General features: G+C 38.5%; 1 pseudogene; it reads right to left on the reverse strand.

Moving 5' to 3' along the window:
• Positions 1-24,532: 24,532 nt before the first annotated feature.
• On the reverse strand, positions 24,533-45,963 carry LOC149818619 (glucan endo-1,3-beta-D-glucosidase-like; annotated as a pseudogene).
• Positions 45,964-72,089: the final 26,126 nt, after the last annotated feature.

The raw sequence follows: 72,089 nt of genomic DNA on the forward strand, positions 1-72,089 counted from the left end.
GTTGAATTCATTGGAATAAGGGCAAAAAATCAGGAGAACAATTGAAAGATGAGAAAAAGAAAGCAAACATGATAAAAAGATGGGGTTTCCGGGATGCATTTGTAAGAAAAGATGGTACGATAACGAGGGATTAGAAAAAATAGAAAAATGAGAAAGAATGGGTTGAGCAGGGGATTACAAAAAAGTCTACAGAGAGAGAGAGAGAGAGAGAGAGAGAGAGAGAGAGAGAGAGAGAGAGAGAGAGAACAATAGAAAGAAGAGAAAAAGAAAACAAACATGATAAAAAAATGGGGTCTCCGTGATGCATTTGTAAGAAAAGATGGTACGATAACAAGGGACTAGGAAAAATAGAAAAAATGAGAGAATGGGTTGAGCAGGGGATTACAGGAAAGTCTAGAGAGAGAGAGAGAGAGAGAGAGGGGTACGCATGAGGTACTCACATAGAGAGGGAAAGGATCCCATTGTCTCCAAATAAGGAACGTGGAGGAGACAGGAAGTATGGATGCAAACGGTTCAAATTTTGAATCAGAAAATACACTGGGGAGTCGAATCGAATCAAGGACAGCAAAAATTTGCAAAAACCCCATCGTGAATCCAACCCGCATCAAATCGGTTCTACTCATCTCCAAAGTCATCCCTATCTTGATTCCTTTCTTAGGTTTTCATTGATGCAATTTGGTTTGATAAAATCAGACTACACAGACGTGATCTACATCATTCATTTAATGAGGATCAAAATTTAAATTGCAGGAATCCAACTTGTGTGCATGATTTTTTGGCGATTAAAAAAAATCAATGGTTGACAAAACAAAAAAATTTATGCTTTAAAAATCATACTTTTTTCCATCCAAAAGGTATGATCCAAGGGTTGATCTTTATTAGATCGACCTGCAGAATCCACCAAAGGGTTCAGATTTAACCAAAACGATTGCATCAATAAGAAGGGGCATGAAGATGGGGAATGACTCAGGAGATGAGTGAATCCGAACCATGTAGCCCACCTGACTAAAAAAAAGGGTTCTGAACACCTGGAGTCAAAAGAAAGTTTAGTGGCTCATTTTGACAGTCACAAAAGAATCTAGAAAAAGAAAAGAGAAGAATGAAAATTTTAATATCCAGCTTAGTTGCCCACAAAGGCTCCACGACTTGTAAATATCACTAAGTTGACGAGATGTCACAAGTTCAAAACCCATTGGATTGTATCCTTTGCTGCAAGGTTGAAGCTGGTGAGCAGGGGAGACCTCAAGGATTTTATCAATGAAAGGCCAGCCATTGTGCAGTGGGAATGGGATGTGTTCCCTTGTATTATCCAAAAAGAAAAAATATTCAGCATAGTTCATCATCACTTAAAATAACAAGATAGATTCTCAGCTTTCATGAATTAATTGTTTCAAGTACACTGCTCATGGTTAGGAGTGTCAACCGGTCAGGTTGGGTTTGGTTCAGATCCAGGTAGAATTAGACCTGACCCGGATTATCCGGTATGGTATCAGGTCCGGACTCGGGTCTAATCAGACCCACCATAAGAAAAACCATATACCCGGACCTGATAAAACTTACCCCAATCTAGCTTAGCATGCTCAAGCCAACATGCTTCAGAGCCAAGTGGTTGTGCATTTAGTATGCCAAAGTTTGTAGACCATCATATTTACACTCATTCATGCCTTCATATTTCACGGGAAATTTTGCGATCCACACTTTTATTTATGACAAAACATGTTGGAGCACAAGAAAAGTGAGTTGGAACAAGGCAAAACAGTATAGAACAAGAAAAATAAAAGGATAGCAAACATGATAAAAAGAGTGGATCTTAGGGACCCATTTGGGAACAAAAGATGGCACGATTATGAGATTAGAAAAAGAAACAAAAGAAAACAAAGAAGAGAAGAAGGGTGCGCAGGAGATGCCAAGAAAAAGTGAACATGAGAGAGAGAAAGTTGTTAGCAGCAAACTAAAAGTGGGCGTTTGAAGCCAGTTAACTTTGGGAAATAGGCACCAACATGGACACCACTTGTCTAGTAGGAGCAGTAAGTCCACGTCACCTTGTATTGGGATGTTGCACGTTCAAACCCCAAATGGTATGGTTGTATAACAGGTAGGGGTCTGCCTAACGTCAATTTTTGTTGAAAAATATGCTTCACTTAGTGGGTGTAACACCCCAAAATTTAACACAAATTTTTGAGAAATATTTTTTTCAAGACAGCAGAAATATTAAAATTTAAACAAGCTAAGCATTCCAGGCGCATCACAGGAATCCTAAAGGAGCGATTGAATAACCAAGAGACCTCCCAAAAGCCCAGAATAATAAGAAGGTCAAAGTTTCAAAGCAATTACCATTCGTTTCAATTCTAATAAAAAGTTTAAACATAAGGTTAGAGTCTAAATAACTGATTGACTTAATTGATAATAGCCAAATTAGCTTTTGACATCTCGAGAACACAATAGATCATATATCTAGTTCCGTACACCATCCCACAATCGCTCTTGATCTTTTACTCTTCTCCTAAAAAACAATAAAATAATTTATGTAAGACAACAACCAGTCAGCGTAGGAGAATACTATGATTTTATAGTTGTACTATGTAACAAGTATGCAATGTGTATGATTAAATATAAGCAATAAAACATGATATTAAACATGACATACAAAATAAGTAACATGAATTTAACTTATTTCATATCATAATTCTAACTCACAAAAATATAACAGGAATTAATATCTAATCAGATAAGTAAACACTGGTTTAAATACTTAATCACATGTTCAATTTTCTAATCACAAGTTAACAACTTCAAGTATAAAGCTCATAATATTTTGTTCGATAAATAAGAAGTAAAATTTAATGTTTCTCTTGAATTATCTCGCAGGTACTCGCAGGCTAAGGCAACCGTAATAGAAAAGAACATTCAAGAGTTTATTATACATTAATGTTTTATTAACCCGAATGTCTAACTGAAACTGAAATAATAAGGGAGAGATTGAATAACCAAGAGACCTCCCAAAGGCCCAGAATAATAGGATGCATCTCTAACTTCTGCAAAAGAACGTGGAGCTATCACCTAGGACAAAAATTGGTAATCTGGGTCCCCTAACTCCGAGAACTGGGGACCAACGAGCCATTGCCACTTAAAGCTTGAAAACACTTGTCCTCAGAGTTGTGTACCACCTACCCTCTCCAAGGTAATCCTGAGTCTGGGTGGGTTGCTATCTTATTAATTTGTATTACCCGATTTGTTAGGGTTTTCCCTGATTTGAACCCAGTACCTAAAAGATACTGAAGTTCCCCATAATCTGAATCATACCATCGGAGTTGTAGATCCCCAACCATTCATACCTTAAATAGTTATGTTAACCAGATCTTTATCCATTTAATTATGCTAACCCACCCAGAGTGCTCTGGTACTTTTAAACCGTCAAACATAAATGCTCTGTTACCTTTAAACCAGTCAGACAGAAATATAACTTTAAATTTCATATTTGTATAAGGTTTACAAACTTGAGAGATCCACTCGAGATTCTCAAGTACCAGACTTGGTATTTTTCATGCCAATGTTAACCCATGACCTGTATTTACATGTAGAGGTATAAACTTTGTTCACCAAGTTCTCGCTAAGACCCACTCACATTTTAAACTCAATTATTAACTTTCTTGGAACTTAATTCCAGAAGGTTAAACCCATATACCATGACAATATTTAATAGCAACAATAGTATCAACATAATAACGTCATCATTGCCAAGTCATCAACATTATTAACCAGATGGTATGACATAAGGTATACGACCGTAAACACCATGTAGTGTCTATGATTATACAACAAAGGTATAATCATAGAGTTATAACATTTTGAGGTATAACCTTATACAGAACACAGTCACCTAATGATATATCACAATGCTAGAGAAAAGAGTATCATTCTAAGTACAACCCTATGAAAAATTCATGACACTTGTTGCTTGTTTTCGTTTGGAAGTGATAAGATTTACAAATGTAATTCACAGTACATGTGTCTTACGTTCAATTGCAAGCAGAAAGGTGTAAAGATGAAGATCATGTATAATAACATAGCGATGTTCTAAAGAAAATACCAAACTCATTTTCAGTATAACACACAGAGTTCATGCAACAACCGAACACAACTCACATTTTGCATAGATAATGTGCATATGAACAACCATTCCCCACAATTCAAGTTATATAAGCCCACCATAATAACAACCACCAATCTATGTAGAATCATGACATTTGTTGTTCATATTCATTTATAATAGTCGATCATGGCATATGCAACTTACTTGCTTTTACAAAAGCTGAAATTGAGAATTACAATTACAAATAATTCATATAGCACTAAACTGATTTTTCTCTTTCTTTTACATTCATATAGATGCTTGAGACTCATGATTGAACTTTAATATTAAAATTGCTGATTTTCAAACTGAGCACATAGTTGGGTTGAAACTATAGATACGCAAACACATATTGCGGTGTTTTCACCTTGCAAAAAATGCATGGATTTAGAGTTTTGACATGGACCTTAAGACACAAAAATGTAAATTTGTATCATGGATCCTCACAAAAATTTAATTTCTATTAAAAAACTTACTACCTATGATCATCCAACCATTGTATTTAACCCAAAAATGTCAAATGGAATTACATAGGGCACTACATCGAGTTCGATCTAATAGATTATAGGAGCTACCAACAAACAACTCTGTAGCAAAAAAAAATGTTATTTTTTTTCCTTTGCATATATTAAAATGTGTGAAAAAGAAATCGAACTCACAAATGACAATTAAATATCTTCCTATCCAAACATATGCATATAAAAAAATATAGACCATAGAAATATATTCCATGGTCTGGCCAGATTACTTTCGATTACGTTTCACCAAGTCCACTAGCCCATAATCCATGTGCTTGCATGTAGACTCCATAGTTTAGGGTGAAGCTATCACGCAAAATTGAGACTCTGCATTGCCCCAACATAACCCCCTTGCCCCCACCGATGGGCTATGTTGTAATAACTCACACACTTGGAACCAGTACATCAAAAATCACAACAAACCCTACTTGAGTGAAGCTTCATCCTCTCACGCTGAATGTGGAGAAAAGGAGTTTTAAAAAGGTGAGGGAGAGAGAGTTAGAGGAGAAATGGGGAAGATGATCGGGGAGGAGGGCAAGAGATCATGGGGGAGGTCGGTTTCTCCCCTCTTCTCCACGTTCAGTGTGAGAGGAGTTTAACACCCCTTCCCCCCTTAATGTTTTGATTAGGGTTTCTCCTCTCTCTTTACATTTTTTTTATACTTATAATTCACGTTTTAACGCATGTCCTTTTTTTAATGTGCTTTCATTTTAATGCACCTATGGGTGTAGGTTTGGTTCGCTCGAGCCCGTGACCAACTTATTGTTTGGGTCCACTCTTGAGCCTATCCAGATGGATCCAGATCTTCTTTTAGTATTTTTTTAAGGTATAAATCTTTAAATGTTTAAATATAAACCCTAACTATATTTCTTTGAATCCAAATACATTATCATGGATCTCAACAACTTATTATGGGTCTAAGATCCATCGTGCTCATAAAACCCTCTTAAGAAATACAGATCTAAGGATCCAAAATTTTCTTCACACTATGGATCCAAATTACCATACATGGATCTAGACCACTATTATGGATCCAAATATAAAAATTCTAATTGGATCATTGCCATATTTAAATCTTCGATGTCTAGGATCCAAATGCAATATTGTGGATCCAAATGTCGCATAGACTATTATGAATCCCTATAAAATGTTACAAGTCTGATATAGATGTTTTTTTTTAAGAATATGATTTAAACTTCATGGATCCACTCCCATCATCCTGGATCCAATATCAAATTTGATCATGATATTAAGAATCCAATATCAGAGATCAGATTCCTTTGACCACAGTCTATTATTAAATATCAATTTAGTGACCCGATATCTAAGATCCAAATGGAATATCAAAGATCTGAACATGATATTATAGATCCAATATTGAAGATCCCAACAAAATATCCGAGATCCCAATATGAATAAACAAATAAAACATCAAAAATATCCCAATTCCAGCTTGAGTACATAAATTTCAAGTTTCTTTATCTGATAAAATTCGCGGTTATTATAGTGGGCCAGACAATTGAGCTTGAACCAGATACACTTGAAGGCACACGTGTACACATGCTATCTTTTAAGTGATAATTGTCTCACTTAGGATCTAGTTCTCGGTGCAATGGGTATTCATATAACAATGCTCCCAGGATACAACTGAGCTTTTGCCTTCTTGCAAAAAATTGGTCCATGCCCTGCACTGGGTGAGACTGATAACCTCAACACGAATCACTTTGAACAACGTCTTAACTAAGATAAAAAGTTCCAAGCTCTAATTGAGTATGAATCTTGAGTTCAGATATGGATATCGATCATATATTCAAATACGTATAGTTTCAGACAATAAGCAAGTATGGATCCAAACTGCAATTGTATTTGGATCTTAAGTATAGATCTGAACAACAACCAGATATAGATCTAAAAAAGAACACTAAAAGAGGGAAGAGAGACAGAGCTGAGCTCATAAGAGAGAGAGAGAGAGAGAGAGAGAGAGAGAGAGAGAGAGAGAGAGAGAGAGAGAGAGAGAGAGAGAGAGTTGAGAGATAAGAAAAAATGAGAAAGGGTTAGGGTTTATATAAGCCCTAACCCAACAAATATCAATAAAAGTTCTAAAGGGCCTTGAATAGGTCCAAACGACCAGCAATAATGGGGAATAGTTGACCACAATGTTAAGCCATAAAGGCCCAAATGATTGGCCAAAGAAGGACACTAAAAAGAGATGAAAAATGGCAAAATGGGTATAAAATAATCCTGGCATAGACAAAACCATCCAAAAAAAGTCAAACAATAAATGCTCAAAGCAAAGGGTGGTTCTTGGATCATTTAGACCTTTAATGCTCATGTAAGAATGTTGGGCTGGGTCTAAACAGGTTTGGATAAAAACCAAAAAGATCTGAAGACAATTCAGTGCAAAGCCAATGACACTTTTAAGGCTTGGTCAAAGGTCAGTTTTAGACTTAAAGATTAAATTTGTTTCGAGTACTAAAAGATCGATCTAAGAGCAAACCCAAGATCCAAATCTAAAATCCAAAGTCCAAGGTCCAACGGTCAAGAATCAAGAGTCAAGAGTTTCGAGGTCCAAAAATAAAAAGATACAAGCCCAAGTTGAGTTGTTTTTTAATGGACGGTTAAGATTTGTCTAAGGCATGTTGCCTTTGATAAATGTTTTATTTTTGTAAAGGGAATTTGAGAGGTGAATTTTTTATTCTAAGTCTAGAAGGTGAATGTGTGCAGATGAGGGTGGGATGCGTTTTCTAAAATCAGTGAAACTTGTTGACGACAAATGGTGTTAACAATAAATTTATTTGTCATTAACAAAAGATGTTAATGACAATTTATGCGGGTGGCTAGCTCTTGACAACAACTAAATGTATCATCAAGTAATGTTGACATCACAACCTAAAATAAACTATCACTAACAATAATTCAATGGACTTGACAACAAATCAAGGGAGTGCTAACAACAATTAAATGCATCATTATTACTCAAAAACTTATTTTGGTCATAACTTTTGATCTTGATGTCATATCTACTCAATTTTTAATTCATTTGAAAGCTGAAAAAAATCTTCTTTGATTCTCCTTTTGGCCAAAATTTTAAAGAGGTTGTTTTAAAAATAAAAAATCATATTAAAATTAGCCTTTGTGATGAAAAGTAGGGATTTTGGTATGAAAAATATCTCAATCCAAAATAGGGTGTTTACACCATCACCATTGTCATCACTTTATCCACCATCATTATCACCATTACCACCATCACCATTACCACCACCACCACCACTAGGTTTCACTAGTCCTCTCAACTAGGTTGCACAACCGTGTTTCACTATTTTATCATAACTAAGTTTTCTTATTCTATTGCAATCGAGTTTTGCTATTCTATTTCAACTAAACTTTGCTAAAACTTTAAAGGTTGGTGAGTTTTGTTGGATCGGTAATGGTGGTGATGTAAATGGTGATAGATAGTGGTGGTGGTAATATATAGTGATGGTGATAGTAGTGGTAGTATAATAATGGTGATGGATGGTTATAGTAATGGAGCTGCTGGTGGTGGTGGTAATGCTGAAGAAGTGTGATGAAAACAATGATGGTGGTGATGGGAATGACAGACGCACAATGAAAGAAAAAAGGTAATTGTAAAAAAAAGGGTAAGTCTCACAACCAAGATTCGTTAGTTCTATGGCGACTAGGTTTTACAACTGGGTTTTGCTATTTTGATGTATACTTGAATCTTAGTTTCACAAGTGAAATTGAGTTTCTTTAAAACTATGAGTTTCGATGGTGAAAGTTGAGTTTTGTTGAAACTATAAGTTTCATTGGTTTGGTGATAGTGAAAGTCATTTTCACATTTTAGCATAAAGGTAAATCATAAAAAATGCCCCCAAATTCATTAAAAATTGGGTGGGTGGGTATGCAAAGAATATTTTTATATCTTTTGGCTATTATGTGAAATACCATTATTCTCAGGGGTAGTATAGCTATTTTTTGGAAAACAATGAGTGATCACTTTCTAAGTGATAGCAAGACATTTGACAAATTGTTGGTTTGGGTAACAAAGCACATAGTGGGATTCATGTGGATGAAGAGAGTTGGGGAAATTGTGAGTTTTTCACTTATTGAGAAATAAATAAGTAATTTTGTTTTGTAATTAGGCAAAAAAGATTTGAATGAGAATTAAAAAGTTTTTGGAGGAACTCCCCCTTTAAGGTGAAGAAGATCTAGTGATTAGACCGAAGTATTTTATGAAGCACTTGGGCCACACAAAACATAGAAAATCAATCTATGCATAGCAAATTTTTATGTTCTATGTTAGTGATTTTCTATGTGTTTTACACAGAAAATTGCTGCACATGTTAGCGATTTTCTATGTTTTGTGTGGCATGTACTCCGTCGATCACTTAAGCATGCCTCCCTTGAGGTGGTTTTAGTGGGTTTGTTGAACTTGATACCACCATGTTGCGGCCTTTCTTTTGAGGCGTATGGCAATAAGCCCTACCCTCTTATGATCTAGGACTTCTTTAAAGTCCAGGATCTTATTGACATTATTCAACCAGTCAATGACTTCTTCTGGGGTATAGGTTTTGGAGAATTCAAAATTTTCAAACTTGATTCTTTCATCCCAGTTGTTTGGGTGGTTTAAACTACATGTTCAGCAAGAGGATGATGCAGAACTAGAGGAAAAATGCTCTTCTTCTTTTTCGTGATCATGATTTCAACCCATTTGCAACTCCGTGACTTGTTGCACCATTGTCTCCATTTGACAACGAAGCTACATGTTCTGCTGACTAAGTTCCCGAGTTACAGCGTCCTCGCTTTACTCCATGTGGAGCCTCTGACCATGCCTTTTTCAAGGCATACTTATGTTGGATCATGTCTAATTGAGAAACTCGCTAAACATGGCTCTGATACCAACCTGATGGCGACGCCTATGGGGTTTGACCTATGAGCACGTTTTCTAATGATGGTTGAAAGTGTAAGCAAATATATATAAATGTGTGTAGGTATTTGTATACATATACAAATGTATATATATCTATATATATGTAGGTTGAGAATACTTTCGTAAGTACACTGATATTTCAGAACTTTAACTTGTTAAACAATATTGAATTTTATGCATAGATTCAGTCAAATACATTTGTACACTAAGTGTAGATGCAATGATCAAGAAATGCATCTTATGGTTCAGCTACACATATATGTGTGTTTCAAACAACAAACCAAATAGACAGACTAATGTGTAATAAATTTCAGAAAATGAATTCTCTTAATTTTATTGCTTCAATTTTGCTAATCAGATTAATTTTATCCAACAGAATTGGAATCCGATGCTTAATTCAAATTCATTGATTAAAAAATCTTTGCAAAATTTATCTCAGGATTAAGCAAGTGTGGTCTAGGTGGCCTCTGGGTCTATCATGCTTGGTGCAAACTTGGCTTTCTCACTCAACTTTGATGGCACACTTTCCCAGAGTGTGTCTTTAGTACGCTCTCCTCAAGATCATCAAGATGTGTTGCATCAGTGGAAGTCCTTACCAATGAGACATCTAGGATTGTTTCTACATCATGGGGTATCAATGCTTGAAATTGATAGGTTTAAAAGAAAATGAAACTTAAATAGCATAATACAGAGAAGCTTACTATATCTTTCATTAAAAATAAAATAAATAGAATACAACTTGATTGGACGGTTACAAGTAAAAAGGTAAACATGGTTGTGCAATTTACATGGCAAGGCCAGTAACAATTATCAAGTGGTTACATAGGCGATTTACATGGCAAGGTCAATAACATTTATCAAGTGGTTACATGGGTTTAACGAGATAATGAAGACTTTCCTTTATCATATCACGTACATAACTGCATGGTAAATGCACAATTGCGTGGTAAATGCAATAAGGATAAACATGCCTTCATTGTACAAGGTAACAAACATTTTAACACTCTCCCTCAAGTTGGGCTTCCCTGATCATTCATACCCAACTTGTTTCGTAGTGTTTGAAATGGATCTCGACCCAAAGACTTGGTGAACAAGTTTGAAATTTGATTTGTCGAGGATATAAATCGGGTTTAAACCTCCCCACTTTAGACCTTGTTACGTATAACATGGCAATCAATTTCTATATGTTTGATCCTCTCATGAAAAACGGGGTTGGCAGCTATATGCAAGGCTGCTTGATTATCACAGTATAACCACATTGGATAATCATATGGCATTCCCAAATCCAGAAGTAGACTTTTGATCCAAGTTAATTTACAACATGCAAGTGCCATGGATCTGTATTATGCTTCGACAGATGATCTAAAAATGGTTGTTTGTTTCTTTGTCTTCCACGTGATAAGTTTAATCCAATCATTATGAAATACCCACTTGTCGATCGTCGAGTCATGAGGCCCGATGCCCAATCTGAAGCAAAGTACCCGATGATTTGGAGTTGAATATTCGAACAAAGTAGAATACCATAACCTGGCATCCTTTTCAAATATTGCAATAGCTTAAACATGACTTCTTGATACGGTATCCAAGGTTGATTCATAAACTGACTTAACACATGAACTGAATAAAGAATATCAAGCCTAGTTATGGTTAAGTAGATAAGTTTTCCGACGGTCTTCCAATACTGGGTCAGATCCTTAAGAAGCTTGTCGTGCTCATTGTCCAACTTTAGATACTGCTTCATAGAGAAATCACAAGGTCGTGCACCCATATATCCCATATCATGAAGAATACTCAGTGTATACTTTCATTATGACAAGAATATACCTGATTTTGACCGTACCACCTCTATTCCTAGAAAATATTTTAATTTTCTTAGGTCTTTTAATTTAAACCGATCATTGATAAGAGACTTGAGATGGTTCATTTCACCAAGGTTGTCACCTGCAATAATAATGTCATCAACATAAACAACTACAAATACCTTGCCTCCTTTATTGATTTTTGAAAAAAGTGAATAATTAACCTTTGATTGCAAAAACCTTATTTCCTTGAGAAGTTCGAATAATTTGGAGAACCAATTTCGAGATGACTGTTTAAGTCCATAAATGGATTTGTTTAATTGATAGACAATATTTTTCCCCTGTCACGAGAATCCTAGTGGTAACTTCATATAAACTTCTTATAAATCCCCATGAAGAAATGCATTATTGACATCTACTTGAAATAGGTGCAAATTATGTATTGCTGCCACAACAAGAACACTTCTTATGGTAACTACCTTTTCAACGGGGGCAAATGTCTCATTATATTCCATTTCTTATGTTTGGGTATATCTCTTAGCAAGTAGGCGTGCTTTATACCGTTCAACTGATCCATCATATTTGAATTTAACCTTGTAGAACCATTTACACTCAATTGAGTCTTTTTCTGGTGGTAGGTGGGTGAGCGTTCAAGTGTCATTCTCCTCTAATGCTCGAATATCGGCTTTCATGGCTTTTAGCCACTTTGGATCCTGCATGGCTTAGAAAAAACTAGTAGGCTCTTGGGTTTGAGTTAGACTAGAAATAAAAACTTTATAAGGATGAGACTTTTTTTTGTCTACAAGATAAGAAAAATTTGGATAACGGGTACCTATTGTCCTTACAATCCCATCACTCAACGAACTTAATTTGGAATTAGGTGTAGTAAGAAAACATCGTTAACCCTTGAAATTTCTAGGTGAAATTCATGGTCGTGAAGACCTATGAGGTTGAAAATCAGAAGGAGAACAAGTCTATTGTGCTTGAGTATTTGGATTGCCAGACTTGATTGGATTCTCACTTGGATCTGGATTGGATGGTTCTAGATATTGTGTATGGGCATCAGGGGTGTCTTGGGAACAATCCAGATTGGGAGAGATTTTTTTGAAAATCTTTCATAGACACATCGTGAACATGCAGAGGGATAACATATTTACCATCATTTTGGAAATCTTTTTTATTTTTGAAAGAAAATTCAAACTCATTGAATTTGACAACTCAGCTTGTAAAAACCTTTTCATTTTCTAAATCATATACCTTGTATGCCACTTGCCCATAAGGATAACCTAAAAAAATACATCTTGTGGCACGCACATCAAACTTGTGGGTTTTGTGAAGGTTAGTGACATAACATAGGCATCTGAAAGTTATTAAATGATCACATTTAGGAACACATCTATGTAAGATCTCATAAGGGGTTTTGTCTAAAATGGGATGAGAAGGCAACAAATTCAAGAGGTGAGCAACAATCAAAATACTTTTTCCCCAAGATTTTAGAGGAAGAAGTGCTTGTGCCATGTTAAGAAGATCACGATGTTTGCACTAAACTACTCCATTTTGTTAAAGCATTAAGACACAGTTATGCTGCCTCTCTATCCCTTTTTCTCGTAAAAGATTTTCCATATAGTTGAAAAAAAATTATATCCCATTATCAAATCTATTTTTTTTATTTTGTTTCCAAATTGAGTTTGAACGATAGTAAAAAAACTCTTAATAATGTCATATGTTTCAGACTTATATTTCATAAGATAAACCCATATTGATCTTGAAAAGTCATCCACAATGGTTAGAAAACAATGAGCTCTAGATAATGATGAAACTTGATATCCACCCAATATGTCATAATGAATTAACTCAAAAATAGATTGAGACGATATTGAACTATTGGAAAAAGGCAAGCGATATTGTTTGGCTATATGACAGATAGAATAATCGTCCACTTGTTTGCAAGGATTAACATAATTTAAATCAACTAAGGTTTTCAAACAAGAATTAGAAACATGCCCCAAATGACAATGCCAAAGTTCAGATTTATTGGAAGTCATGAAAATAGCTGCAAGCCTGCTTTCATCAAGGATATAAAGACCATTTGACATACTACCTGTTTCAATCATGTTCATTGGGTGACGGTCCTGCAAAAAACAAGATTCACCGTTAAAGATTACATTACAATTTGAATCCAAGCAAAGTTTGGCAACAAATATTAAGTTGAAATTGAAGTTGGGAACATGAAGGATATTTTTCAGAATGATATTAAGAGATAGCGTTACAATGCCAATGTGAGAAACAAAAACTTTTGACTCATTTGGTAAACTAATCGATGGGCAAGAGGCGAGAGTAGGATTATCAATGCTAGATATCATATGTGTCATATGATCTGTTGCACCATTGTCAATGACCCAAATGCTTTTAAATGAAAATCAAGTTATTGGGTTTGGGGAGTTACATGCTAGATTTACTTTGGGCTAAATAGTACTTTGGTTGGACTGATTTATGAAGTCGTTGGACTGATTCATGAACTCGACAAACCTTTGGAAAAGTTTGGGCTTGGATAAGCTATTCACGACATTGGCCTTAGGCCTTGACTGTCATTGATTGCCTAAGAAGAGGCACAAGACTTAATCTTGTTTCAGTCTCAACAGTTCATCTTAACTCTAAAAACGATATACAAGACATTGTCCTGGTTCAAACCTCGATTTCTTATGGGAATTGCAAAAGAATATGTACAGAATCAATCATGAAATTCAAGAGAATATATCCCAAGGCAAATCATGCAGTTCCAAAGGTTATACACAAGACTAAATCATTATATATATATATATATATATATATATATATATATATATATATATATATATATATATATATATATATATATATATATATGTATGTATATATATGAAATTTCAGAGGAATATGTATGCAGACTTAAATCATAAAATTTCAAATAAAGTAGAACAAAACTGAATCGTGAAATCCAAAGAGACATACACAAGTACAACCCGTGAACTTCAAGAAACTTGAGGATAGGATTAGATCATGACTTCTCTAAGTGCATAAAAGTCTCTTTTCCACATACTGACCCTGCTTATACCCATAAAATAGGTTCGACCGTATGTGAAATCCATCGAGACCATGTCAACTTAAAGAACTACCCCCCCCCCCCCAAACTTTGTTCATACCTTTACAATAGACATCCGAAACCCCCAAATCATAGATTTGGAGTTTTTGAATTAGGGTTGACAGAAATCCTCAAGCTCGAATTTCGTAGCTGCCAAAACCCCCAACTCACAACTTTGAGTTTTTCGGCAGCCAAGAACCCGAAAAGAAACTTTGTGCCGTTCGAGTTAGGGCTTCCCCTGTAACCCACCTCAACATGACCAAACTCATTCAATACCCAACAATTTTTTTTTCAGAGATCCTACCTTTGTTCGATGCTCTGTAGGTTGCCAAAATCCCCAACTCACAAGTTTGAGTTTTTCGGTAGCCAAGAACCCAAAAAGAATCTTTGTGCCCTTCGACTTAGGGCTTCCCCCGTAACCCACCTCAACATGACTGAACACATTCAATACCCAACAAAAAAATTTACAGAGATCCTACCTATGTCCGGCGCTCTGCAGGTGGCTGTCATGAGGCAATGGTCGCCGGTTTCGGTTGCCCTACCGCTTCTGATGATGGAAGGAAAAGTGATTGCTGCGGGTGGGTCACGCGAGAAGTTGGGAGGAAGAAGGGGAGACAGAGAGTAGAGGCAAGAATGAGAGAGAGATAAGAGATGAGAGGCATAGGAGAGTGAGGGAGACAGACTCGAGGTCCCCCTTTGTAGGGGAAAGCTCGAGAAGAGAGGAGCTCTCCTCCGGTAGCTACGTTAAGCCCCTCCCTCTTTCCATTACTTGGACGTGTGTTAGGGTTCTGAACCCTAACACGCCCTCTTATCGGGCAACCCGTATCGGATCATACATTTTTTTTCTCTACGAGATGCGGCCCGGGTTCAGACCCAAAACCCGAAAGTCCCTTTGATTTGGATCTGTGCCACCCCTTATGATGTGGATCCACAAATTAGATCTAAATGGATCCAATTGTGGATCCTCGAGTTTGTTATATATATATATATCTTTATTAGATGCATGTTTATATATGGATCTTGGATCCAAAATATGGATCTTAGGCCCAATTTAGAATATATATATGCTTTTACGATAAAATTTAAAGTAAATAATAATAAAAAATGAGGTTATTACAGTCTGGGTAGTCTATGGCTTGAATGAATTCAACTTTGAGTAGGTTCTCAAGTCCTTCATTGACTTGCTACTCAATTCGAGAATCCATTTTTCTCAACTTTTACTTGACCGACTTAACATTTGGCTTCAAAATAAGGCGATGTTCAACTAATTTGGGATCCAAACCCGACATATCCTCATAAGTCCATGCAAACACTTCTTGGTGCTATTTGAGAAAATCGATGAGCCTTTCCTTCTCATCTGTGCTTAGACTTGTGTTGATCTTGAGAATCTTTAGACTGTCCTCTGAACCAATATTAATATTTTTAGTGGGATCTTGAACTAGGGACAATAACTCATCTTGCTTCTGAATCGATGCGAACTCTCGCAATTCTTGGAGAGATGAGCCAAACTCTGTAGACTCTTCTGACTGGTTTGCGACCTTACTGTCTTCTGCTCTTGCTTTGACCCGATGAATACTCATAGACTTTGGAACAATTGAATGAATATTCGGATTGATGACGAGCTTCTTTATCAATTTGAAAGACATTCTAAAAATCTTGGAAAAGAATAGTATTCAGGAAAGTCATCCATCATAAGACGGATTGCAAAATAAAAGAGAATAACGGTGAATTACGAAAACAAAGTGCAAAGAGAGAAAAGAATGATGGCATCTAGACAAAGGAGAAGAATTGCTAACTTTATTGAAGACTTAAATAAAATGATGACAATGAAAAAAAGGAAATGAATTGGGACATCATCCCTACAGAATGAAGAAAACAAAGGAATAAAATGAAAGCGGGTAACGACAGATGTTCTTAATGCCTCCCCTTTACAAAGATGGTATTTCTATAAGATCTTTTGCCTGCGAATTCCAATCCTGCTCTGCGCGGATGATGGATAGGAATTACAAGCTCGAATTGGCCATCTTTATTTTTGCCTAAGCTCTTAAAAGGATGGTAGTCGTGCTTCAGTAAAAGATTAAATCCCTTCTTGGCTTTTGCAAACTAAGGAAACATGGGATGATCTCTGAAAGAACTGTAGTCGAGATGACCTCTAATCTTGAAGAAATATGGTCCTTGCCATCAGACCATTGTTGTGTTATGCTCAGTTGATTCTTCCATCTTCAGTATTTTTATACTTTCTCTAAGGTTAATCTCACCACCTTCCCTAATGCTAGGGATGTCCGCTGTAAAAGTTGGTCGAGGAATCATTGGTTGTGGCAACCTTTCTTCTGGATCTTCACCTAAGATCGTGGTGATCATGCCACCTTTGGACCACTTAATACACTGATGAAGGGTGGACGGTACTGCATTCACATTGTGAATCCATGTGCGTCCCAAAAGAAGATTGTATGTCGGTGGCACATTGATGACATGGAAGATGACCGTATGGATAGAGTAGTGGATGAAAATTTCTAGGAAGATCTTTCCTTTCGCTGTTTGCCCATGATTGCCGAAACCGTAAATGGTGATAGGGTCTGGCAGGCTTCTTTTTTTATGCCCAAAGCCTTTGCAGTCATTTCAGAGCAAATATTGAGGCTATTGCCTCCATCGACTTCTATATGGGGGACCGTCATTCCTCTGGTCCATATGTGATCGTTGCAAAAAATTTCCTTTTATTCCCTTTTAGGGGAAGAAAGAGAAAAACTCTCGCAAGGTCTCACTTGACCTTTTGTAAAGACATTTTGAAATAACTCGCCTCCGTTTTAAAATTTGTGAGAAAATGAGGAGACAAGATTCACTCGTCGATGATCGAATTTATGCCTTTGACTTGCCTAAATTTGTCTAAGAAATTATTAAGTCCTAAATGCACATTGAATCAGGCTTGTGCTATGAATTTGAACTTGGATATGTGTATGCCTTTTGAAAATATTTCAGAAATTTGGATTTTTCCAAGTGATTCTGAAATGGAGTTGAAAACATCCCTTTAAGAAGTAACTTTGAAGTTCAGAAATCAATTTTGAATTGAAAGGTTGGGACTTGAAATGAACTCGAATTGAAAGTTTGAAATTAAAGATTTTTTTAAATTGAATTCAAAGTTAAGAACTTTGAAATCTGAATTGATTGAAAATCAAATATGAATTGATTTTGAATTGAGAATTGAACTTAGATATTGAATTTGAGCTTTGAAATCAGAATTGAACTTGAAATTTGAATTTGAACTTTAAACTTGAAATCTGAATTGAAGTTTGGTGTAAAGACCCCAATCCAAACCCTTTAAAAATGCGGAATATTTTTTTTTTCTAAGAGTTGCGGAAAACTTCCCAGAGACCTGGGGTCCCTACAGTTCCAATTTCAGTTGGATAACCACACACCACAAACGAAGTTGCAATTATCATCCATATCAACCAACTAAAACTCTTTCATTAATGAGTAAGAAAATTTCCAAGACATGGTTTTTCTTCAACTGAAAGTAAAGTGACAATTGCAGAAATTAAAAGAACTAAAAGACAAAAGAAAGAGCCATTATGTCCTCTACTGAAGCTGGCAAGCCCAAGTATAACTCATCCATCCCCAAATGCATGTCCAACTTCACTGTCTACCAATTCCTGTGAAAAACCAACAAAGTAGGGTGTCAGAACCGAAATTCTGAGCACAGCTACTTCTAAAGAAACCAGGTAAGAGAAAAAACATGGATAAGATTTCATGCAGTGATTTGAGTGAGTGCAGATATAAAATTTGCAACATTTAAATATCCATAACTACCAATAATTGTATATACTCACCAGTCAAGAACAGTACAGCAATGTCACATATCAATAACTAAATAACCAAACCTTCCAGCATGATCTCACAAAGTAAAGCGTATGCTACCACCAAATGATGTCATGATATCAAGAATGATTCAAACATGCATGATCTAATGCATAACAGAAAAATGCATGATGTGCAATGCATGATTTCTTATGTTATCTTTCATTTATGTTCCATCTTTCCATATGCATGCCTATTAAATGCACACATCTTTAAGTTCCTCTTTTTAATTACCGTGGCCCGCAGATACACCAAACGGGTATAAACCCCGAGGTCAAGTAGGTTCCCAGGGTAGCTTAACACACAATTTGTATTTTATTACTGGGTTCCAACTTAGCCCTCGACCGATATCAGGAAACAACACCATCCATCGGAACATTAGACCTCCACATCTAATGTCGGGGACACAAGGGACACCCCACGCCCACAAGTGCCACTTCCTTGGTACCATAAACTCACAGCTGTGACTAACACACCACTCCCGGGTAAAGTGTCGGGTTCTCCCTAAAACCGTGGTCAGGAGAAGAACCTCAATATCGGGTTCAGGGGCAACAATGCACACGAAGTTTTTGTATCCTCACAGTCTCCCCAAGACCGGATATCCAGGATTCTCATACTCCAGATGAGATATCCCAGAATGTAAATTACACTATTCTTATTCATTATATTTTTAATTAAGTCCATTTCTTTAAGTTTGCAACACATATGCAAAAGTAAAGTGAAAAATCCGCATCCTCCCTTGCGGGGACCCATTCGGGGACCCATTCGGGACTCCAGCCCGTATCCACCACTAGAACAGTGTAGTAATGTGCCAAGTGATGCATTTAGAAACATATGTGAAAGAAACCAAACCCACGGCTCTCCAGGCCGATGATGGGCCAATAGGCCATTGACGCATCACATCACAAACCAAAACAGTGTTTCCTTCATAACACTAAGCAAAAATGCCAAAAGCATATATATTCGTGCAAATATAAACCCAAACATATGCATGTTATAATTCATTCATATGCATTTTCAATATGTGTGTGTTACCTACATCACGTATTTAACCAAATTCATGGTTTCTTTAAGTGTGTGAGTGTACATGTACTAATTCACACAATAATCAAGCGTACAGGTTCAAGAAGAATTATTAATAACTGAATCATGCTCACACTCATGAGTACCATAATCATAACAGTCAAATGAAAACATAAACCTCCACGACAAGTGTTTCCATGCAAATCCAATACCCAAGCTTTGAAATAACACATGGACTCTAGACAGAAATGTAATGTCCAGCTAGAGACCTACAAGCAAGATACATTCCATATGTATAATTTCAGTTTCATGTATCCATCCTCCCTAAACAGTGTAACCTGAGCACTATTATACACAACTGAAAAATTTCAGGTTATGTTGCAATGATACCACGCTACATCTTACCAACTATGAGCTTAACCACCCTCAAGCACCATCTTATGTCAATAGACAGCCTACAACATCACATTAGGTAATGCATGCAAGATTCTATCGGACTTTAACCGTTCATGAACCTAGCAGCAGTGTATTACACTATTCATGTTTTAATGGTTTAGGATTTTTTTTATATTCATTTATGAGAATAGGAAGGCTGAATAACATCATTTAGCTAACTTATGGAAACATATGAAAATCAGCCCTTCTAATAGAAATCAGGACATTCTTCAAAAATATACATGCTTTCAATGATATAAGACTGTGTAAGACCATACATGTCCACATGAACTTGGATTAACTTGATTCCAATAGTTAAGAAAATGAATAGAACTCAAGTCTGATAACAGGTAACCAAGACATATGTATTCAGGTTGAATATCAATTAATAATCACACAGGAATATATTTGATATAACTGATACATTAGCATAGTCTTTCTATTATAATATAAATTCTGGTTTAATGACAGAACCCAGAGTTTCTTAGGATGATTTATACCCAAATTCTGAATTTAAAACAGAATGGAACCTGTGATACATTTAACTCAACATCGATCTAGCATCTTATTATCTTAAACAGGTTGTTTAATTTAGGGGGTACACAATGCAGTTCCCAACAACCTGATTTGTAGCTCAAGTTCATCTTAAGAATCTGACTCTTATCATCATGAATATACCATCTCAAGACACAAATGAAATTATTATATAAGACCAGAAAACTGTATGTAAACATAAGGCCAAAGCATGATAGCAGTAACAATATGTGCTACTGATCCTCACAATCCTGCAGGAGATAACATCACAAAGTATATTTAACTATGGATCCATCCTTAAGAACATCAATTTGTTCAATTATACCTATCAATTTATTTTACATGAGGCAACCGTCATGCATCAAACACGAAACTGATCATTAGGGAATAGGCCACTCAATGGACATTTTATCATAGCTAATGTGCAACTTAATCCAGCATTCGAACATTCCATAAGGTACGCACTTTGAATATAAGAAACAATGCATTTTAATATGCACTTGAACCCAAACAATTATGAAAATATGCAGTTTAAGAAAGATGCAGACCCTTCACATGGAAATAAACCCATTTTCTTTATGAACAAATCAACTAACATAAGGTTCAAGCATAAGGTTGAAAATCGGTAAGGGTTACCACAATTTAGACAGAGCCCTATTTTCATCACCGTATTGATATATATAGATAAAAAAAAAACAAGAGAGTAATATGTATGAACACGAGTTTGAAATTAGAACTCCAAGACCTCCTGCACAGATTAGATATAAATAAACAACTAATCGAATTATGGCTGTGATTTCTTTCCCTTTTTTTTTTCTTTCACATCTCAACCAATACCCTGTATACCAATTGTATAAATGGATTTGACAACTATATGTTCTTTCACAACAATAGGATAGACTCATACCCTGGCACCATCGATTTCACAAGGAGGATATAGGTAAACAGAATGTAGTAATATAACCCAAAAAAAAATATTAATCTCATTCATCTAATCATGAATTCTAGGTGAAACGTAACACAAAACCCTTTTCAAAAACCATGGTTTCTGCAGAGATCAAAGCCTCAAGCACGAGAATAGAACGCAGCAGAAAAATCATATTCTAACAATCTGCAGTGAAACTCCTACCTTGAACCGAAAATCCCAAAAATTTATTTGATTTCTTTACATGAAAGCACCATCGTTGTATCCTTAGGAAAACTCCTCAAGATTTTTGAAACTCCTTTATTTGAGACCGATACCAACTTTGGAACAAGATACACACACAAAATCATAGTAAAACCCTACTATCCGAAACCCGAACCCATTTAGATTTAATAAACCCCAAATCCCCCTTTCATTATTCGAAAAAAAAAACCCTTTCATTTCAATCGATTTGGAGCTTCACCGTAACCCCATCAATGCTTGGACACCCGACACACCAAAACAAGAAAAGAAATAGTAACCCCTACAAATCGACTGATTTGGGGTTTTAGGTTTAGGGTTGATGTAAACCCCAAATCCTACCCTCAAACCCCCACATGGAATCGAACCTATGTTCGATCCCTCACCCGAAATCCCAGAAGCACCGTACCTGATTGGAGCTTTTCCGACAATTCTTCCGACGATCGGAGGCTGCCGTGGCCAAGGTTCCACTCACGGCTGTTGTCGTGGTTGTTGGTGGCCGAATCTCGCCGGCGACCTCCTCTCCTCCGATGCGCGCACGCAGACAAAGACGGGAGAGACGAGGGAGAGGGAGATTGAGGGACTGAGTGGAGAGAGAGGCGAGGGATAGAGAGTCCCCTCTCCACTCCCTCTTATCGGCAAGACCCCTCCCCCCCTTCACGCCGAGATGGGGCGGAGGTCGGTTACGCTCTGCGTAACCCCCCCCCCCCCCTTTTTGCCCCTTTCCTTTTTTTTTCCTGTTAGGGTTTATCGGGCTTCTGTTTCACGCCCCCCCTTAAAAAGTGACATCGGGTCCGGGTCCGAGCCCTTGACCCGTGATACCAGATCCATTTCAAAAATGGTTCTGGTTCGCCCTTGCACAGTGGATCCTCAGTTGGATCCGGGTGGATCCAATTATGGATCCGACCCCCTATATACAAAAATTAATTTATTTTTCTTCATATAAATGCTATTAATTATTTGCTTAATTAAAAATTACTATTATAAGTATAATTTGACACCCTTTTGTGGGTTATTTATGGATTCTTTTATGGATCCGGTAACGGATCCGAGGCCCAAAGTTAGAAAAACACCTGTTATTTTCAAATAAATGTGAATAATTAATTATCAAAAATTGAGGTCATTACATTTGGAGTTCTAAAAGATTGAGTTTGAAAAATGAACTTGTAAATTGAAATTGAATTCAGAAGTTGAAATAAAAATTTAATTGAGATTTGAATTTGAACTTCTGAAATCGAAAATGGAATTTAAAATTTAGAATAAAGAATGTAAATTTGAAATTGAAATTTAACTTTTAAACTGAATTTATTTTGAATTTTGAAAATTTGAAAATCGAAATTGAGTTTTTGAATTGAATTCACTTTGAGTTTTGAAAATGAAAAATCGAAATCGAATTTAAGAGTTATTTTGAACTTTGAATTTATCTTGAAAATTGAAGTTGAAATTTAGAATGAAGAATTCAAGTTTAAATTGAATTTGGAATTGGGATCAGAATAAAAGTTAAAATTTGAAATTTGAGAAATGAAATGGAATTTTGGAAAATGAATCTTATCTGAAATCATTTTGGAGTTTGAAAATTCAAAATTGATTTTAGAATTAAATTGAATTGAAGGTAGGCTCAAGCACTATATTCAAGAACTACTTGGACTTCATAGGTTCTTGAATATGAAGGATTATACTTGAGATCTGCAGGTTTAAGGACAAAAGATTTTTTAGTTGAAACTCCTCAAGTCAGGCCAAAGAACTGCATATTTTCCCTCCAAATGAAACTGCATATTTTCCTCCCAAATGTGTATCTCAGATCCTAAAAATGTGACAATGTGAAGTTGCTTGAGAGCCTCAGATCTGAGCATGGGCTCACACCCCATTAGCAGCCATCCATGCCATATCAGATCCTTGGATCCATGACTCTAGACTCTCTATTATGCAAAACACAACAAAAAACAAAGGGAGAGATAAGGTGATATTGAAAATCACCACCAATGGTGAATTTTCCAATATCCACCCTCTATATGGTGGTACGGAGTACCACTACGGAGAGTCCTTTTAGGCTCCTCTAAAAGGGATTTTAGTACCACCTTCAAGGGCATTTTCATACCACCAGGTTATTTTGATCGTACGAACATGCCCCCTACATGATATGTGGTGGATATTGCAAATCACCACTAGTGGTATTTTCAATATCACCTTATCCCAACAGACAAGATAAAGAGAAGAAAGAAAATAAGAGAAGACACATATTTACACGATTCGACACTCAGGCCTATGATCATGGGTGAAAGGAAGATGCGAGAAAATACAAAGACGAGATATAGAGCTCTCAAAATCCTCATCGCCAATACATCGGAAACTCTCATACCCAACTCTCAAAGAGGTAGCTATATATATATATATATATATATATATATATATATATAGAGAGAGAGAGAGAGAGAGAGAGAGAGAGAGAGAGAGAGAGAGAGACGTGTGTGTGCAATTGAAGTGCATAAAACCCTACCTGGTACAAAAAAATTTATAAAACTAGACACATCCATACTGGTCTTGGGCCTAACAACTCGGTACCTCACTACCATCACAAACCTCATTGCAACTCAGTCACCTGAATATTTTATGATTAGGTCATGAATCATAGCAGATCCAAATTTCAAGACACGCACAACACTCTCAAAGCACCATTTGTGGACCAAGCATTTAAAACTAAATCATTGAATGAGGGCAAGCCAGGATCTTGAAAACATTATTCACAGAGCACCACAAAAAGACATCTTTCTTTTTTATAAACCTTGATTGTAAAAGATTGGGCACATCAGAATTGATGACAATAAGGGTGGAAACTAGTTGACAAATGATGTGAGCTAGCCATATAACTTTAGACCATAATACATGGAAATAACCAAGTCCAGAATGGAATCAGTTTGAGTGCATCCACAATAACAACAAATTTCAGATAGCAAAACAATGTCTTACAGAACAAACCCATTAATTTATTGATTACCCTCTATGGCCTTTCAAACTATGTTCATTTACTGACCTCCTTTTCTGCTGTAAACCCACCACAACAAATTGCTGAGAGAATTTCCATCATCATGCTCCATTAGGCTTCTTATGTGCTGTAATGCTTGGCCTTTGTCATAGACACCCTCCAAGGCATAAGCAAACCCCTTCCAACCATCTGCAACTCCTGGCTTTTCCAAGGCAGGCATGACCCAATCTGCCAACTGCTTGACATACCCAACATTCTTAAACAGAATCTCCGTAATAGGCAAAATTGGTATCACTTGGATGCCTGCTCTGCACTCCTTTTTATATGCTGGAGCAAACCACAGGGCATTATCTCTTTTATTAGACCATAGAACACCTACAACTTTGTTCTCGCTACTGAATGTTGCATCGTAGATTAGACCTTCATCGCCAACATGCCACCATGTTCGTGCTGCCTGCGCAGTGAAATCCGTTAAGATAAAGTACCATGTGTGTACACAAAAAGACCAAATATATGTGGATGTCTCAATAAGGTATCAATAAGTTGAAACGTAAAGCACAACTTGAGAATTCCTGTGCACCCCTAGTGCATCTTGGCTCATAATAATTAAGGCAACTATCGTACGTGTCTGTTGAGATAACCAAGGATCAGGCCGCACATCAGTGCACCTGGTAGCAACAAGTGATGGCATGTCGATGAGTATTTCGGATGAAGTTGTTGCAGTACCAAAGGGTAGGGAATACAACAAGATTCGGCCGTAATCCTAATTAGCAAGAGGAAGCTCTCATGGCCGTAGCAAGGTATCAACCCAACTGCTGTGCAAGATACTGAAAACAACCACCACCCATAGTGACAAACGTTTTTATCAGCAATTTCTAGTTTTTCCGGCGTCGCACATAAAACCATCTTCTCTTCTCTTTCTTTCTCACTTCCTCTTAACCCTCATTTTTGCTGTTTAAGGGTTTTAATCACAAAACCAAACAGAGTTTGCCCAAACAGAAATTTCTTTTATTGTTTGCAAAACAGAAAAACTACTTTTTTCTTTTTACTGACCTGGGTGTTGGAGCAGATAAAATGTATTTTTTATAAGAAAATATTAATAAAAATTATTAAAAAATAAAAATACACATTTTTTTTCGACAAATAGCAGTTTAAAACGTAAATATCACGTTTAAATCCATGTATTTATGTTTTTTTCATAAATCTTGCGATATTTTGAAAATCTCGCAAGAAATTGCCATTTTAAACTTTCAGGCAATTTCTCGCGATATTGTGAGATTTTCATAAATCTAGCGATATTTGTCACACTGCCACCACCCACTCTCAATCATTGGTCCACCGAAGAGGAAAGAGTTTCCTATTGTTTCTCTATCCAACCGGTAATCTGACCTGATTGCTTATAAAAGATATATGATTAGCTAATCAGATCTGGACTCGTTAATTACTTTTCTTATACAACTTCGAATCTGATCAGGCGAGGTTCGATTAGTTCAGGTTCCCTAGATTCAAACTGAGTCTGACTTGTTTATATATCTGACAGATTTATTTGTCGTGCTTGACACACCATACTCCAAGCCTCACAACAATATGCCATTGTAGGCTCATCATTAAGTGAAAATCCTCCAATATTTTCAAAATTTTATTTTTTCTAAGAAAATCTTGAGAAAATATTGGCATAGATCAAATATACATTTTTTTTTATGACGAAGGAAAACCCTCACAGAAAACCGGGTCACTTAATGGGCCTACCTTCCTGCAAAGTAAAACTCCGGATTGAGGACATGACCAACCAGACTTACGGGTCTCAACCATGATCCTTGGCCATTAGCTTGACACAGGACACTGCTGGCCGCATGGGTAACCACTGTGGTGGCAAGAATATAAAAACCAATGAGTAATATATATATATATAAAAGACACTGCAAAAAGTGTTTTTTTACACTAAAATCATAATAAAAACAGGACGACAAGGAAAGAACTTGTGATATTTTAATGAATCCAGTTATTACTCAAGACAATTCTGAGGAAATGTCAGTATATACAAAATATACAAAAAATGCTAAAATATAATAAAACAATATAAAAAGATACCAGAAGAAGTGCTTTTTCATCACGCTAATGTTGCAATACAAGTGTGATATTGTGAGTGCCATGTTTTTGGTAGAACACCCAATGTTTGATAGTATAACACGATAAAATCATGAAATTCTCAAAATATCGGCTTTATGACCTAGCCCAATACAATCTGTCTAGTGGAGCAAATGGGTCGGATGGATACAGTCAGGATCATGCAATGTTCAAGTGTGCAGGTTATATGTCCCCCCCCCCCGAACAGGGCAGTTAGCTAAATCTCATGTTCGGGGGTCCCAAAGAGCACCACGTATGTAAGCATGTGCGTCTCGTATCCCCATGTTTGTCAGCATTAATTAGCGTTGGAGTTTGATGCGATTGCAAAGACTTAAGTACCCTCTCCTCCATTGGTGCAAAAAAAATGGTGATTCTTGAAAAGGAGTGGTTGTAAAGACTTAAGTGCCCCGAAGATGATTATTTAAGACCCAGTCTCTGCACTGCAGGATTATTCGAGAAAGAAATCTCCCCTGTAGGAGGCCATGAACATCAACCCTCTCACTCTCTCTCTCCCTTCTATTTCTGCTTCTGTGCACATCCATTAGAAGATCATACATTGCTCCATCAAGCACCGACTGACCTGCACATTGACTGTTGTGGAGCCTGATTCAGAGTTTTTACCCTTACAGAAGGAGGGTTTGGGGGCTCATCCCAGCGTGGGTAGAATCATTCAACTAAATGAGTTGTAGATCTTGATTCAGAGTTTTTACCCTTACAGGAGAGGGGTCTGGGGGCTCCTCCCAGCGTGGGTAGCATCATTCAACTTGAAGAGTTGTGGAGTCTGATTTAAAGTTTTTACCCTTACAGAAAGGGGGGTCTGAGAGCTCCTCCCAGTATGGGTAGCATCATTCAACTTGAAGAGTTATAGAGTCTGATTCAGAGTTTTTACCCTTACAGAAGGAGGGTCTGAGGGCTCCTGCCAGCGTGTTCATGGCCTTTTGCCCTTACAGGAGGGGTGTCCGGGGGCTCATCAACCCTCTCACTCTCTCTCTCCCTTCTATTTCTGCTTCTGTGCACATCCATCAGAAGATGCTACATTGCTCCATCAAGCACCGACTGACCTGCACATTGACTGTTGTGCGTCCTTACTGATGAGCTGCCTCTAAATTTATTCGACTCTGGGTCCTTACTGTACTTGAAGTTGAGTCGTTGTATTTTTTGTTGTTCAGTGGGTGGTGAGACCCTCCTCTACTCTCTCAAGACTCTTAGCTTGGGCAATCTTTCTTTTGATGATTGTGGTTGTAATGTATCATTGAAGTTAAAATGGGGAATGAAATGACAATAAAAATCACTGAAAATTTACAGAAATAAACTAAACTCAATAACGAAGACACCACTTTTTACGGATTTGGAATATGATCTCCGGTTAGGGAGATATGACCCTGACAAGTTTGTCCTAATTCGGGTAGCGATTTACAACGATTTGCTTACTGAATAACACTACAAATCGCTATAGCGATTTGCGGAAGACACTACAAATCACTATAGCCCTGTTCGGGGGGGAACGTATAAGATGCAGACCGGCATGTATCCCCATGTGTGTCCGCATCATATTGCATCGTAATTTGGTGCCGCAGCAAAGACTTAAGTATCCTTTACCGCCATTCGCTTTCTCTTCCTCGAACGGACATAAATGCCCTCCTTCTAGAAAACTGAATCGTCGATTCGTAAAAAGGACAAAACTGCCCTCCAACGTTATCGCGCCAAAACGTTCCGCAAAGTTTGCGTATATAGCAAGCCTTATGTTGTAGGATTTAAATAGTTCAAAACAATCCATTCTCGCTCTAAGCAGAAAACTCTACCGGAGCATACTCTGCTTTCATCAGTTGTCGCCGGAGCATCCTTTCCTTTGTTCCAGAGCATCCGTTTCCGTCTTACGCGCAGTCGCAGCATCGTTGCCACCTTCTGTTGCGTATTAGTTGTTACTGTTGCTTACTCTACAGTTGGAATATCCAAAATCCCATCGTTTCAGTGAGTTTCGTGTAAGGTTTCGTTATTCAATCTGTAGGTTTCTTCTTATACAAGGACTTATAAGTTTGAGAAATCTTACAAAGATGTGTACTTCTGAACCCAAATGTTGCGATGATTTCTAATCATGATGATCATTTAATTTGTTGTGCAGGTTAACAATGTCTGCTCCTCATCAGAGAAGAGATGCCCTGTCGTTCTATGGTTTGTGTATTAGAGAAGTGATCCGCCAGTCTCATCTATCCAAGGTTCTTGAGAGGTACCAAAATATACTTAACATTGAGAACGACGAAGACAGGGAGAAAGCCTTGGAATTGTATTATGCAGAGGATTATCCCTCAGATATCGAGGCTGCGGACCAAAGGAATAATGCTGAAGAACGAAAGATGCAGAAAAAGGATGATGAAGAGAAGGCAAAGCAAAGAAATACAGAGGAGAATGAAAAGAGAAGGTGGAGGAAGATGGCAGAGCTTAGGGAAAGGCAAAGAAAGAATGAGGAGGAGAGGGAAAGGTATTTTAACCAGGTAATGATGGAGGCTAGGGCAGAATTGGATAAGGGGATCTTGGAGAATAAAGCAAGGCGAAACAAGGCAAAGCTACTGAAGGAGGCAGAAGAGAGGCAAAGACAAATGAATAAGGAGGAATTGCAACGAAAGGAGAAGGAGGATGAGGAGAAGAAGGAAACGCAACGGAAGGAGAAGGAGGAGGAAGTTCAAAAGCAAAGAGAAAAGAAGAAGCAGGAGGAGGAAGTGCTGGAAAGAAGAAAACACTATTTGGAAGCGGAAGAAAGCCGGCTGAAGGAGGAGGAGGAACAGAAGGAAAGGGAAAGGAAAAAGCAGGAGGAAGAAAGGCGGCATGCGGAAGAAAGACGACGTAAGGAGAAGGAAGAAAGGCAGTGGAAGGAGAAGGAGGAGCAGGAAGAAAAGGAAAGTGAAAGGAAGAAGCAGTTTGAAGAAAGGCGGCAGGCGGAAGAAAGGCGCTGGAAGGAGAAGGAGGAGGAGGAAGAAAGGCGGCGGAAGGAGAAGGAGGAGGAGGAAGAAAAGGAAAGAGAAAGGAAGAAGCAGGAGGAAGTGCGACGTAAGGAGGCGAACGAGAAAAAGGAGAGAGAAAGGAAGGAGAAGGCGCAGAAGGCAAGAGAAAGGAAGGAGAAGGAGGCGAGAAAGGCGAGAGAAAAGAAGGAGAAGGAGGAGGAGAGAAAGGAAGGATAGGGAGCACGAGAAAAGGAAGGAGAGAATAAGGAAGGAGAAGGAGGACGAGGAAAGGAAGGAGAGAGAAAGGAAGGAGAAGGAGCTGGAGAAAAGAAATGAGAGAATAATGAAGGAGAAGAAGGACGGGGAAAGGAAGGAGAGAGAAAGGAAGGCGACGGTGGAGCCGGTAGTGAAGGAAAGGGAAAGGCAGTTGGAGGCAGTGGACCCACCAGAAAGGTCTAGGTTGGAGAGAGAACAGGAGAACAGAGTGACCAAGGTAAATAAATTCGGCCTGTCTTTGAAGATTTAATAATATGTTTAGCGATTTTGGTACAGCGATTACTATGTTAGGTATTAATATCTATAACGATTACTGCGATAGTCTGTGTGCAAACAATATTATTTATAGCAGTTAGTAGAATAGTATTTATAAGTACAAATGGAACTAATTGACAATTGGTATGAATAATATGTTATTTTTTGTTACAGGGAGGTCACAGGAGAAGGAGAGCACCAGGTGAAAAGCTCAGATGCCGGTGTCAATGGCCTGTAGTTCTGTCATGGTATGGTCAGCTAAGTGCATATCAGAAGGATCGATTACGAAATATGCACTTCGGTGCCCTTTTGGACCAGCAATATTTTGAAACTTGCTGGAATACCATGACCCACCTGGTAAATAAGTGGAATGATAAGACTAACACATTCCAGTTTGATTCTTTTGAGATGACCATGACTCTAGAAGATGTGGCGAGGATCACTGGCCTTAAGTGTGATGGCAGTGCTGTTCTATTACGGCATTCAAACTATAACACAAGGGAAGAATGCACGGCCCTTTTAGGAATGTCGACGGACGAATGTAGTCAATGTATTTCTGGTGGAATGAAGTCCACATCAATGAAAGTGTCATTTATCTGTAATAAATGGGAAGGTCGCTCCGCTACTTGTGCATCTGAAACAGCTGACCAAGAGTTGCGCGGCTTCCTTCTTTATTTTTTTGCTCTTACATTATTTTCTGATTGTTCTGGTTCGAGAATAAGTTCCATGTGGCTGCAGTAGCTGGCAGACTTAGACGAAGTCGACAACTATGCCTGGGGTGTCGCTATGCTCGCACACTTATACAGTCAACTCTACCGTGCGAGTAATGGTACGAAAACAGTTTGGGGATTTTGGCCATTTGTTCAGGTATTTGTTGATTGCATAGTTAATAATTGTAGGCTAATTTCATTGAAGGTTGTAGTGTTACTAATAATATTGTTTTTGTTAGGCTTGGGCGTGGGAACATATTATCCCATTGCGTCCACGTGCTGCCACTGCGAGTTGTGGTTTTCCAAAGATCAGTCAATGGGCTAAAATAAACGTCATAGTGCATAATGCTAAGTCCATTTTAGATGGGTTGCAATTGAATGAGATAGACGTTCTAAAATTGTGTACTTATCATTGAGTATTATAAATCGTTGTAATGTTTAGCTTTCTTAAGTAATCATCGTTGCAGGAATGTTTTTCGTAGTACATATTGTTGTCGCCATATCATGCTTAAGTAAATTGTAATACATTTGTCACTCGTTATTGAAAAGAATTAGCAATATACAGGTTTTGTGGAGACCTTATGGAGATGGGGAGGCCGATGACCAAGACGTTGTTGCAGAGGCTGCTAGATTGACTGACCGCGATTTGTGGCTGTTTTGTAATTATGAAGCCGAGTTGCAGCATGGTAGTCGAGTTCTCCTACAATCTGGCTTAGGGCAGTCCATACCAAATATGCCTTTGGAAGTGAGAAGGAAGTTGAATAGTGGTGGGTGCAGGAACGTGGATTGACGCAAACTCTACAAGGATGAATTATTCATTTGGAACTCGGGTGGTGTCCCTGCCGTATCGTATGATTCTAACGAACGACAATTTGATCCCTTCTATTTCGAACGCTATTGGGAACCAATGCGCCGAAATCTGTCCATTGATAAAATTGGGAACCCATGCATCCCAACTGCCCCCTCTCATGTTCCAGCCCAGCCTCTACAACAAAAACGTCGTCTCTCTTCTGTTACAACAACGATGCCCTCACCAACAAAGGGCGATGAGGAGCGAACAATTGCTACAAAAGAGCACATTGTCTCTGCCTCAAGGTTCGATCTTATGGAGAGGGAGAATAAGAAATTAAGGACAAAAGTTAGCAATATGGGGATACAATTGAACTCAGTTGTGGAGATGATGACCAGCTTTTTTAGTATTATGCACACAACCCAGAGGCCACCCAGGATAGAGGGTCCACCAATAAAAACAGAGAGACAAGTGTATGATATTTCATCTGATTCGTCAAGTGCGTAGTAATAAACCGTGGGCATTCTTTTTTATCATGATAGCTATTTGTTGTAATTGTATAATTAATTGTCGTAACTTGACATTCTTTTATTGTTTAATTCTTTATTATTACATGTAATAGACACGTTTCGTCTGTGGCTGTCGTAAATAAATAAATTTTAATCGAAGATAGATGTCTGTCCGACGAAATCGTGTGGCATTGAATTAAATATGGTCGCCATCGTTATGATAGAGCATTTCTGCTCAGCAATCGCTGTATTTGTCTGAAAAAAAATTTAATGAGTTCTTACGTTGTAATTGACATCAGTGAATAGCGATCAGAGAAGATCCATGCGATGAAATCTCTACTAATGATCATAAGTAAAATGTAAGTAGATTGCAATCACGTAATAGTATGCCAGCCAAACAAAATCGCTACGATATTGTTCTCTGCCAGAAGTCGCTCATTTGCAAGGATTTCAATTCATGAGGTCAACGACGCAAACGGAAATGGCTTGTCCCTTTGTAAATGTTGTAAGTCAACAAGGATTTGCGGTGTTAAATGATACTATTATAAAGCCACAATGAACGTTTTTAAAAAACCGACAACGGCTACGATATTTGGCATGAATATATCGTTGTATCCATGTTTGATAATCAATTGAGTAATCGTCAAAGATTATTCATACCTGGAAAACGGGTTTGTTCGGGTCGGGTCAATCTCCCATTGAACCATTGCTATAATATGAAGTCGAAACGACGGTTTTTTAATTATTTAAAACCCAATCATTTAAGTTGGGGGTTGTCTTCGATAAATTTTGGATTTGTCGTACATTATTCATTGATCATGTTGGTTGAGCAGTAGAACGTTTTGGTCATAAATAGTCGCACAAGTACTCGACGGTGTGATTATCTTCAACTTCGTGAATCAACAACAATCAAACCGACGGTTCCTTCATAAACCTGGAATCCAACACCCCCCCCCCCGAACATAGAAAATTGTGGTTGGTGAGGCAGTCGAAGACAACTACACGAATAACAATGGCGAATCATGCGTATATTGTCTTCACATCGTCTCCATTTTCAACAAAATCCGTGTCTTTGAAGTCGTTAATTGCGATTTGTGTTGTGTACTATGTAATGTAATTTCCATATCGTTCATTGCAATGTCCTTATTCATTTCAGTAGTACATCCACCGACGAAGTTGGGCGAAAACTTAGTCAATCACTCACGGAGGACATCAAACGAATGCGCAAAGAATTCTCAGAATACAACATGATCAGTAATTTTGTACGTATGAAACTTGTAGGAGTTGTCTATATACTTAGGCCATGTGTACGTGCGTTAACAACACCATATTTGCTTCAAAAAGACTATATCTGATTTCGTCAGTTATATTAAAAGCAATGCACCAAGCCAGACTATAAGCATCGTCAGCCCGTATTTCATGGTATATCGGTTGTATTTTACGTTGCTTTTGGTTATTGATTAAGTCCGATTGATTCGTATGTTAACCTTGTTGTTAGCAATGTTTCGGTATGCAGACGATCTTACGCCGTTTGCCATATTTCAGTGGATTTAAAGACGACCTACCTTATTGGGTTAATGGTAATCATTGCATAGACCTTTTGTCAAGTGAAAAGGTAAGCAAACAAACCTAGAATGCAAGGTTACAACATGACAGTGCTAACATCATTTTTTCAATCCATTTGCAGATATTGATTCCTACACTCTGGCAATCAGAAAAGCATTGAATCTTATACGTGATGAATTTACACGAAAAACAACTCTGGTGTTACAATTCTTTGGAAGTTGACAGTGGTTTACAGCTAGACATTTCCCATCTCGTAAGATTCCATCTTTATGAGTACCATGTCCTGTACTGGGGTCATGAATTTACTTTGTGTCGCATTATTCTTAGATCGGTTTCGTCAAAGCCATTTTGGGAGTCGATGTTAGCGAGTGGATCTATCGCACGACATACCATGCTCCATTACAAGAAAATGGCGTTGATTGCGGCGTATTTGTAATGAAGTACATTGAAGCAATATACAATGGTGCAGAACCCCGTTTCGACGCTGTATGTTATTTCTTGTCCTATGTTATTAGTAATTAAATGCATGTCTATTGGTTCCACATTACAATTTTTGTTTTGCAGGTTAATATACCTGGATTCCGTGAAGAACTCTGCCAAATATTGATGACCTTTCTAATTGCAGAGGCGAAATTAGCAGAGACACCAAGAGGATGTAAAAGGCAGCGACCAGCGGTGCCCAACACGCATGATTGACAGTCGCAGAAATAGATAGCGATGTATGCAATGAACGAAGCCTTGTAATGTTCGAAATGATAATAGTCAACATCGTTATGAAATGTTTGATGTGTAAACATGGCGTTATTGCTGACACGCACAGAATGAAAATCGCAGAAGAGACTCGAGATGAATACGGTGAAGCCAAAAATGTCGATTTGTTGTTCACAAATAGTGGTCTAACGTCACCTACACTACTACTACCATGAAATGTTGTGTAAGAATTTGTAAATATTTTTAATTTCAAATGACTATTTACTTTAATTATGATATTGCATACATATGAAAAAAAGTCTACATCGGTACAACAACCACGTCGAAGCGCCTATACACTCGATTTAAGAACAAGTCACTTTTGCAGGAATTGTCGGTTTGTCGGTTCCTCATTCGCGAAGCAAAATGGAACACATCCTTAACCTGTGCGATGTGTCATTCATATATTAATGAAACGTCCTATCACCCTACGTCAGTTTTTAAATTAATACACCTGTTTTAATAAACAATTAGCAAATCTCATATAAAATACCCTCTGCGTTAATGAATTTGAACAATGGCATGTCAGAGAGCTATTCTCAAAACTAATCAATGCGATGGGACCTGGTAGTTCAAATCACGGTAGCACGTAGCGGTTACTAGAAATCGCGGTTACTAGAAATCGCGGTAATCCATTTCCACACATTTCGTTCACGGGTTGTGAGCTATACAACGATTTCGGAACAGCAACAAAATATCTTTCGCTGTACATTATTTTTAATTACCGAAGAAAAGCATTACATTTAGGAATCGCGGTAATACATTTCCACACAATTAAGTGCCCGCGACTGCACCACTGGCAGTTCCACGTCAACCAACTCTACCTACGCCGACCGCTCCTCACCATGTTGCGACTGCACAGCCGTAGTTGGGCGACAACGGTGATGGCGGTGCTCGTTAGGTTGTACAGAGAGAGCAATTGATAGGTTTCACATTACATATTTTGTCTCCCGTTCTTTTTGAACTCAATCAAATTTCTGCATATTTCCAGGCATAAATCCAGTATATCTTCCTGCAACAAAAATATGTAATGTGAAACCAATATATAACAGGAATCCCCAATATCAGTGGATGCAAAGTTCATACAACGATGAAAACAACTTCTTCTCCTTTGTATATTGCTTCAATGTGCTTCATTACGAATATGCCACAATCAATCCCATTAGTTTGTACAGGAGCATCGTCAGCACAGAGCAACATCCACTCAGAAATGTCGGCACCCAAATAGTCCTTCAGGAATCCCGCCTGTGATAAATGGAAAATATAGTACAGTCTGGTCCATCAGAAATAGCTACGCTTCACCTATGGGCAGAAGCTTACTAAATGCATAGCGTCACGTTCTACACCACTGTGGCAGTCCAATGAGTTGTAGCACCATAATTGTTTTTCCACAAAATTCATCTCGTATAAGACCCAATGTTCTGGAGTTTGCCACAGCGTAGGAAGTAAAATCTGCGAATCGATACAATAATTTATAATTCTATAGACAGATCCTGATGGAGATGTAACAACTAAGCATTGGAGAAGAGGTTTGTTAACTTACCTTATCAAAATTCGCAAAGTCTACGAACTCTTCACCGTTGTTCCAACAAGGTAGTGCATCTGCGAATCCACTGGTGTATGGTTTTCGCCAGACGTATATCTGTTGCACGAAATAGTAAGGTTTAACCAGCAAGAAATTTGAGTAAGTCATAAAAGCAAATAAAACAATGGCAGACCACACATACCATGAAATAAGGGGTGATGATGCATACTGTATTGCTCGTTGCATTGCTTTGAATATAATTGACAAAATCACACATAGTCTGGTTGCAAAAATTTACAAACTTCAAAACATACAAACCGAAGACCTAGTAAATGATAGTGGTTGTGTACGTACAAAATTACTGATAGTGTTCCCGTCTGCAAATTCATCTTACATCTGCTCGATATCATCTAGGACCTCGTTAGGGAGTTGTCGCCCACCTTTATCTATGAATGTTGCACTGAGCGCACCATTAGCGTAGTATTCAGAATTCGCCGTTCAAATTATTTTCTACAGTAAACAACAAAAGACGAAATACGACATAAAAAGGCAAAATTATACGTCTTAAGCGGTAAAGCTGGTACTGTGGGAGTGGTTGTCTTCTTCGTCGGCGTCGTGGTTGGTCGTATTGCTCCCATCGTGCTCTCCTTTGGCACCATGACTGGTCGTATTGCTCTAATTGTCCTCTCCTTTGGCGCCATGACTGGTCGTACTGCTCCCATCGTCCTCTTCTTCGGCGCCATGCCTGGTCGTATTGCTGCCATAGTCCTCTTCTTCGGCACCATGCCTGGTCGTATTGCTGCCATAGTCCTCTTCTTCGACGCCATGCCTAGACGACGATATCGATGCCACCTTTGCAACGCAGATACGGAATCGACATCGTCAGTCAAATATAAAGGAAACATCCTTTAACATGCCGCCCTTTTGCAAACTAGATGATTGCGTTTTAAATAATTAATAATACGTCATTTCACAAGTTGTCGTTGCTCGATAAACGTTTGCAAATTAGATGATTGTGTTTTAAATAATAAAAAATTTGTCTTTCGCCATGCCGCCCTTTTTCGAAAAAAACCCGTTAATTATATGATTACGTTTTAAATAATTAAAAACCGTCGTTTCGAATACTGCCCTTTATCGAAGACAACCCGCAACTTAAATGATTGGGTTTTAAATAATTAAAAAACCATCGTTTCGACTACATATTATAACAATGGTTCAATGGGAGATTGACCCAACCCGAACAAACCCGTTTTCTAGGTATGAATAATCTTTGACGATTACTCAATTGATTATCAAACATGAATAGAGCGATATATTCATGCCAAATATCGTAGCCGTTGTCGGTTTTTTAAAAACGTTCATTGTCACTTTATACTAGTATCATTTAACACCGCAAATCCTTGTTGACTAACAACGTTTACAAAGGGACAATCCATTGCCGTTTGCGTTGTTGACCTCATGAGTTGAAATCCTCGCAAATGAGCGACTTATGGCAGAGAACAATATCGTAGCGATTTTGGTTGGCCGACATACTATTGCGCGATTGCAATCTACTTACAGTTTACTTTTGATCATCAGTAGCGATTTCGTCGCATCGATCTTCTCTGATGGCGGTAGCTTTTCTACTTACGCTATTCACTGATGTCAATTACGACGTCAGAACTCGTTAAATTATTGTTCACGGCCTACATCGTGGTAGCACGTAGCGGTGTTAGTCAACACCGAGTTGCGATGTTAAACGATACTAGTATAAAGCGATGATCAACGTATGTTGATAAAAACCAGAGGGATCTGAACGAACCCACGTTAAGAACTCCAAAGCGATTATGACAAATTATGGAGTACCCCTCACACTTGCACATCCACTGTTAAAGCGAACAAAGCTCACTCTGTAATAGACGAAGAGGTTTACTTACCAATTAAGAAATGAAGTGAGGAAGAGAAACGACACATTGATTAGCCTTTTATTTACAACATATGGCTAAAAGTTTTCACAAGATAACAATTGGAGGTGTTGGTAAAATGAAAGAATTGTTGCAGAAGAAGTTGAATCGACGCCTTTTATTTACAATCATAGCTTTACCAACTAACGTTGGTAAATTGACCAGATTTCAACATTGTCGGATTTGTTACGAGTTTATAGTGATCTGTCATCGACCACCTGCGGCCCGTGCTTGTATTTTTGCTTTAATTGCTAAATAGCGATTTTTTTGCTTTAATCGCTAAATAGCGATTTCTGGCTTCTGCTGGTTCATGACATAACTTAATGGCAATTTTTTGGTTATCGTCGAATAGCGATATTTGGCACCGCAGCATAATGATTTGGGGGTATTGTTCGACTGTCACTCTAAGCATTATCTGAGGGGTTGTTCAAGTAAGCTTTTTTGGGGCATTGATCATGGTTGCGTTTCATTTCATGATCTAAGTAAGATTTCATTTGCGTGGTGGTGGCAAACTCAGATCATAAAATGAATCGCAACCTTGATCAATGCCACATAAAAACTTACTTGAACAACCTTTCTCAGCCCGCTTAGATTGACATTCGAACAATACCCACACATCACTATGCTGCGATGACACAGATCGCTATTCAACGATAACCACAAATCGAAAAAACACAAGCACGGACCGCAAGTCGTCGATGACAAATCACTATAAATTTGTAACAAATTCGACAATGTTGCAATCGGGTTATGCAAAGAGGCATGACAACTAAACTAATAGCCCACACGAGATTCCTGCGTCCCATACCCATCTGTCGAATGCATCAGAGCCTGTCACGATAGAGAAAATATAAGACAATGCATTAAGTTTCACAAGAAATGCATACCTCCTCACCACATTGATTACATACCAATAGACTTGTAAAACTGAAGCGATCCTTTCCGGAAATATGGTCGGGAGGAATGGAGGTTTCAACGTTTGCTGGTACTTCTGTAGGGTATTGCTGCATGTTGGACATTACACGAGTTAGATATTGACAAGCTTCACGTAATGGAAAGCAATATAATGTCAAAAATACCTGTTCATTTGAAGGGCTTTATTGTTTTTTATTACAGGTTGGTTGTTTCTTAGTCCTTTTCTTGCCAACCAATTCCAGTGCACCCTTTGACCTCCGACGACTGCGATCAGAGGCAGGTTTTCTTTTGATACCCTTCGCTTCATGAATATGTCCATCATAATCAACAACGTTCACTACTGACTTGTTGAAGATAATGTTTACGCTTCGACGCAACTTCTTTGGAGTGTCAAGCGAAACATGATTTTCACATGCGGTGTTCGATCCTATTATCTTCTGCTGGTATTCATTCGTTGCAATGGACTTAAGGTGATTTGACTCCATGTTTTCAAGTAACTCCATTGCAGCTTTTCTCACAAATACATAGCATTCTTCACTTCTCGATGCCAAATCAGCAACATGCATGAATGACCTATATAGTTGTTGGTAACGAGAGGTTATGTGGCGCTTTTGGTCAACACCAGATTTACTCGCATTGTCCATAACGAGCATTTCAATCTTTGCGCGTCTCTTCCATCTTTGCATTAGGTAAGACTCAGGTATTTCTTGTATCTTCTCTTGATTGAGTGCCTTTAATGCATGACAGCATAGAATACCTTTGAATTCATACATTCTGCACGAACATTCTACCCTTCCGTTGTCAACATTGTACATGACATGTATTTCTTGCCTTTCCTGATGCTTTTCGTCCTGACAAAAAATATGGTATTTGTGCATATTCTCGGTTTGCACGAGTCCTTCTATTTTGCAATTCATGACATGCAACACCTCTTTCTTGATTCATTCAAATACAGTTAGTGTATACAGAGTTGCAGGTCGCATCAATATTTCCATGCCAAAAGTTAGAGGTCGTGTATTAAAGCATTTCACGTCTTGTTCAAGCTCATTCTGTCTTAGACCGTCTACAAATAATTCATATTGTTCCATGAAATGAAACATTGTTACACATGAATACAGGGTTTTCTTCAGGGTGGCATGCATAGATTCGGCTCTTTGTGTGCTTATCATACATGCACAAAAGTATTGTCTTCTATATGCCAATGCCCACTTCTCTTTTTCTGCATATAAATTTTGTAACCACAGACAGTCAGTAAGGTCGTATGTCTTAATCATTTTGTCCCAATCTGACTTAAAAGTGACCTCGTCTACGCTATGAAGTACACACCTTGTAAACGTTTTGTCAAACCCTGTATTCTGATTAAATATGTGTCCTATGTTCTTTGCTGCATTTTGAAAGATATGCCACAAACATAGGCGATGATGTGCATCTGGCCACACATGAAGCACTGCAACCGCAATTGCGTAATCACCATCTATAAGTACAGTTTCAGGATGTTTCCCGTTCATTGTCTGTGTAAATACTCTGAACAACCACTCAAAGCTTTCCTTGGTCTGGTCATACACAAAAGCACCGCCTAATATACAACTCTGTGCGTGATGGTTCACTCCCACAAACTGCGCAAATGGCCAATGTTCAGTATTAATCTTTACTGTAGTATCAAACACAAGCACATCATTGAAGCATTCATAATCTACTCTAGACTTTGAATATGCCCAAAACATATTCACAATATATCCATCTTCGTCCACTTGCATTGCACTAAAGAAACCATGTTCATTGCTTGATTTATTCTGTAAGTAACAAACCAAAGAACATATTTCTCCGTTCTTCATGTTATCTGTTCTCTTCCTTCTCAAGTGGTTTATTAGATCCAAAGGTGTGAATGGCACATTTTCGCGACCACCATCTATGCGGGTAAACAAATTGTATGTCTTCCTTGGTGCAATGCCGGCGCTATCGGCTATTTCAGTCATTGCAGCATGCGCTACAGTTACTTTACGATGTGACCTTAGCATAGGAGTCATAAATGATGCAGATAAATCATGATTATGATTACTTATTAAAGTACACACGACAAATTTCTTATTCGGATGTCTTTTCAAAACCAATCTCGTCTGACATCCACATCTTGATTCTGGCATGCTCCTTGTTGGATTTCCCATTGATTTCTTCCAACCTTGCTTGGAACAGACATACGTCTTTCTAAACAAGACACCCTGTGTATTTTTTGACCAAGAAAACCTTCTCACACTGAAGCCAATTTTTAAGGCATACTCATTGTAAAATTTATATGCATCTTCCTCATTATTAAACTGCATTCCTTCTACAGGAACATAGTCAAGTGTAATTCCTTGTACATTCCCAGTTCCTCCGGTTTTATTAAGTGTACGGACATCAAAATCTACCTCATTACTGAATTGCATTTCTTCTCCTGGAACATTCAAGTCAAGTGTACTTTCGTGTACATTCCCGGTGCCTACACCTTTATTATGTGCACTGTCATGATAGTCTACCTCATTATTGAATTGCATTTCTTTCACTGGAACATTCAAGTCAAGAGTGGGTCTAATGCCTGCACCCTTCTTTTCATATGCATCGTTAGTGCAGATGTTCAATTCTTCAGTTGCGTCATAAGTATAGATATTCAATTCTCCAGATCTTTCGATTGATTGAGCTACATTGTCTTTATTACAATCTGATGATAAGCTCAACAATGTTTTAAGCAATATATCAATTTCTGTTTGCAGCAAAATAGCAAACAAATCGATATTAACTAACAAAAATGTATCTCACAAAAACGGGAGTCTGTTACTAATACAGCGGTTTGAGATACAATGCATATGATGAGTTAATGTAGGATACCTGATGGGGTAGAGGCCCTTCCTAGCATTTGTAAACAAGCATTCTTGTCAACAGGTCCCAGCGTCTTACAAATATCGATAAGTTTCCAACCATCGTAAGGACATGATCTACCTGCAATAACCAAACAATGCCTTAATGGCACACAAGACGACATGCCTTCTTCATCGATAGCATAATGAGATGAAAAGCTACTCACACTGCCTTAATGGCACTGGTTTGAATGTTTGTGCATCATTGCTTTCTTCCATAATGCCTAACAACAACGACAAATAAAAGAAGACAGTGGAATGTTTTGTAAGCAATATATCAATTCGCGTTAGCAAGCGACATAGGTTTACTACGATTTAATCAGGATGCATATAACAATGGATACCACTAGGGTTAAGCAAGTCAAAGCAGCAATTTAATGAATGAAAGTATCAAAGCAAGTGTGGTTTGATGTTTGCTTATACTGAGCATCGACTTGTCGCTTACCATGCCAATAAAATACACATGTCCTACATGTGTGTTGACGATAACGCGAGGCTCTAAAGCGAGTTCAATAGAAGTCGTTGAGATAGCAACGATATGCATGCGAAAATCGCTTTGCCAGGCGTGTAACGATGTGTTTCTGCATCCACACGTTTTCAAAGTCTGTGTACAAATATCTTACAAATACATATTACAAAACATATAATATCTTACAAAATGATATGTATAGCAATTTGTAAGATATTGAAAATCGATACGGAAGTTCAGCATAATAACTTAAAACTCGACGATACAAAACCATACTATCTAAAAGGTCCATAAATATATCGCACAATAAATTACAAATCGATAAGGAAGAACTTGAGCATAATAGCAAACAAATCGATATTAACTAACAAAAATGTATCTCGCAAAAATGGGAGTCAGTTACTAATACAGCGATTTGAGATACAATGCATATGATGAGTTAATGTAGGATATCTGATGGGGGTAGAGGCCCTTCCTAGCATTTGTAAACAAGCATTCTTGTCAACAGGTCCCAGCATCTTACAAATATCGATAAGTTTCCAACCATCGTAAGGACATGATCTACCTGCAATAACCAACCAATGCCTTAATGACACACAAGACGACATGTCTTCTTCATCGATAGCATGATGAGATGAAAAGCTACTCACGCTGCCTTAATGGCACTGGTTTGAATGTTTGTGCATCATTGCTTTCTTCCATAATGCCTAACAACAACGACAAATAAAAGAAGACAGTGGAATGTTTTGTAACACAGGGCAGGCATGAGAAGGCGACAATGTCTTGTACAACAGGATAAAAAACAAGGTGGAAAGCTCGACTGGAGACGAAGGCAAAGTTTGGGTTGATAATGGGAGCAACTGTTACAGCAGATGGCGCAGGAGTTTAATGAATAGGGAACGTCTCCACTTTAAATGGTTAACATCAAACTTTCTGGATGGAGGACTTTTTTGTCCTTTTATCGACCCGTCGTTTCACAACTTTTGAATGGAGGATATTTTTGTCATTTCCTTGAACCGCCATTTCAGGGCAAGAAAAACAAGTAAGGGTGATTAAGTCTTTGCAACAGCACCAGAGTCTGATGCAAAGTATGTCAACATACATGGGAATACAAGCCACATGTGCATGAATACGTGGCGCTCATTCGATCCCCCGAACACAGACGTTGGATTCAGTGAATCATCGGGGGCGAACATACACCACCCTCTCAATGTTCAAATATGAACACCGACATGATACAGCAGATATGAACCAAATTAAGTTCGATATAGCAGAATTGAATCTGGATGCAAGATTGATAGGAGTATACTGAATCCATCATGAGAAGGGTCAAAAGCAAAGTTCATTAGATGTAAAATATATGAAAGGATCCTACCTCATCTGGTCTAGATCCAAATGTAGAATTGATAGAAAAGTTTGATATAAACCTGAGTATGAATCTAGAAATTAAAGGTTTGATCATGTTAGCCAGAATCCAATCCAAAATAACATTCAGATCTTACTTTAAGATGCAAATGCTAGAATTTTTTATTGGATTGGGATCCGAGATCTGACCTAATTCAATTCATTTGCACCCGTGAATCTATATATCCAGCATAATATTCCAATGATGGATTCGTCCGTAGACCCTTTATCTCAAGCACAGGGAGTGGCTTTGATGATAAGACCATACTGGATCAAGCCAAATGAGGTACGTAGAGTAGTCATGTGAGGGTTCCAGGAAAAAGCAACCACAGGCTCCGGCATCACGAAGACACAGACGCCCAAGCCTATGGGGTGTAATAATTATTTTTGACAAGAGCTTTAAGTCAGTTCGTTTCCACGCATCATGTCATACCCCATCTTCATACACATCTTGTGATGTAAGTTGTTTGGATCAAATCTGACCTAATTTTTTCAAACAAAAAATATAATTTTTAAATAAAAAAATGTGATTTGTCAACCCTTGATTTTTTAATCGATTAAAAATCTTGCACATAAGTCGGATTTTGTTGATTTAAGCGCCAATCTTAACTAAAATAAATGATTTAGATCACATCTGTAGAGTCAGATTTGATCAAAAGAACTTTCATCAATGAAATCCCAAGGAGGGATATGAAGATAGGGATGACATAGAGGATGAGGAACCGATTTGGTTTTAAATTTCATCAACACAATCAAGTATTGTGTCCACCACCTTAACCCTTTCATGAAGAAACTAAAGTTATATATGCCTCTACAAGTAAAAACTTTTAGGTACCTCTATCTCAAATGCTGCAATTGTTGATCCCACCATTGCCAGATACTCATCTCCAAATGTTAGACCAACCAATGCTGCAGAGTAGTATGCGGCGATGGCCTCGCTGGTGCTCTCCTGATTCCGGCCGTCGTCAAACTCTGTTAATCCTCCGGCCCATGAGTGCAGCATCCACATATCGAAATTCCTCAGTTTTGTGTATCTTGCTGATGTATTGAACGACATGTAGTCCATCAGCAATGCGTAGATCTGCGGCTGGAAGCTTCTCCCCCAGCTAAGATCGAGCTTTGCGAGCACGGCAATGGCATAAGCGAAGTAGCCAAGATGGTAATGGTGGTCGTTGTAAACTCCAAATCCGAAGTCGGCACCACTGTCGATCGATCCTTGTCGTGTGGTGATCCCTCCCCACTTTGAGTCGTACAGAAACCCATTTCCCTGGAAGGTCCCAGTGAGCCAAGGAGTGATGGAGTCCTTAAGAAACTGAGTAATGGTGGGAATTAGGTCAGCAACTTGTAGTTCCTCGGCGATAGTGGCAAGTCTCGCAGCCCGTGCGATCGCCTTGCCATAGAAATAGGAAGATGAAGTAGTGATGCTGCTAAGACTTGATACGTCTTGCCGAAGCGCGGTGATAATTTCCTTTGAGGATCCATCGGCAATGCCGGAAACGGAATGCCATGTGATCGGAATAGGATCAGTGCGAAGATTCCATGAGGAGCCAACGACACCCACGAGATCGCCATCTATGCTTTGATACTGTAATTTTGGCATGATGATGGTGGTGGTGTTGGTGGAAAGGAGGCGGAGGTGGAGAGGGTGAGCAAGGAGGAGGAGTGGCCCACTTAGTTGTTTTCTCCAGGAGTATTTTAGGGAGAAAGGTCCGGTGAATGTGGCGGTGCCGGATATTGGATAGGCGGGACTAAACCTATCGATAATGGGTTTGTAGCTTGGGAACGGGAGAATGGCGAGGCGGAGAACGCCGGAAAATCTAGGGGCGGAGACAGTTGCACTGCTGGCAGTAAGAACAACACCGGGGGTGGTGTAGAGCCTCCACGTTTGGCCGTTGCTGAGGATGATCGTATGCGAGGTTGATGCAACGGAGGAGGAGAAGGAGATGATGGTAGTGTTGGTGGTGGAGATTGAGATTCCGGTGGCAGCAGCATCAGAAACCATGCATGTTATGTAGGGAGAACCACGGACCATGGGACAGGAGAGCCCTCCTGGGATGTTTAGAGTGACAGAGAGATCATCAAAGTGGGAGATGGTATGGTGGGGGAGAGATGATGATGATGGTGGTGGAGATGGTGAGGTCAGGAAAGAAGATTTGGGATATGAGGGAGAGGGTGACAAGGATGGAAGGGTAGGAGATGGAGATGGAGTAGTTGGAGGACCTGACGAGGTAAGGGTGGATGTACTCTGGCCTATCGCCATTGTTCAGGATGTAGTTTTGCCAGAAGGCGTTGGTGGGGAGGGGAGGAAAGCGTAATTGATCAGAAAAGAATGGTGGTGGGGAGGGAAGGATTGGAGACTGGGTGATGGGGAAGGCTGGAGAGAGAGGTCCTTCCTGCATGGTGAAAGAAAACTCTCTCTCTCTCACCAGGATGAAGGGAACAATTAGAAGGGAATAAAAAAATATTTGTAATGGTTATAAGTTAATAATAGTATTTTTTTTCTTTGGGAGCTGTTGCAGTGGTGGTGGGTGTGGTGTTGCGGGGGGGGAGGGGGTGGCGGGGGGACCTACGTTCAATACCGTCTGCAGATCCAAATCCAGAATGTCGTTCGTCTGATCCAAAGAAAGATTCTGTAGAAAATGAGAACAAGGAAGGGTGCCAGCAAGAATTTGTCCCATGTTCAACGTCAAGGATATCTTTCCATGAATGAAGGCAATGCCTTTTCTAAAAAATCCTTCTCAAAGGATTTTCTTACTAAGTTGAAGGGGATAAAATTGTTCAATGTAAATCTGCAGTTATCAAATCAAAATAGAAACTGCAATTACAATCCATTTTGTATATGTGTTAGCTTTTGATGAATGAACGTATGGTCCACCGAGTGGTAGATTTGTCATATGTAAACTTTTAAAACATTTTAAGTTTGGAGACCTTAGTGCCCAATCAATAATTCAACTGGTGACATGAAAGCTATTGGTTTTCTTGTTGGGTTGTGATATAAAATATGATATTATGTTCGATCCACTCATCCCCTATGCCATCCATACCGTCATACCCAGTTTAGGATCTCATTGATACAAGTTGTTTCGATCGGATTGGATCTCGTAGATGGTTTCAGCTGGTCAATCTCATAGGAATCGATCGACCATTGGATTATATATTTTTTACAGATAGAATATGCATGATATGTTTTAAATAAAAATGTATCATTTTTATAGCCATTGATTTTTGAAGCACCAGAAAATCCCGAACACAGGTCGGAATCTTGAGATTCAAATGGCAACATTCCATGTATACATCGTCAGATTTTATCAAAACAGCTAATATAATGTCCCAAGAAAGGGTATGATGATAGAGATGACATAGGGAATGGCTGGAACAGAGTTGGCAAGGCAATTCAGTTCCAGTCAACCCCTAGGGATGGCTAACGTGGATGGATTCATCATGGTTAAGTTGATGGGAATCGACCCTTAGATTGCATTCTTTGGGCAAGAAAATATTAAATCAACAAATTTTGTCATATTTATAACCATTGAAATTTTAAACAATTTTTGTTATTGATAACAACATATTTATAGCTAACAACATCTATGAGCCATTGATTCTTGAATAGCCATAAAAATCCTGCACACAGGTCTGATTCTGGAGATTCAAATGTCTATGTTCACTAAATGGACCATGTAAATCACATCTATGAGCTCAGATTTGATCAAAAGAATCCTTGAATTACATTCTTTTGTTGAAAAATATGATTTTTTAATTAAAAAGTTGTCATTTTAGTAGCCATTGTTTTTTAAGCATCAGAAACCTCCACACACACACACACACATACACACACACAGAGTATATATATATATATATATATATATGGAGAAATTGGTTGCTGCTCACACGTTAGGTGCTAAATGATACTTCTAAATGGGTTTTTCTACCCTTCTGTTGTTTTTTGGCAGTTCTAACCCCATAAATGTGTTGGGCATGGTTGATTTATGAGGAATCCATACCTAGATCATGTGTTTTCGATAAAAAAAATAATATTTGGAACCTCAAAAATTTACAAAGATTTTGGACCATTGATTTTTCAACCTTATAAAAACCTACCCATGTATTGGAATTGAATACTTTAAGAGCTGATCCCTATAAAATTAAGTAAATAGATTACATCTGTATGGTCAGAATTTATAAATAAAATGAAAAAAATACTGAAAAACACATTTAAGATGATCATTTAGCACCAGACGTGTGAGCATCTCTCTCTCTCTCTATATATATATATATATATATAATATATATATATAATATATATATATATGTTAAAGTTGATTGTTATGATAATCTAGTTGGGATCTCACGATGAAAGTCATTTTACCTCAAGCTACTGTTCAGGATAGTTGATTGAGCGAGTTGACCCTTCAATCTTGTTTTTCTGACCAAAAACCATGTTTATGTGGGTCAGAAAAAACTGGTGCAGCCACAACCATTGTTTTTTGCATCGTTAGAAAAAACTATCATGGGAAGTTTTCTTTCGTTCACTTGAGAAATCCCATGTGCTACCCAATGTTATGAAATAAGAATTAATATAAAAAAGAGAATTCTTTATGGAGAAGGAAGAGAATCTTTCAAGAAGATCTAGAATTTAGGAAATTCTTTCACATGTTTGTGCAAATATTCTACCTAATTAGGAATAATTTATACTAATCAAGCGAAGCATGTTATATGTTCCCCCCGAAGATGCATTGTTTGCTACAGTGCATGTTCGGGGGTCCGAATGAGCGCCACGTATATAAGCATGTGGGGCTCATATCCTCGTGTGTGTCATCATCACTTAGCGTCAGAGTCTAGTGTGATTGCAAAGACTTAAGTACCCTTTCTCGCCATTCTCGTCATGAAATGATGGTTCAAGAAAAGGACAAAAATGTCCTCCATCCAAAAAAGAGAAACGATAGTTTGAGAAAAGGACAAAAATATCCTTCATTCAGAAAGTCGAGGATGATGTTAACTCTTCAAAGTCCAAACATTTTGTTTTTGCCCTACGCAGAAAACTTTTGCACCATCCGCTGTAACAGGAGCTCCATTTGATGACGCACCCTTTGTTGTCATATGTTGCCACCGGACCCTCCTTTGTCATCGTCTGCTGTCACTGGAGCACCCTTTGCCATCATCTACTACCGCTGAAGCACCCTTTATTGTTGTTTGCTCCCGCTGGAGCACCCTTTGCCATCGTTTGCACAGTGGCAACATCGTTGCCACCATTAGTTGCATCTACCTTCTGGGTGTTTCTCCTCTACTGTCGGATTACCAAAACTCGTAGCATTTTGGTGAGTTTCGTGTAAGGTTTCATTATGAAAACAAATCAATTTATAAATCTGAATGTTAAATCTTATAACTAGTTGTATTATTCATGCTAAATAACACCTTTTTTCATACTGAAACAAATTGATTTGTACCTATCCACCTTATGGGCATCAAAAAACAGTTAACATGATTTGTTCTCATGAAGCAACAATTATTTATACGTTTGAAGCAGTAATGATTTAATGAAATTATCATGATTTATACTTAAGTTTGATAAATCGTACACCAATGTTTACATATGAAGCCCAAACGTTATAATGATATGTGCTTATGAAGGTTGTGATTTATACAACGATTTGTAAGTTTGAAGCACAAAAATTTATACATTTAAAGCAGTAGCGATGTATATTTATGAAGGTACCTCAATTTATACTTAAGCTTGCTAAATCTTACAATGATGTGTACTTATAAAGTCAAATATTGCGATGATTTGTAATGTTGGTGATTGTTTAGCAAATGGGATAATTTGTATTATTATATACTTGGGAAGGTGGTTGTAACATATAATGATGCGGTTAAATTTATGTGTTGTGAAGGTTAGCAATGTCTAAAGCTCGTCAGACAAAAAATCCCCTATCGTTCGATGGGATGACTATTAGAGAAATTATTTTCCAGTCCCATCTATATGAGCGTTATGAAAGGTACCAAAATATAATGAAGATTGAGAATGATAAAGACAGGGACAAAGCATTGGAATTGTATAATGCAAAGCATTATCTATCAGATATTCAGGCTGAAGAGCAAAGGAAGCATGAAAAAAAACTAAAGATGAAGAAGAAGAAGAAGGATGATGAAGAGAAGAAAAAGCAAAGGAAGAAGGAGGAGGTGAATGAAAAGCAAAGGAAGAAAAGACAAATAAAGGAGGAGGAGAAGAAAAGGCAAAGGAAAAAGGCAGAGGAGAGGGAAAGGCAAAGGAAGAAGGAGGAAGAGAATGAAAAGCAAAGGCAAATAAAGAAGGATGAGGAGGAAAGGGAAAGGCAAAAAAAAAAGAATAAGGAGGAGGAGGAAGAGAAGAAAAGGCAATTGAAGAAGGAGAAGGAGGAGAAAAAGAAAGAAAAATGATGAAGATGAAAGAAGAAAGGCAAAGAAAAAAGCATGAGGACAAGGAAGAGAAGGAAAGGCGAAGGAGGACAAGGAAAAGAATGAAAGGCAAAGGAAAGAGAAGGAGGACGAGGAAGAGAAGGAAAGCCAAAGGAAGGAGAAGGTGGTCGAGGAAGATAAGGAAAGAGAAAGGAAGAAGCATGAGGAGGAAGAAAAGGAAAGAGAAAGGAAAAAGCAGGAGGAGAAAGAGAAGGAAAGGGAAAGAAAAAAGCAGGAGGAGAAAGAGAAGGAAATGGAAAGGAAGGAAGAAATTGAAAAGCAAAGGAGAGAGGCGAAGGAGCGAAGGAAAGAAGAAGAAAGGCAGAGGATGGAGGGAGGGGATGAAGAGAAGAAAAGTATAACCAAGGTAGGTAAATTGATCCTGTCTGTCATGATTTGCTGTGATAGTTATTATTATGTATAGCGATTACTATGTATAGCGATTAATGTGATAGCGATTACTATATATAGTGATTACTGTGATAGCGATTATTATGAACGATTTACTATGATATGTATTATTATGTATAGTGATTACTATATATAGCAATTAATGTGATAGCGATTACTGTAAACGATTTACTGTTATATGTATGATTATGTATAGCGATTATTGTGACAGTGATTACTATGTATAGCGATTACTGTGATAGCGAGTGTGCAATGATTATTATTTATAGTGATAATTGTGTACAACGATGTGCAGAAGTACAAATAAGACTAATTTTGATTTGATACGAATAATATGCTATTTTATATTAAGGGAGGTCAGAAGAGAAGTAGAGCACTAGGTGAAAAGCTCAGAGGGCGGTGCCAGTGGCCTATAGTTATGTCATGGTATGAACAACTAAGCAAATATCATAAGGATCGATTACGAAATATGCACTTCAGCGGCTTTTTGGACCAACATTATTTTGAAACGTGCTGGAACACCATGACCCACTTGGTAAATAAGTGAAATCATAAGATGAACACATTCCAGTTTGATTCTTTTGATATCATCATGACCCTAGAAGATGTGATGCAGATTACGAGCCTTAAGTGCCATAAAAGTGTTGTTCTATTACGGGATTCAAACTATAACGCAAGGGACAAGTGCACGACCCTTCTAGGAATGTCGATGGAGGACTGGAGTCAATGTCTTTCTGGTGGAAGCAATTCCACATCGATGAAAGTTTATTTTTTCTGTAATAAATGGGAAGACCGGTCTGCTACATGTGCATCTAAAAGAGCTGACTAAGACTTGCGTGACTTCCTTCGTTATTTTTTTGGACTTACTTTATTTTCTTATTTGTCTGGTTCAAGGATAAGTTACACATGACTGCAATTCTTGAAAGACTTAGATAAAGTCGACAACTATGCATGGGTGTTGCTATGCTCGCACACTTGTATAATCAACTTTACCGTGCAAGTAAGGGTACAAAAACATCACAGGATTTTGGCAATTTGTTCAGGTAATTATTTATTACATATTTTGTAGTTGTAGACTAAGACCATTGAAGGTTATAATCTTACTAATATATTGATTTTGTAGGCCTTGTTATGGGATCATATTGTTGCCTTGCGTCGTAAGTGTGGCCCTGCGATTTATGATTTTCCAAAGATCGGTCGGTGGGCTAGAATAAATGTCAAGAAAGATAATGCTAAATTCATTTTAGATGGTTTGTAATTAAATGAGGTAAATGGTTTAAAATTGTTTACAAGCGTTTCAACATTTATCATTCATTAGTATAAATCATTGAAATGTTTAGCATTCTTAAATAATCATCGTTGTAGGATTTTGTGTTCGTTAGTACAAATCGTTCTAATGTTTAACATTCTTAAGTAATGATCATTGTAGGATTTTATATTTCTTAGTACAAATCGTTATCGCTTTAGCATTTAACTTTCATTAGTATAAATCATTATAATCGTTAGCATTCTTAAGTAATGATCGTTGTAGAATTTTGTATTCCTTAATACAAATTGTTATCATGTGTAAATCACTGTAATCGTTAGCATTCGTAAGTAATGATAGTTGCAAGGTTTTTTCTTTGTTAGTACAAATCGTTATCGTTTTAGCATTTAACATTCATTATTGTAAATCATTGTAATATGTAACATTCATTAGTGTAAATGATTTTAACACAAAGCTCTTATTAGTAACAGTCATTGTAATATATTTAGCACTCGTTATTGTAAATCGTTGTAATATGTAACATTCATTAGTATAAATAATTTTAATATTTAGCATTCATTAGCATGAATAATTATGTTTGTACCTAAACCATAATCTTCAATGTATAGGTTGTGTGAAGACTGTATGGAGATGGGGAAGACAAGGACCAATAGGTTGTTGCTCAGGTTGTGATATTTGGATATTTAGTAATTATGAAGTCGAGTTACAATATGGTAGATGAGTTCTCTTATAAGCTGGCTTAGGACAGTCTACCCCAAAGTAGCCTGTGGAAGTGAGAATGAAGATGAATAGTGGTGGGGTGAGGAATGTGAATTGGCACGAACGCTTCAGGAAACAATTGGATAGCTGGAACAATTAAGATGTTCATTCCATAGCATATGATTATAAAGAATGACAATATGACCCCAACTATTTTAAAAAATATTGGGAACCCATGCATCAAAATCTGAAGATTGAGAATAAGCAACATGAAAATGTTGGGAACCCATGCGTCCCTCCTGTCCCCCATCATGTCGTCTCCTAGTATAGAAAACATGCCCATCGTGTTCCTTCGACTACAACAATGATTCTCACAATTGCAGTACATGATGAGGAGTGAACACAACTCATAAAAAAGAAGGTAGTCTCCGCTACAATGTTGGAAATGTTGGAGAGGGAGAATAAGGAGTTACAGAAGCAGATGAGGAATTTGGGGAGACAAATGCGGTCACAATATGATACACTGGTAGAGATGATGACCAATGTTTGTAATAAGATTGAGAGAACCAAGAGGCCACCGAGGAAAGAGAGTCCACCAAGAAAAAGAAAAAGACAATTTGTATGTCATAGTCTATCTGAGTCGTCAAGTGCCACTGAATAAATATTATATATTTTTTATCCCAATATTTATTTATTATAATTCTATAATTCTTTATTGTAATTCTATAATTCTTTTTTATAATGTGACAGAAATAAATGTATAATTCTTTTTTTAATAAGCGTAATACAAAAGTGCCACTAAACAAATCATTGTAATATTCGGCCTTCATAAAAAAAATCAAAGCATTTAGCATTGTGTACTACACAAATTATGAAATGCTTTTACGAGTTGTCTTCATATCGCGATTTACATAAACATTGATAAAAGAATTAAACGATTTGTACATATAAAGACTACGTACTATCGTGATTTGCTTGATTTTGATTGCCTTGCAACCAGTTCTATAAGAGATTGTGATTTATTTTTTATAGAAGGTGTTCTATCACGATCTGTACAACCATCCCACCAAAAACCATCAAATAATCGAACCATATACGTTTGAATATCCTATTATGATTTGCCTTTACGAGCTTTGTTTAAGCGAACAATATGTTTCATCGTGATTTATACAATGACTGATTCATAAATGGCAGAAATGAAAAATAAACAAATCGACACGATGTTTAGACTTAGTAAAGAACAAATTGAGTTAACTTTAATGATACAGAGGTCATTGTGTAAATCGCTCTAGGACAATATCTGGTATCATGATTCAAATACAGTATATGTACAATGATTTATCTTATCGTGATTTACACAATGATTGATAAAAGGCAAAAAGTAGAAAGAAAAAATAACTCGAAACGATGTTTGTTGGTGAAGTACACATCTAGTTAACTTGATAAATACAAATTGACTTAGAACCACAATTCTTTACGTTTCATCATCTAATAATATTTTTTCTATGGCGATTTGCTTTTACGAGTTGTGTATGTGAACAATATGTCCTATAGCGATTTACACAGTGATATGTTTTATCAAAAAAATAATAAACAAATTGACACAATGTTTAGACGTAGTAAAGTAGAAATTGAGGCAACTTCAACAATACATCATGACCAATGGTTTGGCATAGATACAATACATGACCATCATCATCAAAGAAAGCAGACATCAGCATTAGCATCACCCTCACATCCAAATAGGTATGTGCTTCGAGTGCAATCAAGGTGCGCATGAAATTCAACTTGTTAGTGCAGAAAGCTTCGAGGCAGAACTAAACAAGCTGCACAAGATATGGATCTCAATAGGCAGAGAAGATGTAGCCCACACGACTAGCATATTTGTCATGAAGTATATCAAAGATTAGGCAAATATTTTTTGAAATGTGAAGGATGGTTTGTGAATGAGGGAGGGTCAGAAAACTTCGAGAAGAGCTGACGAAGTTGTATATGGTATGGATTCCAACAAGCATGAATATATTGATGCAGAATATTTGCGTTTGCTCCGGTATGGCAGCAACGATTGAGGATGATTATGGTTGTTATATTCTACGTAAGCTTTGATATACTTTATGACAAATACGCCACAATTGTATGTGTCATAAATATATTGATGTATATATAGAAGATAACCACAATAATCATCATCAAACCCATCTATCAAGCACAGGTAGAAGGAACATAGAAGAACAAAGACAAATACAAGAAAGAAGAAGAAGGAGAAGAAGAAGAAGAAGAAGAAGAAGAAGAAGAAGACGAAGGTGAAGGAGAAAAAAGAAGAAGAAGTTGCACTGCCGTAGAAAAGAAGAAGAGAGGTTAAATAGATTAGGGTTTTAGACCTGGACAACGGGTCAGGTCAGGTCGGGTAGGGTTTTACATAGAATAAGGTTTTACACAAATCTATATTAAAGTTTTACAAACATATCAATATCAGTCGTGGATATAGGTTCTGACGAACTAAACCACGTATATTCTTTAAGTTTCATAGTATAATAATATTTTTTCTATTGCGATTTGCTTTTATGAGCTTTGTCTATCTAAACGATATATAATATCATGATTTACACAATGCTTGATTCATAAAAGGCAGAAAAAAAAACCAATAAACAAATCAACATGATGTTTAGACTTAGTAAACTACAAATCGAGACTTAGTTGCAAATCGATTTCACTGTAACGATACGTGCTACCGTGATTTGCTTGATACTGATTGTCCTATCATGATTTGTGTTGATGAGTTTTGTCTATGTGAATGATATGTCCTATCACGGTGATGAGTTTTGTAAAAGGATCATGAAATAATATTTTTTAATTTAATTAATGCGTAAAAGATGTATCCTATCGCGATTTGCTTTTATGAGCTTTGTCTATGTCAATGATATGTTCTATAGCAATTTACACAATGACTGCTTCAACGGTACAAATCGACGTTCCGTTTATTATTAGTAAAGTACAAATCGAGGTAACTTCAACTATACAAATCGAGTTAACTGCTTAAATACAAATCGATTTCGTTCACAAAGACATATCATTATTGCAGTAACTTTATAACTACAAATCCATATGATTTACAACCATATTCATTTATAAAAAAATATTAGTATTTAGTTACAATACATCATGACCAATGGTTTGACTTAGATACAATACATGACCATCATCATCAAAGAAGACAAATATCATCACCAGTGTGAAACCCATGTCCAAATAGTGATGTTGCTTCGAATGCTGCATATTATATGGAATCCAACACATGGATAAGATTATGCTCGCACGACTGCAACATATTTGTCTTGAAGTATATCGAATATTAGGCAAATAATTTTTCAACTGTGAATTATGGTTTGCGAATGATGGATGATCTGGTAGTAAGAATAGATCAAATAGATGGTCATCAACATCACCCCTGTCTAACATGCAGAATATTTGTGCTTGCTCTCATATGACGGCAATTATTGAGGATGATTATGGTCGTTATATTCTGCGTAAGCTTCGATATACTTCATGATAAATACACTACAATCGTATGTGTCATGAATATATCGATATATACACAGAAGATAACCACCATAATCATCATCAAAGATTATACAGATTTTTCCTCACGATGTGAAACAACTATGTTATCAACATCAAACTCCATCTATCAAGCACAGGTAGAAGGAACACATAAGAACAAAGAAGAAAGAAAAATACAAGGAAGAATAAGAAGAAGGAGAAGAAGAAGAAGAAGAAGAAGAAGAAGAAGAAGGCGGAGGAGAAAAAAGAAGAAGAGGAAGTTGCTGTAATCGTCGCGAAATTTTTTCCCCGCCTTCCCTTCCTTGCGGAAGAGAAAAAGAGAGAAACGCTTTCGCGATTCAAACTTTGACCGGATTTTGGAAATTGTTTTGAAATACTCGCCTCCGTTTTGAAAATTGCGGGAAAATTCATGGGATGGGGCTCGACCTGTCGGTACGAGGTTCGACCGTTCCTGCCGCCTTTAACAGGGGTAATCGAACCAAGGACCAAAACTATGCTTGACTTAGCGAAATTATCAAAGTTATGTTCTATCCTAAATGCATAGAGAATTCAGGCATGTGCTATGAGATTTTGGAAAATGCCAGTTGGAAAACATGATGTATGCTTAGAAAAACATTTGGAGTTGGAAAGAATCTCTCAGGAAAAAGGTCAATTTCTCAGGAAACTCAGATAAAAAAGGGGTTTTTGAAAACATGAGAAAGCTTATAAAGATGTGGAAAAATCAGAAATAGTTGAAAATCTTGGGAAAATGGAAGTGATTCTTGAGAAAAGATGAACCTTTTGAAAAGGGAAACACTTCTTAGGAAAACTTGGACTTTGAGAGTTTTCTTAGGAAAATGATGGAAAATTTATAGGAAAACTCATTGGAGAAGGAAATTCAAAACTTGGGGAATCGAAATCCTGGGAATTTTACCTTTTTAAATACTTGGAAATCGATTTTGGATCTTGGAGAAAGATTGGAAAACTCTTTTGAATCTCTTAAGAAAATATCATTTTCCAGGGAAAACTGTGGAAAACTTTGTCTTTGGAAAACCGATTTTTGAAAAATCCTTAGAGTTTCTTGAGAATGAAGTTTTCTTGAGAAAATCTTGAGAAAATCAATGATTTCATGATGCAAATGACATGAGTGAATGAATGCCCTTTGAAAAGATTTTCTAAGAGATTTGTTGGAAAAATGTGCATTAAGTCAAGATAAATCCTTCACATATTCTGACTGTGGCCATGAATATGTTCAGAATTTAGTTGATTTGATGCACATGATTTTGAAAACTTTGGAAATATGATGTGCATTTTAAGATAGCCTAAGAGTGTAGGCTCAATGTGACTAGTAGAAAGATGACAGATCTGGGTCTCGTCCATATTCCGACTAGGGCCGTAAATATGGATCCCACCGAGTCCATCAACTCCCTAAGAGTTGGTGCACGTGCCATTCGTGAACATCCATAGTGCTTTTGAAATAAAATGCATGAATCATATAATCAGGATATTGCATAAATTCAAACTATATGACATGCATCCTAGTCTAAGCAGGAAATTAAATCTCTTATTCCAAAATTTACATTATTACATCACTAAATAAAGGAAATAAAAGAAATTTGCAGACTTCAGCTCCTTCTTTGGAATGTCCCTGCCAAGCTTGAAATAAAGTTAGCTCAAATATGTGGGTTTTTCCAAGATTTTCCAATAATATTATGAAATTATTGGACTTAATTGGATATAAACCGTATTCTCATGCTTCCTTGATATTTGAAATGATGAAAATGCAAGAAATTCAGTGGAAAACAGTTTGAAATTCGGAATTGGGGTCAAAATGACCAAAATACCCCTAAAATTAAAGTTACACCTTTAAAATCAGGGTTTTTTGAAGGAAAACTTAGTAAAATTGGGATTTCGAAATTCAAATTGAATTCAATGATGATGAAATGCAATATGACATGCTTCTAAACACATTAGGACTGTAAAATCAGAATTTGACATTTTGAAATTTAGCCAAAATAACGAATTTCGCTTGTTTTTCACTTGGATCCGGGTTCTGCGGGACCCTGTTTTGGTATTGTGGATAATCCGAACCTCAAATGGATTCCAAATTGCACCAAATTCGGTATGAAGCATCTACTTACTTTGATAAACAACCTAGAATGCTAAAAATCATGAAATGATATGATTTAAATGCCAAAATTCAAAGAAAGTCCTAAAAATGATGGATTTTGCCTATGGATCCGAACCAAATGCAATGCCTAATATGATAATGCAAGATTTACACCATGGAAACTTCTGATATTTTGCAGACTTCTAAAAGACCCGAAATGGAACATTTTTGGTTTTTACAGCCTCGGGATTTGAGCCATGGTGAGTTCAATAACAGGGATTTAGTTCTGACATAGGTAAAAATCACCCTAATCTGATGTAAAATGCTCAAAAAATACAAAACGGCCATGGAAATTTATGAAATTAATCAGAGCTATGCACGACACCTACATGAATAACTTTCATGTTTATGACTTCGGCATTTGATCAACATAAACACCGATAAAAATATAACTATTCCTGCCTAAACTAACAGAACAGACAAATGTAGCAAAACAGAGAGGTGACAAACAAAATTCGAAGCAGGGGTCAACACTGTTCTAAAAATTACAGGCTTTCAGATTCAAACAGAGGACATCTCGGACACCACTTTCACTTTTTACAGTTTCGGATTTGGAGCAACACATAAAGAGAAACCATAGCCCTAAGTCGATCCAAGATCTCAGAGGCCCAAATTAGGCTCTGACACGTGTCCCGAACTCTCGGATTTTTGTCAGACATAAAAAAAATCAGACAAATCTGCAAAACTCATATTAAAAACTAGACATTCTCCCGATTTCAGAACATTTTTTGTATCGAAAATCGGATCTCCCATGAGGGATATCTCGGTTTTACAAGTCGGCAAATGATTTTCAAAACGTATCCCGGGTACCAAAACCCGACTTGCCATTTTGAATATTTACCACAGTAAAAAATTCAAATGGCTCCGAATTTTTGGCAAAATTTTAGAGACACCTAAGGGCGCATTCTGTGATTTTTTTGGGATTTTTAATAAAAAACAAATGCATGAAATTACGTGTGGACTGACTGACAAAAAAAAGAGACCTACTGAAAATAAGCAGAATTGAAATAAAGGCTAAATTAATCCTAATTAATTCATGAAATATGCTAAATGAATGAAATAAAATGCTAATTAAACCTAGCTAACTATATGAATGTTAAAAATCATCAAGGAAGCATAATGAAACATTTTTATATATGTCGTTTTATGAGAATAGCTCAATCCATCTCTCGGATGAGTTCTTTCTTCAAACGACTCCCGATTCGGATTATAGAATCACATCAAGGGGAAAAGAAGTGCACCTTGCTTCGTTATGCAGCGTAGGAGCTCTTGAAAGAGGCAGCTATCACGAGCTTCCTTCGTCCTTCGCTCCAAGCTTCGGATGGTCCACCAAAATCGAGCTCTGTTGGAATTGAATTGGCCACAGCACGAGCTTTACTCCACCTTCTTCAATGCGCCAAAGGGGGCACGATTTCCAAGGTTCAAAATCAGATGTTAGGAAGGCTAGGTCGGATTTTCCAAGTTCACAAGAGCTAAAAAAAATGATCTCTTTTTTTTTTAGGCTGGGCGTGAACCCTTGTTTTTATAACTTTTCTGAAAAATTTTGAAATTCAAACAGGTTCAATCTGAGCCCTCCATGTGGCGCCATCTCAGAGGGTGCCATCTGAGGGGTTTGAAATTCGAATTTGTCTTCTGCAGGGAGCCCTCAGGTGGCGCCACCTCAAAAGGTTATTTTGATTTTTTGAGAAAAATAAAAAAATGGAAATTTTGTGGGTGAGACACCTCAGCAGGGGGAATTTGGAATTTTTCAAAAGTTTGCCTGATTCTCTCTGCAGGGAACTCCCAGAAGGCGCCACCTCAGAGGGTGCTCTCTTGGAATTTGAAATTCAAACTCACATTTTGTAGGGAGTCCTCAGGTGGCGCCACCTCATGGTGGGCTACCTTTATTAAAATAAAATAAAAAATAAAAATGGAGCCAAGTGGAGTCCTGGAATGGTGCCACCTCAAAAGGTGATCTGAGGTGTAAAGTTGGAACAGTAGGGGCATGCCATGTGGCGCCACCTCTGGGGAGTTCAAATGTTTGAAATTTTGCTTTTCTGCAGGAAAGGAGGGGCTGACATGTGGCATTTCCTCAGAGTGGCTCCTACGATGCCATGTGGCAGGAGAACATGAAGGGAGGAAGCAAAATGCGCCACCTCATGGGGGGGGGGGTTTCTACTTTTTCTGGTGCAGGGAGGTCTGGACATGTGGCGGACAAGTGTCAGCTGTCTGGAGAGGCTTCCTCAAATGGCGCCACCTCAGGGGGGAGTTTGAAATTCAAATGGAGGTTGGCCCTGGAGGAATGGAGGGTGGACATGTGGCGCCACCTCAGGGTGGCTCCTACAATGCCATGTGGCAAGAGGGAGGAAAAGGAGGGAAAGGGACATGTGTCTCCTACTTTTCTGAAAAAGTAGGGAGAGGACATGTGTCCTCTACTTTTTCTGAAGGAATGAGAAGGAGACATGTGTCACCTTCTTTTCCTGAAAGAAGTAGAAGATGACACGTGGCAGAGGGGAGAGAAGGTGGGCCAAGCCATGTGGCGCCATCTCAGACAGGATGAAAAGGTAGGAGTTCAGGATTTGCGCCACCTATGAGGAGTTTTGAACTTTTGAATTCTAGTTTTTCTGAAGAAAGCAGAAAATGACACATGGCACTTGCTTTTTCTGAGGAAATGAGAGCTTGCCGTGTGTCCTCTACAGGAGACACTCCAGATGGCGCCACCTCAGAGGAGACAAGCCTACTTTTTCTGTAGGAATTTAGGAGTGACACATGTCTCCTACTTTTCTGAGAAAAGTAGGGAGAGGACATGTGTCAGGCTACTTTTCTAGAAGGAAGGAGGGGTTGACACGTGTCCTCTGCAGGAGACACACTTCAAGTGGCGCCACCTCAGAGGAGACAAACTCCACTTTTTCTAGACAGGACAACCTATGACACTTGTCATCTTCTGGTAATCTTGGAATGACACATGGCGCAGGATGGATAGGGTGACACATGGCAGAAAAATGGGATGACATGTGGCGGCTTCTGAAGGTAGACCCACACTGACACGTGGCAGAAGAGGGAAGGTGACATGTGGCACCAACTCTAGGTGAACCCTATGCTGACACATGGCATGTAAATGGGAGGAGAGAGAAATGACAAGTGGCACCAATCCAGGGGACAAGGCTCCTATATTTTTGGGTTTTTCAAAATTCAAATTTTCAAAAGAAAAGCTTGTGTGACACCACCTCAGTGTGGGTCCCACATTGCTTCTTTATTGAAATAAGGATAAAACAACAACTTCTTTTTGGAATTTTCATAAAAATTTGGACTAATGGGCAAAACAGGAATTTTGGAAAGAGTTGGCCCTTGTAGGGCGATTTTGTAAAAGAAAGATATTTGAAATTGTCAAAAAGGGCAAAATCTGAGGTGAAGTGACTGAAATCCACATTGAAAACTATCCAGATGGTTTTCCTGAGGAAATATTTTGAAATTCAGAGCCCTAGGGGCAAAATGGGAAAAATTGATAATTTTGAAGACCCAGGGTTTTGAAATCAATTTTGAAAAGAGTTAAAATTCTAATCTGGATTGAAGATTTTGAAATCAAGAGTTCTGGACCTCGAAATGACATGCTGTGCAGTGCAGTGATATGAAATGCTCATGCAATGATATGCAATGTCATGTCCTATGCAATATAATCTTGAATCAAGACTTGGAGATGTCTGTCTCCTGTCAGGAATAAAATTTTGAATATCTGAGTTAAAATTAGAGAAATTTTGAGAGTTGCAGATGAAATTTGGACTTTTGCAAGGTCCGGCTCAGAAAATGACCATTTTGCCCTCCAGCGATTTCAGAGGCTGGATGTTGATGCTTGGTGGAAATGTTGGGGAGGTGAGTGAAAATTTGGGGTGTTTACAGATGCCCCTCTTTGCTACTAAGCCGGCTCATGGCCGAGCTTAGTGGCAAAGAAAAACACACCAAATTTGGGCTATACATAAAAATAATGCCCCAGTTAGAAGGATCTGACTGGGTGTGAAGAAATTAGCCCGAGGAAGATGGTCAATATGAAGCGAAGAATGGAGAGAAAAGATTCACTCTATGAGAGTGAAGTTCAGGTTTATGCCCTTAACCTGGATGGGACAGAAATACCTCGCATGGAACGAAGCTCAGGTTTTGACCCTTGACCTGATTGGGGAATGGAATATCTCATCGAAATGAGACTCAGGTTTGTACCCTTAACCTGATCGGGCGGAAGATGAAATACCTCTTTGATTGAGGCTCAGGTTTGTACCCTTATCCTGATCGGGCGGAAAATGGAATACCTCTTCGACGGAGGCTCAGGTTTGTACCCTTATCCTGATCGGGCGTTGAAATGGAATACCTCATCAAAGGAGGCTCAGGTTTGTACCCTTATCCTGATCGGGCGGAAAATGAAATACCTCTTTGATTGAGGCTCAGGTTTGTACCCTTATCCTGATCGGGCGGAAAATGAAGTACCTCTTTGAATGAGGCTCAGGTTTGTACCCTTATCCTGATCGGGCGGAAAAATGGAATACCTCTTTGATCGAGGCTCAGGTTTGTACCCTTATCCTGATCGGGCGGAAAAATGAAATACCTCTTTGATTGAGGCTCAGGTTTGTACCCTTATCCTGATCGGGCGTTGAAATGGAATACCTCATCAAAGGAGGCTCAGGTTTGTACCCTTATCCTGATCGGGCGGAAAATGAAGTACCTCTTTGAATGAGGCTCAGGTTTGTACCCTTATCCTGATCGGGCGGAAAAATGGAATACCTCTTTGATCGAGGCTCAGGTTTGTACCCTTATCCTGATCGGGCGGAAAAATGAAATACCTCTTTGATTGAGGCTCAGGTTTGTACCCTTATCCTAATCGGGCGTTGAAATGGAATACCTCATCAAAGGAGGCTCAGGTTTGTACCCTTATCCTGATCGGGCGGAAAATGGATGGAATCCTCGAAGGAAGAGACCATGATGGAACCTTTGGATTTTGCACAATAAATCCAATAGGGTTTTTGCAAAAGGAAGGAAAATGGGGTCCCTAAAGCTTGAAAAGGGATTGGTTTTGGGCGTCTCATTGCTGAGACTAAAATCAGCTTTTGAAATTGCCTTTTGCGGGAAATGATTGGTGGTTCGACCTCGAACCGAAATGGGACTGTCTATGGTGGGACAGTGGGGACACAGGGAAGTGTGCAAATTTGAGAGTTCATGCTCTCAAAGAAGGGAAGGAATCAAGTCCTTAGGAGGGATTTAAAATTGGTGTCAGGATGCATCGAAGACGGATATCGAGCTCTCACTTCATGTCAGGATAGCTAGAAAATATTGTCAAAATGTTGGAAATTTTGCTGTTGATTCAAAATATTTGAAAATATTGCACATTGTTGCAAAGATATTCCTTCTTTTCTACCTAAAGCATTACCTCCAAACAAGGTTCACTTTGTAGAATCGAGACTTGAAATCCAAATTGCTTGCAATTGACCTTCTTCAAGGAAGTTATCAATTTCCTTTATATGAGCAGGAAAGAGAATTTGATATTATGAAAGCAATTGATGAGAGAATATTGATAATAGAATTTCACAAAGTTAAAGAGGATTCTTGATAAATTTGGCAGTTTGATATCCTGAGGGCTTCTCTCATGATAATCTGTCTGCACTCTTTTGGCTCTCTGGGTTTTGGCTGCATTCTCCTTTATTTTGGAGATGTTCTGACTTTTTCTCTCTTTCTTTTTTTTTCTCTCTTTTTCTCTTTTGGGAAGGGTACGTCACAAACTCCTTCAACTTGGAGATGTTTCGATCCTTCTTGGACGATGGGTTTGGAGATCTTTGGCTGATAGCTGAAATTAAATATCTTTTAGGGATTGTCGAGAGGTTCATCGCATCTGCCTTCATCTCGACAGTGCTTTGGACTTTCCCTGGAAGGATCCGTCACAAACTCCGTCATCTTGGAGATGTTTCGAATCTTCTTTGGCCCCGGGGGTCTACTCGCCTAATTCGCCTTTATCTTGACGACAGGTGAGAGATCCCTTTTGCGGATATTTAATTGCGGCTTAGGTGATTTTGAGGAAACAGGGTTAGGGCGAATTCTCTCTTTTCTAGCACTCAGGATATTTCCACTGCCTCGTCTTTACAAGAATAGCCTTTAAAGATGCGCCATTGACTGCGATCAATATCGATCATCTACGGCTTTTCAATAACATTGAATCTTCTTTTCTGGCCATATCGAGGACTTTATCCTTCATCCTTTTGGTCGGCCAATAAAAGGAATTTGAATTTTGAATCTCTTTTCGCAAAAGCTTCACTCTTTTGGAAGTAATGCTGAAGGTAAATTGAGATAAAGATTTGTACCATAAAGATCAACAATTGATTGACAAATTGACAAAATTTTCTTGAAATCCTTGGTGAAAATGAGTATTTGAAATCCGGCTCAACACATCCGTGACGAAAATTCTCCTCTCTTTTTCCCCAAAAAGAGAGACTCAGGCTTAGCCCTTACCTGAATGGGAAATGGGAAATACTCCTCTCTTCCCTGAAGAGGAGGTGTTTGCAAAACGAACTTTCGAAGAGAAATTGAGCTTTCGTCAAAGCTCCCTAATATTAGGCTTCTCTTATGGAAAGGGGGCCGATAATAGTGAGGTCTGAAAATTGGGTCATGAAAGGAACGAGTCCATCACACTCTCCCTGCAAAGAGGGTCTTTCATGACGAAGATGGTCTAGTATGAAATTGGGGGGTCACAAGAAAAGCGAGTCTCCGTCGAGCCTCTCCCTTAAAAAGGGTTTCTTGTGTGAAATTGGAAATTGTTTTGCAAACGGTTCACAAAGACGCGAGTCCCTTCAAACTCTCCCTGACAAGGGGCTAAGTGAACAAATTGGATAGCATGCGAAAAAACGAGCTCCCTCGAACTCTCCCTAAAAGGGTCTCTCGCAAGAGAAAATGATTGAAATTGGATATTGAGATTGATTGACCCGAAGGTCAAAATTGAAAATTGGAAAAATTGGTTGCTGAAAATTGAATGACCCGAAGGTCGAAATTGGATGACCTGATGGTCGAAATTGAGAATTGATTTGACCACAAAGGTCGAAATTGAGAATTGGTTGACCGAAAGGTCGAAATTGTGTGACCTGAAGGTCGAAATTGAGAATTGAGTGACCTAAAGGTCGAAATTGTGTGACCCGAAGGTCGAAATTGAGAATCGATTTGACCAGAGGTCGAAATTTGGAAATTGATTGACCCGAAGGTCGAAAATTGGAAATTGGTTGACCCGCAGGTCGAGAATTGGAAATTGGTAATTGAAATTGGAAATCAGAGGTCTAAATTGGAGAATTGCCTGATTTGAGGATTTAAATTGAAATTTAGAGAGCAAAATATCAAATTTGAGCAATTGACAGACCCTGAAATGACTTGGATCAATAAAAGAGAATGATGAGTTCGAGTCAGAGCTCGAATACAATATAGAGATCACGAGTCGGAACCCGAATCAACAGAGGAAAATGGAAGGCTCGAATCAGAGCTCAAATAAGATAATGAGATCACGAGTCGGAACCCGGATCAACAAAGGAAATGAAGGACTTGAGTTAGATCTTGGATAAGATAAAGAGAACTCGAGTCAGAACCCGGATTAATAAAAAAAAATGAAGAGCTCGTATCTGAGCTCGAATGGATAAAGAGATCTCGAGTCGGAACCCGGATCAACAAGAGAAAATGAAGAGTTCGAGTCAAGGCTCGAATAAAGTATAGAGATCACGAGTCGGAACCCGGATCAACAAAGGAAAATGAAGAACTCGAATGAATAGAGAGATCTCGAGTCGGAACCCGGATCAACAAGACAAAATGAAGAGATCGAGTCAAGGCTCGAATAAAGTAGAGAGATCACGAGTCGGAACCTGGATCAACAAAGGAAAATGAAGAGTTCGAGTCAAGGCTCGAGTAAAGTAGAGAGATCACGAGTCGGAACCCGGATCAACAAAAGAAAATGAGGAGTTCGAGTCGAGGCTCGAATAAAGTAGAGAGATCACGAGTCGGAACCCGGATCAACAAAGGAAAATGAAGAGTTCGAGTTAAGGCTCGAGTAAAGTAGAGAGATCACGAGTCGGAACCCGGATCAACAAAGAAAAATGATTGGTTCGAGTCAAGGCTCGAATAAAGTAGAGAGATCACGAGTCGGAACCCGGATCAACAAAGGAAAATGAAGAGTTCGAGTCAAGGCTCGAATAAAGTAGAGAGATCACGAGTCGGAACCCGGATCAACAAAGGAAAATGAAGAGTTTGAGTCAAGGCTCAAATAAAGTAGAGAGATCACGAGTCGGAACCCGGATCAACAAAGGAAAATGAAGAGTTCGAGTCAAGGCTCGAGTAAAGTAGAGAGATCATGAGTCGGAACCCGGATCAACAAAGGAAGATGAAGAGTTCGAGTCAAGGCTCGAATAAAGTAGAGAGATCACGAGTCGGAACCCGGATCAACAAAGGAAAATGAAGAAATTGAGTCAAGGCTCGAATAAAGTAGAGAGATCACGAGTCGGAACCCGGATCAACAAAGGAAGATGAAGAATTCGAGTCAAGGCTCGAGTAAAGTAGAGAGATCACGAGTCGGAACCCGGATCAACAAAGGAAAATGGAGAGTTCGAGTCAAGGCTCGAATAAAGTAGAGAGATCACGAGTCGGAACCCGGATCAACAAAGGAAGATGGAGAGTTCGAGTCAAGGCTCGAATAAAGTAGAGAGATCACGAGTCGGAACCCGGATCAACAAAGGAAAATGAAGAATTCGAGTCAAGGCTCGAATAAAGTAGAGAGATCACGAGTCGGAACCCGGATCAACAAAGGAAGATGGAGAGTTCGAGTCAAGGCTCGAATAAAGTAGAGAGATCACGAGTCGGAACCCGGATCAACAAAGGAAGATGGTTTGAATAAAAACCCGAGTCGGAACTCGGTTTTCCAAGAGGTTGAAAATGTGCCAGCTTGAATACTGGATTTTGAAATAATACCAGTTCGAGTGCTGGGTTTTGGTTCAGTATTGGCGATGATCTTTGGATCATTAGGAATTGTGATGGGACTGTTTGTTGAAATCCCAATACTGACCGGATTGTTATTAATGCAATTGCATGCCAATGAATATGAGTTGATGCATATGAATTTACCTGTGCCTGAAATGAGGAATTTGTTTATCCTGCCTGCATATAGAATAAAATTTTAAAATGCCCCAGTGTAACTGGGGAAGAAAGTTGGATCATTATTTGAAAGAAACAGGAAGGATTACAAGAGAAGAATAAATGTTTCAAGTATAAAACTTTTTCAAGTGTCGAGCATTAATAGGATCTGGCAATTCTACTCCATCGGCATTGATGAGCCGATATGAGTTGCGGGATAATGCTTCTTTGACAACATAAGGGCCTTCCCAATTTGGCGACCATTTGCCGCCAGGACGATGCTTGAGATAAGCTGTGGATCGAAGTACTAAATCATTGACTTTGAATCTGCTTTCGATGATAGACTTCGCATATTGCCTGGCTACTCTCTGGCGATAGGATTGAGCATGCTCTGCTGCTTTTAGCCTTCTCTCGTCGGGTAAGTCTAGCTGCACTAGTCGCTGCTGCTGGTATTGATCAAGAGGTAATTGCAGAAGTGAAGCAAATTTCAAAGCGGTCTTCTGAACATGTAGCGGCAATACTACTTCTGTTCCATAGACCAGTTCTGATGGGGTAGCATTCGTTGGTGTACGAATGGTGGTCCGATAGGCCCACAGTGCATCGTGGATCTTCTCATGCCAGTCACGGCCTGTTTCCACAGTTCGCTCCAAGATACGAATTAAAATCTTGTTGGTGGCCTCTGCCTGACCATTCCTTTGAGGATAATATGGAGCGGAAAAATGGTGATAGATCTTGAATTTTGAGCAGAATGTCTTCATCTTTTCATTCTTGAAATGACTGCCATTGTCTGACACAATGTCATGCGGGATGCCGAAACGGCAAAGGATGTTCTTGTGAATAAAAGAGACCACATGTCGGCCTTCTACTGTGCGGAGACTGATGGCTTCTACCCACTTGGTGAAGTATTCTGTTGCGGCAAGGAAATATTTGTGGCCATTTGAAGCTGAAGGAGTGATGGGACCTACAATATCGAAGGCCCACATGGAGAACGGCCATGGAGAGACGACAGACTGTAAATAAGTTGCCGGAGCATGGATAGAAGGTGCATGTATTTGACATTGCACACACTTCTTCACATAATGATAACAGTCTTGTTGCATAGTTTTCCAGTAGTACCCTGCTCTGATGATTTGCTTGACAAGGGTTTGGTAGCCAACGTGGCCGCCACAAATGCCTTCATGTGCTTCTCGCACGACCTTTTTGGCTTCTTCTTTATCTAAACATCTGGAATACTCTGAACTGAATCCACGACGATAGAGGACATTGGCCAAAATGAAGTATCGAGTAGACATACGCTGGATTGCTTGTTGATCTTTCTTTGAGAGTTCTGGAGGAAATTCACCAGTTTCTATGAAAGTTTTGATGTTGTAATACCAGGGCTTCTTCCTTTGCTCAGCCTGGTTTACTTGTTCCGCTGGAATGAAGGCAGGTTGGTCAAGTCTGCCAATTTCAAAAGAGCGACAAGATTCTCCATTCTTGAATGCCATAATGGAGCCTAAACTGGCTAGGCTATCGGCCACTTGATTAAAATCTCTCTTGATATGAAATAACTGAAATTCTTTGAACTTGCTGACGAGAGCTGAAACAATTTTCTGATAGGGAAATAACTTCTGATCTTTGATTTGCCATTCGGCTTGAACTTGATTGACAACAAGTAATGAGTTGCCGTAGGCATGCACTCTCTTAACATTGAAGTCTAGCAGAATCTTTAGACCTTGAATCAGGGCTTCGTATTCAGCCATATTGTGAGTGCATTGAAAATCTAACTTGAGAGAAAATGGAATCATCTCCTTCTCAGGAGTGATTAATAAGATTCCGATGCCTATTCCAGCCATGTTCTTAGAACCATCAAAAAATAAATTCCAGACCGGAAATTGTTGGATGTTGCAAATTTGCTCATCAGGGAAGTCATCTTCGGCTTTCACTTCTTCGGCCAGAGGAAAATCCGCCAATTGATCTGCAATTGCTTGGCCTTTGATTGATTGTTGCGAGACGTATTCTAAGTCATACTGCATCAGTAAGACTTGCCATTTGGCGACTCGTCCGCTTAGGAAAGGTTGCTCTAAAATGTATTTGAGGGGATTGAGTTTAGACAGGATTTTGACTTCTGATGCTAGCAGGTAGTGTCTTAGCTTCTGACACATCCATACCAGAGCTAGGCAGGTCTTCTCTATTTGAGAGTATCTCTTTTCATAATCTATGAAAGTCTTACTCACATAATAGATGGCGTGCTCTATCAGGCTGCCTTCTTTGTATTGCGCCAAGAATCCGCCGCATGCGACTTGATTGACTGAGATGTATAACAGAAGAGGTTTTCCCAATTCTGGCGGCTTTAGGATGGGAGGATTAAGAAGATACTTCTTGATTCGATCGAACGATTGCTGGCACTCTGGTCCCCATTCGAACTTAACTCCTTTTCTGAGTAAGTGGTTGAAGGGCTCACATCTCATCGCCAAATTGGAAATGAATCGCCGGATTGACTGCATACGTCCTTGAAGGCTACGTAATTCTTTGAGATTCTTTGGGGGAGGCATATCAATGATAGCCTTTGCTTTGGCTGGGTCAACTTCAATTCCCTTTTTGCTGACCAGAAAACCCAACAATTTGCCTGATTCGACTCCGAAGACACACTTTTGCGGGTTAAGTCTTAACTTGTAAAGAATAAGTCTTTTAAAGACTTGATCAAGGGCTTCGAGGTGATCTTCTCCCTCTTTAGATTTCACGAGAATATCATCAACATACGCATCCATGATTTTGCGCATTTGATCGTGAAAGATAACAGCCATTGCCCGTTGATATGTTGCTCCAGCATTCTTGAGCCCAAAAGGCATGACTGTATAGCAAAAAGTGCCCCAAGGCGTGGTGAAAGAAGTTTTGGATTGGTCGCGGGCGGCCAACTTAATCTGATTGTAGCCGGAATATCCATCCATGAAAGAGAACATGGCATGTCCTGCCGTGCTATCGACTAGAAGATCGATGCTTGGAAGTGGATAGTCATCCTTCGGAGTTGCCTTATTGAGGTCTCTGAAGTCTATGCAAATCCTTACTTTGCCATTTTTCTTTAGGACGACGACGATATTGGCTAACCAATCTGGGTAGTCAATAGCTCGAATAAATCCTGCTCTGAGCAGATCTTCAAGTCCTTCTTTGACTTGTTGTTCTATTCTGGGATCCATTTTTCTCAGCTTCTGCTTGACTGGCTTAGCATCCGGCTTTAAGACAAGACGGTGCTCGACCAATTTGGGGTCTAAGCTCGGCATGTCTTCATATGTCCATGCGAACACTTCTTCATGCCGCTTGAGAAAGTTAGTAAGCCTTTTCTTTTCTTTCAGACTCAGACTGGTTCCGATCTGGAGAATTTTTGGATCTTCCTCTGAACCGATATTGACACCTTCAGTTGGATCTTGTACTAGAGGAGATGGTTCGTCCTGCTTCTGAACTACGGCGAACTCCGGTAATTCCTGAAGAGACTGATCATATTCTGCACAATCATCAGACTGCTTTGCACTCTTGTCATTTCCGGTGCTTGCTTTGATTCTGTGAATTGCTGTCGACTTTTGAGAGGCCTTGGGATTGAGAACGAGCTTCTTGATTGTCCGAGAAGTCATTCTGAAATTTTGGAGAAGAAATTTTGGTTCAGACAAATTGGCCTATAGTAAGACAAGCAATCATTTGAAGAGAACCATACATAAAATGGCATTGAATGATAAAATGATGAGATAGACAGAAAGGGAGTAGATGGCATCCGGATAGACAAAGAAACTTGGAATTTTATTGATTGAATTGATCAATGACATTGGTAAAATGAGACATTTATTTGGAAAAGAATAGAAAGGAAATAACAAATGGTCTTCATTGTGCCCCTTTGACAAAAACAGTCTTCCTTGATGAGCTTCCTCCGGAGAACCCCAATCCTGCCCTGTGGGGACGATGTTTCTGGATCATTGGCTCGATGCGGCCATCTTCATTCTTGCCGAGTCCCTTGAAGGGTTGATAGCCATGCTTCAGGAGTAAATCAAATCCCTTTCTTGACTTCATGAATTGAGGAAACAAGGGATGATCCTTAATGGTGCTGTAATCGATTCGACCTCCAACCTTGAAGAATTGAGGACCTTTTCATTGTGTCATGGCTACTGTGTGCAGAGATGGCTCTGATGGTGCCTGAAGTATTTCTCGATTCTCCCCGAGATTGATCTCTTCACTTTCCCTGATGCTGGGAATGTCTGCATTGAATGATGGCCGAGGAATCATGGGCTGCGGGAGCCTTTCTTCTGGGTCTTCTCCCAGTATTGTGGTAATCATTCCACCTTTTGACCACTTTACACATTGATGGAGGGTAGAAGGCACTGCATTAGCATTGTGAATCCACGTCCTTCCGAGCAGCAAGTTGTAAGTTGGAGGTACATTAACCACATGGAAAAGCACTGAATGCACTGAATAATTAATGAACACCTCCAGGAATATCTTGCCCTTGGCCGTTTGACCATGATTGTCAAACCCATAGATAGTGATGGGATCTGGAATGTATTCTTCATCCTTGATCCATAATGCCTTTGCGGTCATTTCGGAACATATGTTGAGGCTACTGCCTCCATCGACCAGCACATGGGGAACCGTCATTCCTCTGACTCAAACGATAATGTAAAGAGCATTATTGTGAAAGGAATGAGGCTTTGGAAGGTCCTCATCTGAAAAGGTGATTGGCGCATTGGTTATGGCAGAGTTCACAATCTGTGCCATGTCTTCAGGAGTGGTACTGGGCTTAACTTTGATTTTCCTGAGCAGATCATCCAGTACTTGTCGGTGCTTGCTAGAATTCTTGGCCAAGTCAAGGATGGAGACATTGGATAAAGCAGTCAGAGGCTTCTGACTTGACTTCTCTGGCCTTGGTC

Source organism: Nuphar pumila, chromosome 13, assembly GCF_984573655.1.
Source record: "Nuphar pumila chromosome 13, dmNupPumi1.hap1.1, whole genome shotgun sequence".
In the NCBI taxonomy this organism is placed as follows: domain Eukaryota; kingdom Viridiplantae; phylum Streptophyta; class Magnoliopsida; order Nymphaeales; family Nymphaeaceae; genus Nuphar; species Nuphar pumila.